This window comes from Antechinus flavipes, chromosome 1, assembly GCF_016432865.1.
Source record: "Antechinus flavipes isolate AdamAnt ecotype Samford, QLD, Australia chromosome 1, AdamAnt_v2, whole genome shotgun sequence".
Lineage (NCBI taxonomy): Eukaryota > Metazoa > Chordata > Mammalia > Dasyuromorphia > Dasyuridae > Antechinus > Antechinus flavipes.
The window spans coordinates 112,954,028-113,018,794 of record NC_067398.1 but is presented as its reverse complement, the minus strand read 5'-3'; the positions used below and the strand labels follow the sequence as shown (position 1 = coordinate 113,018,794).

Here is a 64,767-nt window from a genome sequence, read left to right as displayed (position 1 = left end):
GAGCATTTTTTATATGACTAAAAATGGTTTTAATTTCTTCATCTGAAAATTGTCTATTCATATCCTTTGACCATTAATCAGTTGGAGAATGGCTTGAAGCCTTTATTAGAGTCCTTGGATGTAAAAAAAAAAAAAAATTCCCAGTTTTCTGCTCCTCTTCTAATCTTGGCTGCATTGGTTTTACTTAAACAAAACCTTTTTTATTTAATATAATTAAAGTTGTCCATTTTGCATTTCATAATGTTCTCTAGTACTTCTTTGGCCATAAATTCCTTCCTTCTTCACAGATCTGAGAGGTAGAGTATCCCTTGTTCTCCTAATTTGCTTATGGTATCATCCTTTGTCTAAATCGTGAACCCACTTTGATCTTATCTTGTTATAGGGTGATAGATGTTGTTCAATGCCTAGTTTCTGCTATACTATTTTCCAATTCCTCCAGCAATTTTTGGCAAATAGTGAATTCTTATCCCAGAAGCTGGAATCTTTGGGTTTATCAAACTCTAGATTATTATTGTGTCTTGTGAACCTAATTTATTCCACTCCATTTCTTAGCCAATACCTAACAGTTTTGATGACTACTGCTTTATAATATAGTTTTTAGGTCTGGAACAGCTGGGCTATTTTCATAAGATTCTTTTCTTGATTGTAACTTTTAGGTAATCCAGCAATTCATATATTGTCTCTCCTCAATATGTTCCCCAGATCAGTTGTTTTTTTCAATGAGGTATTTCAATTCTATTTTTTCATCATTTTGATTTTAATTTATTATTTCTTGTGTCTTATGTCATTAGCTGCTCTTGCCCAATTCTACTTTTCTTTCTTTTTTTTATTTACAAGATATATACATATCTTTTTTCAGCATTGACAACTGCAAAACAAAAGGTTTTGTTTTTTTTTTTTCCCCTCCTTCTCCCCACTCCCCTCCCCCATATGGCAGGTAGACCAATACATGTTAACTATGTTAAAGTATATGTTAAATCCAATATATGTATACATATTTATACAGTTATCTTGCTGCACCAGAAAAATCGGACTTTGAAATAATGTCCAATTAACCTGTGAAGGAAATAAAAAATGCAAGTGGACAAAAACAGAGAGATTGGAAATGCTATGTCGTGCTTCACACTAATTTCCCAGAGTTCTTTCGCTGGGTGTAGCTGGTTCTCTTCATTATTAAACAAATGGAACTGATTTGGTTCATCTCATTGTTGAAGAGAGCCACATCCATCAGACCTATTCTGCTTTTCAAGGAGCTATTTTCTTCCTTAAGCTTTGGATCTCTTTCCTCCACTGAATAACTTCGTTTTTGTAAAGGGCTGAAACTCAGAGTAGATGCACTGGGGCCCGACAACTGAGCACTTAAGGCTAATTACCAATTGGACAATACTCTATTAGCATATGCTTGGAAAATGGCCCTTCCCACTATTCTGTGCTGGCTTGATATTTTGGTGTGTACAGGGAATTGTAGGAGGGATTAGGGGGTGGAGTAAGACAAGCCAGGGTCACTCTGGCTGTGGATAAGGAGAAGGGAGGTTGTGGAAAACTTGCGTCCATCCCCTTCACTTCTACCCCTAAAGACCAAGAATAAAGACCAAGGACTTTTGCTTATCCTGACTCTGGCTGATTCTAAGGCATCCAGGGTGTTAACTCGGTCTTCACACCTTTTCATAATTTTCTTGATTTTCCTGGATCCTTATTTCTCCCCACAAATATTCCTCAGTCTCTTTTATTTGATTTTTGAAGCCTTTTCTAAGTTCTTTAAAAACCTCTTTTTGGACTTGCAACCATTTGACATTTCTCTTTGAATTAAGAGCAGCATTTCAAACTTCACTATCTTCCTCTGAACATGAACCCAGACCTTTTCTATTTCCATAGTAGTTGATTTTGGTGCTGTTCTTTCTCCTTTGCTTACTCACTTTTTAAAAAAGTAGCATTTATTTATTTAGCAGCTATTGTTGTAGTTAGCTCTAGTCTTAAGGTGTGGAGAATGGTGCCCCAGACCTCAAGTCTTTCTTATTATTGTTTTCTAGGCTGTCTGGGACTCAACCCCAGACACTCTGCTTCACCCTTAAACCTTAAACCACAGCTAGGATCCCCAACTATACTGTCATGCAAAATCACTCTTGCTCCCCATAGTCTCTACCACAACAATAAATTTCATCTCCCCCTCTGCCCTGGAACCCAAACCAGGGACTTCACTGCCCTGCAAGTGCCCACAGGGTTTCCATTCCTCTACTACCCCACTCACTGAGTCTGTGCTAATTCCTCTTCTACCAAAGCCTTGGCCCTAGACCTAATCTGGTCAGCGCAGCTGGGCCTGGCATCCCAAGACAGTGGAGGGTCCTTCAATCTTCCCCTTTCCAGATGTCAGACCTCCACATTGTCTATGAGGGTGATTCCTGATCCAGATGCCCCCGAGGCTTGTTTATTGATACAGTGGAGTCTGCCTGGAGGTATTTGCACTTCACTGTGGCCAAATCTCTGCCCCCCAGATCATATTTTCTGAAGTCCTCTCAAGTTGTTTTAGGAAGACAACTGGTTTATTTCAATTTCTGTTTATTTTTGCCACTCTATATTCACTTTGATATGATATTCTGCCTTGTTTATGGAAGAAATTTGGAATTTTCTTATCTACGTCACCATCTTTCCGGTATCCTTTTCTGATTACGTTTATATGTTATAGAGCTTTTGTTTTTATTTTCTAGTTTTCACACTAGTGTGGGAATGTCAGAAGGAAGGGAAGGTTAATAATAAAGTAACCATAATATTTTAAAAATAATACAGAAAACATTCAAAAGGAAACAGAGAAGCAGGAGAGTTTTAAAAATAATATGTAAATTTTATTATGTGCTTTGTAAAAAGCGGTATGATTCAGAATTTCAAACAATTCTCTTTTAATATTCAGCTGTATGTATGAAAGTGATCTCTCTTCAGTTTTGAATGATTTAAGAACTGATCAATGCAATGAGCAAACACAATTCTAGAAGAACAATCATTAAGTATGCAGCTACTTCCTAACAGAGAAGTTAATGGCTCAAGGTGCAGAATTAGACATATTTTCAGACATGGTCAATGTAGCAATGTTTTGTTTGACTATATTTATTTGTGTGACTGCCATTCCAAGGCCTATTTATATGGGACCCACTTCTTTATGGAGATGAATGCCCTGCTGGATGATGAAGAGCAGGGTAGAGTTGGTGAGAGGCAAGAACTCCAGCCTTTGGAATACCTTTTGGGACTCTTCAATTGGTCAGCCCCTGTGGGACTCTTCAAGCTTGAAGTCACTTTGCCTATTCTTGGCTTCCAGCTTTGAGAGAGAAAATGGAAGAGGCCAACCCCATTTCAGGTAGCTGAAGGAAAAGGCTGGGAAGATGTGAGACAAGTAGGCAGTCCCCACAAGTGCCCTTTCCTGGGTGGCTACAGTAGACTCTTCAGGAAGTTTCCCTTTGGAGGAGATCAAAGTCTCTCTTGGTTGAGCTAAATAATTTAGCTGATCAAGCTATCAGCTAAGTTATTTGATGATCAACTAAGTTATCTTTCCCTTAGTTTCTCGGAAAGCTCATTCATTTTCTGTTGTTTTTGTATATATCCTCCTATGTATATTTTCTCTGATTTCTGATTTGCTATGATTCAAATGAATGGTTTTCTTTATTATTTACTATGTGAGTTCATTGTGTTACTGATATTAGATAGGAAAGAAGCTTGGGGTTTCCCTGCTTCCCAGAAGTAAGAAAGCCATCAGAAATTAGATGGAAACACAGTCATATTCCTTATATGAATAATATTTAAGGGAGCAGAACTACCTCAGTGTGGAGATTAGATTGGACTCCTGGTCCCAATTTCCTGTTTCCCTTTTGCCAGGAAATGAAGTCTCTCTTGGGAGAAGTGTAGGGGGAAACAAGCCTAGGAATGTCTCTTCTTCCTTCAAGCCATATACAAAGATTATGACATAGGTGGCTCATTACACATGTGGGGCCCTTTCTTTACGTGTGAGTTATATCTGTAGAAATAGAATTCTTGATAATTTATTTTTAGAAGATATTATGAGTATTTTTATAGGCTAATTTTGTTTTTCTAAAAATTTGGGACAAATTATGCCTGTTCTGTGTTTTTTTAGTAATCTAGTTTCTCAGAGCCAAACCATCTTGTTTTCAATGACCCTACTTGATTACACCTTTTATTATCTAAGGGTTATATTGAATGACCAGTAAAATCCGCCAGCCCAATCCTTAGGAGGCTCACTGTTTAGATTTTGAGGGCTTGAAGTAATGAGTTTAAATGGCATTAAAAAAAAATAACAGCTTCACTTATATTTTGTATTTATAAAAATATTTTTTCTCGAGAAATTCTTTCCCTCCAAGGCTGATTTTATTTATTTGTTTGTTTTTAGAATGGTGAATCTTAATGACATCTTTAGCTTCAAGTCATTGTTCAATCATTTCAATCATATCTTACTGTTCATGATCCCATTTGGTATTTTCTTGGCAAAGATACTGGAATGTTTTGGCCATTTTCTTCTCTAACTCATTTTACAGATAAGGCAAACAGGGTTAAGTGACTTACCCAACATCACACAGTAAGCACAGGATTTGAACTCGGAAAGATGAATCTTTCTGACACCAAGCCCAGTGCTCTATCCACGGTGCTAGTGGATAGCTGTCTCAGTTCTTATCTAACTCATAGTGATTGAAAGACTGTTGCCAAATGTTTGTGGCAGCCCTTTTTGTAGTAGCAAGAAACTGAAACTGAATGGATGCCCATCAGTTGGAGAATGGCTGAATAAGTTGTGGTATATGAATGTTATGGAATATTATTGTTCTGTAAGAAACGATCAGTAGGATGATTTCAGAAAGACTTGGAGAAACTTACATGAACTGATGTTAAGTGAAATAAGCAGAACCAGGAGATCATTTTACATGGCAGCAACAAGACTATACAATGATCAGTTCTGATGGACGTGGCTCTTTCCAACAATGAGATGATGGAGGCCAGTTCCAATTGTTCAGTGATGAGGAGAATCAGCTAAACCCAGAGAGAGGACTGTGGGAACTGAGTATGAATCACAACATAACATTCTCAGTCTTTTTGTTGTTTTCTTGCATTTTGTTTTCTTATTTTCTTTCCTTTTTGATTGATTTTTCTTATGCAGCAAGATAATTGTACAAATATGTTTACATATATTAGGTTTAACATATATTTTAACATGTATACCATATATTGGATTACTTGCCATTTAGAGGAGGAGGTTGAGGGAAGGAGGGGAAAATTTGGAACAACAACAACAACAAAAAGATTTGCCTCAGGCAACCAAACGGGCCTGGGAAAAGTTCTTTATTTAGAAAGAAAAGTTTTTGGCATTTTCCTATGAACAGTTTTATTTCAGAAACAGACTTTTTTCTTCCTATTTAAAAAAAAATGTTAAAGTTAAATATAATATATGTCTACATGTCTGTAATGGGCCGAGGCTCGAGTTGATGCACTGAGGTCCCAAGCACATGAGGCTAAATAGTTAATTGGACCATACTCTATTAATATATAAGCTTGGAGAAAGAATGGCCCCGCCCACTCTTTGTGCAGGTCCTGATGTGTTGTATAGGAAATGACATTTTTGGTGGGTGTAGGCAGGGGAGTGGAAAGGGAAGTGGAAAGAGAGACTGCTGGCTGGCGTCTTGTCACAGCTGCTCACATTACTATCACAACCAGTCTTCACCTCCAATCCCCCTCTGATAGCTGGCTTCTTCTCTGCCCATATTGCTATCGCAATCCTTCATCTCTTCACTTCAATAAAGATTGAAGATTTTTCCCTTAATCTAAATTCCTGACTCTGGCTAATTTTAAATATGCGGTCATCATACATATCCATACAGTTATTTTGCTGCATAAGAAAAATCAGACTTAGAAATAAGGTAAAAATAACTTGAGAAGGAAATAAAAAATACAAGTGGACAAAAACAGGGGATTAGAAATGCTATGTTGTGGTCCACACTCATTTTCCATAGTTCTTTCACTGGTATAGCTGGTTCTATTCATTTTTGAACAAATGGAATTGATTTGGTTCTCTTCATTGTTGAAGAGAGCCACATCCATCAGAATTGATCATCATATAATATTGTTGTTGAAGTGTATAATGCTTTCCTGGTCCTGCTCATTTCACTCAGCATCAGTACATATAAATCTCTCCAGGCCTCTCTGAAATCATCCTGCTGGTCGTTTCTTACACAACAATGATATTCCTTACCATTCATATACCACAATTTATTCAGCCATTCTCCAATTGATGGGCATCCACTCAATTTCCAGTTTCTGGATTCGTTCACAACTCCACCAACAATGCATCAGTGTCCCAGTTTTCCCACATCCCCTCCAACATTCAGCATTATCTTTTCCTCTCATCGTAGCCAATCTGACAGGTGTGTAGTGGTATCTCAGAATTGTCTAAATTTGTATTTCTCTGATTAATAATGATTTGGAGCATCTTTTCATATGACTAGAAATAGTTTCTATTTCTTCATCCAAAAATTGTCTGTTCATATCCTTTGACCATTTATCAATTGGAGAAAGGCTTGATTTCTTATAAATTAGAATCAAATCTCTATATATTTGCCTTTATCAGAACTTTTGCCTGTAAAAATATTTTCCCAATTTATTGCTTCCCTTCTAATCTTGTCTGATTAGTTTTGTTTGTAAAAAAAACTTTTTAATTTGATATAATCAAAATTTTCTATTTTGTGATCAATAATGATCTCTAGTTCTTCTTTGGTCACAAATTCTTTCCTCCTCCACAGGCTGAGAGGTAAACTATATAATTAGGTAAATTAATTAGAAGAACATAGGTTCTTCTAATTTATTTATTATCTCATTCTTTATGCCTAGATCATGAACATATTTTGACCTTACCTTGATGTGTCTTCCTATTTTGAGAAACACTTTTATATGTATTTTTTCTCTTTTGTTGACATTGTTCAATTATGTTGAACTCTTTGTGACCCCACCTAGGATTTCTTGGCAAAGATACTGGTGTGGTGTGGTTTGCCATTTCCTTTTCCAGTGGATTGGACAGACAGAGGTTAAGTGACTTGCGCAGCTACCTGGTGAGTGTCATTTGAACTCTGGTCTTCCTGACTCCAGACCTAGCATTTTATCCACTGAGCCACCAAGCATAATTGGAAGTATTTTTTTTAGAACCACAATTTTGTTTCTTCTCAGATATATTCTGAAATATTTTTTCAAAGTTATTTTTATTTCTTTATTTTGGAGGTATAATAAGCCTATCCTGGCTCAGCTACAGCCTACTTTTATGCAGTTGCTACATTTATTGATATGGTATAGTTCTTAAAAATCTAAATGCTACTGAATGTATGATTATTTGGTATATGCTGATACATGAACAAATCATTGGAATTGTTTTCATGATTTAAATTCATGCCTTTTGCTGTTTTATTAAGCAAAGTTTATTAATCTAACAGACCCTTACTGTTGCAATACTATATATTTGTTAATTGAATTAATATTTGTATATTAATATGGGTACATATTAATATATGAGACCTGAGACCATTAGGTGACAAATAGAGCAGCAGCCACCAGTGATGAGCTACAGACATGAACCTGAAACCATCAGGTGAGAGATGGAGCCGAACCCACCAGTGATGAGCTACAGACATGGAACCTGAGACTATCAGATGAGAGATGGAACAGCAGCCAATCCCATTGTCTTTGGACAAGAGGAGGATCAAGGGAATGAAGGATAAAAAATCTGACCTAACACTACCTTCAATAAAGAGCACCAATGCCATCGCAGATGATGTCTTGCTTAACTTAGTCATGAACTGGATGTGAGAGAGGCAGAGTTGCACAAAACCGTCAGCCTCAGTCTCTCTGAATCATTGAGGTCCAATGGTAAAACAGAAGTCAAGATACCTGGCAAGGACTCAGGATGCAGCAGAGGTCCTGACCAAGCTCTATGTGCTCCGCGGAGCCTGCTTCAGCTGCCTTTATGGCCACTGGAACAAATTGTTCTCATTTGCCCATTCAGCCAGGAAAAGTCTTCACCTGCTTGGGGTAGACATCCCCTTAACTCACTGACATATTTGAAGCCTGTAGGTCATCTTCACCTGGTTTGGCCTATTTGCTGAGGAAGTCTGCCAAGACAGTTTCTAGAGACAATTTGCCAAGGTGTGGCCACAAGGCATGCTACAGCTTGGAGCCACAGGTGACAGCTGAGTGAATCAGATGGACACTTTGCCTACTCTGGTCATCCATGCAGATTGTACAGAGGCTTACAAGAGGGTATAAGCAGAACCACCATCACCACCATAGCAAGCAGTGAACATCTCAGAGCACCAACTATTCACACTCTCAGATTCTGAGGACTGATTCTGGGGACTCTCTAATACTCCCCAATAAAGCTAAAATAGATTTAAGCAAAATAGATAAAAAGGGAAAGTGCACTACATGTCACCAATATTATTTAATACTGTTTTAGAAATGCTAGTAATAGCAATAAGAGAAGATAAAGAAATTAAAGGAATCAGAATGGGAAATGAGGTAATAAGCTATTTCTTTTTGTAGAGATATGATTATATATTTAGAAAATCTTGAAAATTCAACTAAAATTAGTTGAAGCAATTAATTTTAGCAAAGTAGTAGGATATAAAATAAATCCACCATATATCACCAACAAAACCTTGTAAGAAGAGTAGTAAGAGATACCCCTTTTAAAGTAAATGTAGACAGTATAAAATACCTGAGAGTTTACCTGCCAAAACAGATCCAGGAATTACATGAACAAAATTATAAAACACTCTTTATACAAATGAAAGTCAGATATAAATAAATGGAGAAATATTAATTGTTAATGGGTAAGCAAAATCAATATCACAAAAATGAAAATTTTACTTAATCAATTAAGTATTATCCCAATTAAATTATTTAAAAAATTATTTTACTGAGTTAGGGAAAAAATAACAAAATTCATCTGAATAAACAAATGGTCAACAATTTCAAAGAAACTAATAAAAAATGTATAAAGGAAGAAGATTCAGGAGTACCAGACTGCAAACTATTTTATAAGGCAGTATATATAAAAACTATTCAGTACTGGCTAAGAAATAGAAAGATAGGTAAAACAGAGGAGACATATAATTCACAGCAATAAAGGATTATAATAATTTTGTGTCTGACAAATCTAAAGATTTAAATTTTGAGGATAAGAATTCATTATTTAGGAAAAATTGCTGAAAGAGCTGGAAAGCAGTCTGGCAGAAATTGAACATAGAGCAATATCTTAAATCATGTACTAAAGTCAAAATGGATACATGATCTAAATATGAAGGGAGTTATCATGGGCAAATTAGAAGGACGTGGAACATATCTATCAGACTCATGAATAAACACGTTTATAAGTAAATGAGAGAGAGAGAGAGAGAGTATTGTGAGGTGTGAAATGAATAATTTCAATTATATTAAATTTTAAAAGTAGTCAAGATTAGAAGGAAAGCAGAAAATTGGGAAAAGATTTTCATAAAGGTCTTATTTCTCAAATATATAAAGAACTTTGTCAAATTTATAAGACTATGAGTCATTCTCTAACTGGAAAATGTTCAAAGGACATGAATAGACAGTTTTTTGATGAAGAAATCAAGACTATATATAGTCATATGAAAAATGTTCTAATTCATTGATTAAAGAATGCAAATCAAAAAAAAATTAAGATATCATCTTATACTTATCAGGTTGGCTAAAATGATAGATGCTCTTTAGTTAGGGAATGGCTAAAAAAGTTATAGTGAATGACTGTATTGAAATATAACTGTGCCATAGAAAATGATAAGCTAGTTGATTTTTAAAACAACATAGAAAAACTTGCATGAAATAATGAAACGTGAAGTGAACAGTACCAAGAGAATGATGTACATAGTAACAGAAATATTATCCTAAGAATAATTTTGAATGATTAATTCATCTTGAATATTATAAATATTCAAATCTGTTACAAAGGACCTATCCACTTCTAAAGAAATAATTGACTAACAGAAGTATGTATTGTAGGGTTTTATATATGTGTATGTGTGTATACATACATATACATGTATCTGTGTTTAATTGTAGTCTTTTCAGATTAAAATGCAAAAACAATGATATTCAATAAAGGATCTTTGAAGCATAGATTAAAAATAAATTAGAAACTAAAAAATCTAATTCTAAAGAATAAGTCAAAGAACAAAGCATAGAAACAATAATTTCACCAGATAATGACAATAATGAAACAACATCTCAAAATTTGTGGGATTCAGCCAAATCATTACTTGGGAAAATTTATACTTTTAAATGTTTAAGTCAATCAAAAAAAGAGAATAGATCAATAATTTGGGCATGCAAATAAAATAACTATAAAAACAACAAATCTCCTTCCCTCATTAAATAAAAAAGAGAAATGCTAAAAAAATCAAAGAGATTAGTAAAATTGAAAGTTAATGGACCAGCAAACTAATAAATAAAACTAATGTAAATAAAACTGTTATGTAAAAACCAGTAAAATAGAAAAACAGAGGGCTAATTTATTTATTTTTGCTAATTTGATTTTTAAAAAGAAAACCAAATCACCAGTATCAGAAATAGTGTCAACTTACAACCAATGAAGTTGAAATTAAAGCAATTATCAGGAGCTAAAATTATTTTGCCTTAGTGCATAATAAAATTGACAATCTAGATGAAATGGATGGATACTTTGAAAAATATAAATTGCTTAGATTAAGAGAAAATCGAATTCTCGATCACCCTATTCTCAAAAAATAAATTGAACAAACCATAAATAAGCTCCCTAAGGCAAAAAAAAGCAAACCAAGACTAAATAGGTTTACAAGTGAATTCCATCAAACATGTAAGGAACATTTATTTCTAATATTATATAAATTGTTTAGAAAAATAGTTAAAGAAAGAATCCTACCAAATTTCTTCTGTGACACAAATATTGTCTTAATTCCTAAATCAAGGAGAACAAAAACAGAGAAAGAAAACTATAACCCAATTTCCTAATAAATACTGAGGCAAAAATTTTAAATAAAATACTAGCAAGGAGATTGCAGCAATATATTACAAAGATCATATATTATGACCAGAATTTAACCAGGCTTGGGACAACATATTTTTTTTTGTTCAGTCATTTTAATCATGTATGACTTTTTGTTACTTCGTTTGGAGTTTTCCTTGTTGAGAGACTGAAATGGTTTGCTATTCTCCAGCTTCTCCAGCTCATTTTATAGATGAGGAAACTGAGGCAAATAGGGTTAAGTAATTGTCCAGGGCTATTAAGTGTCTGAGGCCAGATTTAACTTCAGGCCTTTCTGACTCCAAATCTAGCTGCCTGTAGCTGCTTATAGGAAAACTATAAGTACAATTGATCATGTCAGTTTTTTAAAAAAAATCCAAATCATGATTACATCAATAGAAACAAAACACGTTTTTGCCAAATACAAAACTCATTCCTATTAAGAACACTAGAATAGGAATAAATGAAGCTTTTCTAAAAGTTTTAAGTAGTATCTATTTAAAATCAAGAGCAAGTATTATCTGTAATGGGGATAAACCAGATATTTTCCCCATAAGATCAGGGATGAAGCAAGGATATCCATTATCACCATTACTACTTAATATTGCTCTAAAAATGTTAGCTACAGCAATAAAAGAGAAAAGGAAATTGAAGGAATAAGAGTAGACAACAAGAAAACCAAATTATCACTTTTTACAGATCATATGATAGTTTGCTTAGAGAACAGTAGAAAGTCAAATGAAAAAATCTTGTCAAAACAGTGAACAAATTTAACAATGTTGTGGGATATAAAATAAACACACAGATCATCAGCATTTCTATATATTACTAACAAAATTCAGCAGAAAGTAATAGAAAAATTCTACTTAAAATAACTGCAGACAGTATAAAATTCTTGGGAGTCTTCCTGCCAAGACATATGTAAGAACTATACAAACACAATTACAAAACATTTTTTATAAGCAATATGACAAATATTATTTGTGGAGAAGTCCCAATTTTTTTCAATGAAGTGGAAGCAAAGTCATCAGTTGAGAAGAGTGGGAAGGGAGCTGTGGAAAACTTGAAAAGAGAATCAATCAATAAACATTTATTAAATGTCTACTATGTGCCAAGCACAACAGTGTCTGCCCTTAAGGAACTTATAATGGGGGAAGACCACATATAAAAGTAAATGAAAAGAGGTCTCTGTGAGGGAGAGGGGGAGAGGAGGTACCCAAAATAGGAGAATGGTACAGAAGTCAGTCAGAGAAGTCCAAAAGGAATGCAGCCAGGTGAGCAATGAGGGATAGTGAGGATGACTCTTAAGTTTCTAGCTTGAGGGTCACTTTGCAGATGGTGATGTCCCTATCATAACAGAGGTAGGGGAGTAGGGTTTAGAGGGAAAGATAATGAGTTCAGCTGGGATGTGTTTGAGTTTAGGATGTCCACTAAACATACGATTCGAAAGGCAGTTGGAGATATTAAGAGATAATTGGCAACTTTAGAAAGAACAGTTTTGGTGAAAGGATAAGATTGGAAGCCAGATTGTAAGGAGGTTAAAATAAAAGAGTTAGGAAACAAGCAGGTGGAGACATCTATTATAGATGGCTTTTTCAAGAAGTTTAGCCATAAAGGGCAGAAGTGACATAGGGATGGAAGTCAAGTAAGGGTTTTTTCTCCCCCTCAGGAAGGGGAAGACATGGGAATATTTATAGGTAATGGGAAATAAGCCAGTAGGAACGGAGAGATTTTTACAAAGTGATAGTGAGGATAACAAAGAGGGCAATCAGTTGAAAGAGATGGAAAGAAATGTGACCCACTTGAGTAGGTTAAAAAAAAGGAGGTTATTTTTGGTAAGGAGTAAGGCTCTCTCCTCTTGTCAGACAGAGATAAAGGAGGAGATAGTGGAGGAAAGAAAACAAATAATAGAAAGGAGAAGAGATTTTTGAGCAGGGAAGTGACAGATCACTAAACCTAAAATGCCTGTACTTTAGGAAGATTGTTTTGGGAGTTGTATCAAAGAGGGAAAACTAGACTCAAGGAGACCACTAATTAAGCTGATTTTATAATGTTCCAAGCAGGAGATGAGGTCTTAAACTAAGGTATTGATTTTGTGAATGAAGAATGAATTCCATAGGTAGATAGTAGAAATCACAGAACTTGGTAACTGTGATGGGATTGGGAGGTAAGAAGAGGACAGATAAACCCCAAGATCACAAATAAGATTTCTAGAATGATAACACTAGAATAATATTCTTCATATTAGTTGCTCACCTTCAGCACTTGGAGTCATTGTCTTCTTGATTTTATCTTAGGCTCTCAACCGGTGACTTCAAACTTCTTGTAGATATTCTTGCAATATCTTTTATTTTATTTTTCTTCAAACTCCTCAAATTCTATAAATTCCATGACCTCTCAGGTCCCTTCTAGCTCTAAATCTATAATATCCTCTGATCTATAACCACACAAAGACACAGCTATACCTGAGACTTTATCCTCACCTCTAAATTCCTAAACAATGAAATTCTACTGTACGTAGTTTTTTGTATCTTCCTACTTCTCCAGTTCCCTTTTGTACCAGAATTGTGTTCTTTATCCATTTATTCCTTGATACTTTCTTATTTGGGCTAGACCCATGACCAACCATTTCAGCAAATGATCAACCGATATCCTAGAATTTTTCATTACTTTTGCTCTTTTAATTCCTGCTCTATTCTCATCCTTCAGTTAACCCTCATATGATTTCTATGCTTCTGGACTATTAAGCATGGCTGACAAAAGCATCAAAATTCATACTGATTCTTTTTGTTACAAACTTATTCTGTACAACTTCAGTCAGGCACTTTCTACTTGCTCCTTGGTAATCATTTCACTGATTCAGCATTGGCTCTCACTCATTCTCTACAATTTTTCCAAAAACGATTCAGATGTTGGCTTTGTTACTTTTCATGCGATCTCTGCTAAGTGCACTCAAACCAGGCTTGTTTTCTCGGCTATAAAAGCTTACTATCTGCTTTACCTATCTTCTCTTATCCCTTATTAACATCTCCATATGCTCTTGATCCTCATAGTCTACTCAGTTATCCTTTTCTTCTTCTTCCATTCTTCTCACTTTACCAATCTCCTTCCATTTAAGACATGCTGTTTCCCTTATCATTACACCCCCTCCCCCCCCACACACATACATCCCTCTTTTGGCCCTCCTATCCATCTGAGCTACTGGCCTTTCAATACTCCATTTTATTCATCCAGAAAGATGAGACTTCTATATCTGAAAATTATATTCCCCTCTGCTTCTTCATTCTTCAGTCTCTTCTCTTTATCTGGCTTAAATCCTCAAAAATTTTAACTGAAACTATTCTAAGTTGACTAATAAACTCATTGCCAAATCCAAATAGCTTTTATCAGGCTTCATCATCTAACCTCTCTAGAACTTTTTAAAAATACTTTAACAACCCTTCCTTCTTAGTACTTTCCTCTCCACTGACATCTGTGATTATTGCACAATATTTTTTCTCCTCTGAGTAACCTGATTTGTTTTTCTTCACCAACTTTTTCCCCAGATTTGTGATTGGAATAAATTAGTAAACCTGGCAGAAGATTCTAGTACTTTATGTTGGAGATTGGGACTGGAGCTGAGATTTTATAGAATATTGTTTCCTGGGTGAGGAAATGCTTTACTAATGGAGGTTAACATTTTTGCAACTTAGTCTTTTTTTTCCTCAATAGTATTTTATTTCTCCAAATACATATCAAGATAATTTTCCACATACATTTTTGTAAGACTTTGTGTTCTAAATTTTTTCTTCACTTCCTTATTTCCTCCCTCCCCAACACAGCAAACAATCTGATATAGATGATACATATATAATACTTTTAAACATATTTCCATATTTCTCATGTTGTACAAGAAAAATCAGATCAAAAAGGGAAAAAAAAAAACACAAGAAAGAAAAAGCAAACAAAAAGGTGAAAATATTATGCTTTGATCCACATTCAGTCTCCACAGTTCTCTCTCTGGATACAGATGGCATTTTCCATTCCAAGTCTATTGGAATTATCTTGGATTACCATGTTGCTGAGAAGAATTAAGTCTTTCATAGTTGATCAGTTTATAATCTTGCTGTTATTGGTTCTGCTTGCTTCACTCAGCATCAGTTCATGTAAGGCTTTCCAGGCTTTTCTGAAATCAGCCTGCTCATCATTTCTTCTAGAACAATAATATTTCATTACATTCAGATACCATAATTTATATAGCCATTCCCCAATTAATGGGCCTCCACTCAATTTCCAATTCCTTGCCACTACAAAAATAGCTGCTGCAAACATTTTTGCACCTGTAGGTCCTTTCCCCTTTTTTATGATCTCTTCAGACCTAGTAGTGAGACTGCTGGATCAAAGGGTATGCACAGTTTTATAGCCCTGTGGGCATAATTCCAAATTGCTTTCCAGAATGGCTGGATCAGTTCACAACACCAACAATGCATTAGTGCTCCAGTTTTCCCACATCCCCACAAACATTTATCATTATCTTTTCTTGTCACTGCAATTTAGTCTTAAGAGAGTTGCCTAGAACATTAAGATACTAAGTAACTTGCTCAGGGTGACACAGCCACCATGTAACAGAGGAAGAACTTGAAGCTAGTGAGGTCTTCCTGGCTTCAAAGCTAGATCTACCAGAAAGAGCTAAAAATGGTATTCTTAAAATATTTTTTGTTATTTTGAACTTGATAAATATAAAAATTACATGTTCATATACAAACAAGAGAAAAAAGATTCTAAAATGAAACTTAAGTCTCATTACCAATAGTTTAAGTTCAACCAATAGTTTAAGTTTTTTTGTATATTAGTTCTAAAGCTATCTCAATTTTCTGTTTCTCTCAAATTCTTTGATCTCTTCTGTATATTTTCTTTAAATCCTTCATAAATGCTTTTTCCTTTTTAAAAAAATTCTATTATCCCTTCTCTTCTCCCTCTAAAAATCTTCTTTTTTGTCATAGTCAAGAAAAAACATTTACATTAGACGTATTGAAAGGTATATATGATTCTAAACCTCCTCAACCAGATCATTCAATATAATACTTCTCAAATCTTGACTCTCTCTAGATTATCTAATCCACTTCTATTTCAAATTAATATCTCTATGTGGTTGACGTCCTGTATATCTAGCCCAGACATTTTTCTGGATATCTACATACCTGTTTCCAATTTACCTTCTGAATAGTGTTCTTTCTACCACTTCATACTTAACAGCTCCAAAATGGAACTCAGTATCTTCCTCCCCCTCAATTCACGTTTCTTTTGAAACTTTTCTATTGAAGTTAAGGATCTTATCCTTAAATCATCTATGTTCACAAATTTGGTATTATCTTCAACTCTCCAGTCTTCCTCATTAATCAGCTGCCAAACTTTTATTTCTACCTCTTCAAAACATCCTGTTATTGCTGGTCACTTTGCCAATACTTCAGTTCAGCCACTTCTCACCTGGATTATTGTAATAGCTTTCTAGCTGCTCTTCCTGCTTTAAATGTTTCCCCTTTCCAATTTATCCTTTCCACTTAGCTGGTAATGATTTTCCTAAAGTCAGTCAATAAGATAGCATTTATTATATATCTATAATGTTCCAGGCACTGTGCTTAGTACATAAGTAAAAGTGACCCCTGCTCAAGAATTAATAATAGCAAACATACAAATAAAGAGCTATGTGCAGTCAAAATATACTTGGTGTCCCTAAAGTCTCAGGTCAAATTTTAAGCCATTTCCCCCCCTTTTTTGGGGGTGGGGTGGGGCAGCTGGGTTTAGTGACTTGCCCAGGGTCATACAGTAAGTGTTAAGTGTCTGAGGTAAGATTAGAATTCAGGTCCTCCTGACTCCAGAGTCAATGTTCTATCCACTGTGCCATCTAGCTGCCCCCAGTTTTAAGCTTTATTAGCTGAAAACTTTTGGAACACTTTTATAGAGTAAATTGTAGATAATTTAAGGAGTCAGTAAGATTATTGAGGACAGGGAAGGGCTTTTTGCAGAAGTGGGACTTTAGCTGAGATACTAAGGAAATCAGGGAAACGAGGAGGTGGAGATGAGAAAGGAGAGCAAGAAACAGTTACTGCATCTCAGAGAATGTACAAGGCCTGGGGAAGGTAAAGTGTGAGGAGACTAGAAAGGCAGGAAAGGTGCTGGTTATGAAGATCTTTAAAAGATCAGCAGGACTTTATTGGAGTTGATGGGGAAATGAGAGAGTTGATAGAATAGGGGAGAGAGGAAGATGATCTGGCCTGTACTTTAGGAAGATTAACAGGTTGGCAACTGGATTGAATGTAGACTGCAGTAGAAGATATTTAAGGCAAACAGATCTAACAGTAGCCTATTTGCAACAATGCAAATATGAGATGAAGAGGACCTGCACCAGGATGATGGCGATATCACAGAAGAGAAAGGGGCATAGATGAGAAATGTTAAAAAGGCAGAAATGGGGGGACTTGGCAACCTATTTGATATAAGGGGGATGTGAGTAAGGAGTCCTGGATGACCCCTAGATTGTAAGCCTGAGTGACTAGGAACTGGTGGTCCCTTCCACAGTAATACAGGAAGACAGGAGGGTTTGGGGGAAAGTATAACTGATTTGGACCTATTAAGATGTCTGCTAAACAGCTGGTACAAGAAATACAATATTCAGTTGGAGATACTAGACTGGAGGTCAGGAGAGAGGATGGGGATGGAAGTTGATCTGCATGAAGATGATAGTTGAAACCATGGGAGCTGATGAACTCACCAAATGAATAGAGAAAAAATGGCCCAGGAGAGAGCCAGCAAAGGCATCAAAGAAATGGTCAGAATGGTAAAACCAGGAGAAGTGTCACAAAAACTAGGGTATCAAGGAGTGAAGGGTAATTGATAACATCAGAGGCTGCAAAAAGATTGATAGGGGTGAAGATTGAGAAGAGGCCATGAGATCTGATAAGTGATCATTGGTAACTTTGGAGGGAGGAATTTCAATTGATTGAAATCAGATTTCAAAAATGCAGATTGCCAAGACTTGAGAGAGGAAAGGAAATGGAGTTTGAGTATAGACTTTTCAAGGAATGTAACCCAGAAAGGGAGAGGAGATAAATGATGACTAGGGGGATAGATAAATCAAGTGAGGATTTCCTGAGGATGGGGAGACACAGGTATGCATATTGGGAGTAGAAAAGCAGTCAACTGGGCTGGAAGTGATTGAATATAAGTGAGAAAATAGAGATGTTAAGAGGTGGCAATCTACTGGAGAAGGATGGAATGGGATCACTTGTGTATATGGAAGGGTTTAATTTGACAAGGTGGTCAGTTCTTCATTGAAAGGGGTGAAGGAGATGAATGCAGAAGGCATCTGAGTAATGTAAGATGAGGGGGAAGAATTTCTTGATTTTTTTCACATGACCTCAGGTGAGGGATGAAAACATCTGGAAAAGTTGCTAGGGTAAGTGGGGTAGTTGGGAAGGTATAAAAGGACTGCCTTGCTTCAGTGATTGAAGTATTGCTCAATTGAGAGGATACTTTTTTGTATAGGATCTAATCGGGATGAGTTCACTTTTACTTTCTCCAGCTTCATTCGGTACTATTAAAGCATGCAGCAGATGCTGGGAATAATTCAAGGGTCAGATTTACTAGAGCAAAATATTTGATTCAATAAAAATACAAGGAACTTGAAAGTATAGAGTTGGTTCACCAAGAGGTCAAGACGGGAAAGGGAAGAAAATGTAGCCCATACAGGAGTGTTGTTAAGACTGGAGATCATGGGAAAGATGAACAAGTTTTGGAGTTGTAAGGTAAAGGAAAAATAGAATTATTACAGATGATAGGGAACCTCAGAATTCATTGAGCATGGGAAGTAGTACAATTGTGGGTGATGGCAAGATTAAAGATGGGCCCATCTCTGTATTTATCCCATCAGAATAGGGGTCAGTCAGGGGGTGTTCCAGTGAGTCAGACTGCAGTGGGTAGCTAGGAAAGTCTGTTCATGCTGTACTCCTTATTCAATGTCTAATCTCTCCCTGTTACAACGGGATCAAATATAAAGTTCTCTGTTAGTCATTAAAAGTCCTTTACAACCCAGCCCCTTTCTACCTTACCAGTCTTCTTACACTTCACAATCCAATTACACCAGTCGAAGTATACAAGATACTTCATCTTCTGACTCAGCTTTGGGCTCTCTTTCTTCCTTTTTTCTGCCTCTTTAGCTTTTTTAAAATCCCAATTCGAAGGAGGTCTGCCCTAGTTTCCTTCACCCCTAATTTCTTCTGAAATCACCTTCCATATATTCAGTCCTGACTGACTGACCCACAATAAATCTCAGGCCAAGCCCTACTTGGTGGTATTTGGGCCCAGATTGGCTCCCAGTGAATGTGAATAGTAATTGTTTCAGTTCTGGTCAGAAACTCTGAGGGTCTTTCTCCCCCAGCTTGATTTTTTTTTTTTGGACTAGGTAAAAGAGACCAATCTCTGCCTCATTTTATATCTTGCCTTAATTGCCAATTGGGCATTGCTTCAGTCAAACTGAGAAAGATCTTAGCTTAAAAAGGCCAAGGCCTCCCCTGCATACAGGGCCATCCCCACTCCTCCGGATCTACATCTGGCTCCAGAGGGAAAGTGAGGCGGGTGACCTCGCCCACTTACACCCAATTCACTTACATGTCTTGGCATGGCTCCCTGATGCCACGGTCCTCTTTGAGGACAAAGGATAAACAACAATGGATTTTGTACTTACATAGTTACATGTGGCCTCTCCCTTAGAGTGTGAGCTCCTTGAAGGCAGTGTTGACTCTCTTTATATGCCCAGTCCTTAGCATAGTGCCTGGCACAGAATAAGCACCTTGATAAATGCTTGTTGATTATGTATTATTGCAAGCTATAAGATCAGAAACGGTTTCATTTATTTTTATTCTTAGTGTCTACAACAATGCTTTGCAGCCTAATAAATGCTGAATTGAAATGAAATGTTCAACTCTCAAACTCCTTTCTGTAAAGGACACTCATACCTAACTTTAGTTGGATTCAGCTTTTGAATCTGATCTCAATTTCATTGAGGGCCCCAAATGAAGACAGTAAAGATTTCTTTCATTCTACAAATCTTCCTGGAAAACAACTAGAAGCTTCAAGGTTTAAAAAAAAAAAAAAAATCAGAGTTAGTTCTCTGGGGAAAGAAAAACAAAAACAACCCTGCATATTATAACTTAGTTATAAAGTGTTGGCAAATAAAGGGTTAAAATATCAGCACTTCAGAGTTGTAGTTGGTGGCCAGCCCTAAGAAACTAGGCCAGCAAAAGAACCCCCTCAGATATGGCAGTTTCCAAAGGCATCCCTGCAGCTCATGCTGTCCCAGTGTCCTCTGCTACTTGCTAGTATATATAAGTATATATAAGGAACTTATTCTGATCAAGATTTTAACCTATGACTGGGTAAGACTACATGCCATGGTGCCTTGACCCTTCCTAGACAAGAGCCAGAGGAGGAGGAGATGGGAAGACAGGGAAGAATCATCTAAGGCTCTTGATGGAGATGTCCGGAGGGAAGTCAGCACGGCTCTGCCGTATGCTGGCTTGCAATTGTTACCTGAAGTTGGATTCCTGCAACGTCTTCCTTTTCCATAGCATTGTTCTGCTGGCTTTGGGGAATTCCGAACACGAGACAGCTTGGACAAGGCTAACCAAAGGAGACCAGACCTTCTTTTACATAACCATGGATAAATAATCAGTCACCAGAGGTCACCTTTTTCCTCTATTATTACAGCAAAAAGCAAAATCACCACATGGGGGCACCAGAGCTCAAGGAGTGGCAGGGGAACGGTGCATGAGCCCTGGTGAGGCAATGAAATTCCTGCTCTTCAGGTTCCAGGACCTGAGGTTTGTAGCCTCAAAAACACCCTTTCCTCATCCCAGTCTTCCCTGAGGAAGAGGAGAAGTTAGAGCCCCGAAGAAAAAGGACAGGAAAACACCAGGCACAGAAAACCAGATTCAGTATTAAAGAGACATATACACACATATTGAGATTTTTTTTGCAGGGTACAGAGGGACTGAGATAAGTAGGCAAGGGAGGAAGACAAAGGGGGGCTCGAGAGCTCTGAGGACACGAGGGGTTTGTGTAGACAGTGCTAATTCCACATTCAGGGTTAATTCCGTCCCCACTGAGGACCAACGTCTCTTGGATCAGCGTTCTCCAGAACCCAGAGACATCAGATGCCTGTTGAGAGAACTGCTGATCCACATTCAAGTCTATGATTTAAGAGAGGAAAAACGTAGCCCCAGAAACTACATCTGAGCAACTGCGGAGAAATTCATGCAAGGGTCTCTGTTCATCTGCACCTTGGACTACCCTTAGAACAAAGGTTCTGTCCCCCCACTCCAGCAGTTCATCCTTCAGGGACAGCTGGAAGACTTGGGCATGGCCTTGGTTGATTCACCCAGCATCTTCTCTGTCTGTCCCCCAACACCATCCATGAACTCTGACCCAAGAGGACACAGGACTCTGGGATTCACCAAAGTCTCTCAGCAGATGGGGCAAGGCTTGAGTGTCTCCAGAAATGATCTAAGCCCCATAACAGGCTCTAGCTCAAACTAACCCATTCCCTGGGGGATGTCAGGATCTCTTGACTGTAGAAGGGTCAGTAGTCATCATAGAAAGCTGGGATGGAAAGAGATCCCTACAGGATCCTCCAGCCTTGTGCTTCTATCTGAGCTCAGGACCTGAAAATAGGGGAGTCAGTCCTGGAGCAGCCTTCCTCCTGTGCTGGGAGCTCCTGAATGTCCTTGTCTTTCTTGTAGGGACCAGTGAAAGTGGCTGCCTCTACTCTTGTATGCCAGCATTCCAGAAGCCCCACACCTCTAAGGAAGAGATGAGGAAGTTTTCAGAGCACAGAGGCTCGTTGTTAAAGGTTTCACAGTGTCCTGTATGGCCTCGGTTCAGGTCTGCATCGATGTATAAAGCCTGCCCACCTCCACCACCTGTGAAGATAAAAAAGTCAGCAGCTATAGCTAGATAATAGCTGCTGGCTATAATATTTACTTGGCAAATCTATCCATATGGCTTCAAACTGTCACCATCACTTTGAGGTTGATGTGCATAAGGACCAACTTAAACCTTTAGCACATTTCCAACTGCCAATAAGTCTTCATTTGAATGTTTTATTGGCGCCTGGAAAGTCAGCATGTCTTTCACAGCAAATCTGATTTTCCTAGCTTCCTCTGAACTTCTAGCAGTTATGGTCTATGGCACAATCAATTGTATTATGTCTTGTTGCCATATAAAAGTGTTGTTTCTACCATTATCAACCACCCCAGACCCAGGCAAGGCTTCTGTCTCCTCATTCTTCCCTACCCTGCAGTGGAGCTGAGCTCAAGGCTGGGGATAGACAGCTGACACTGCTGGAGGCCTACCAGAAGCCCCAAAGCAGAACAATCCTAGATCTGAGCTCTTCCTCAAGGCCCAGTGCTTTGGGGATACCCACAAAGGGAAACAGTATCAGCCTGTGGAGTGCTAAGAATCTAGAAGGAAATCCAGGCTGAGAAACCTGGAGATGGGGGTAGGAAAGTATAGGGACAGATAGAAGAGAACCTGCTTTGCCATTTATTAACCTGGATAGACTTTGGGTGACCCCTGGGCAAATCATTTAATCTCGTTCTTTTATGGTAAATTGAGGGATTTGGGTTAAATGAGCTGAGGTTCACAACTACTGGAAGACCTAAAAATCTCTGTATTCCATATCCCAGATTAAGATGCCTTGTATGGCTGGGGAGAGGAGAGGAGAGAATGGCAGGGTTGGGAAAAGATAGAAGGGAGGGGAAAATATGGGGTGGAATCGAGGTGGGAATGGCAGGGAAACACATCACCTATGATGATGCACTCGTTGGATCCAGCCATAAACATGGATTCAGCTTTTGAAGGAAGATTGAAGTGCCGAGCAGCCAAAAAAGGGGAGAGTCGTTTTGAGGGATCTGTGGATTCTGTTTCTTTAAACTTCAGACTTGAAGTTGTGGGTTCTGAGGACGAACTCTTGGCCAGCTCTGGGTGTTTGATCACTACCCACACATATCGCTGCACTTTTGGCTTCAGCTGTGGAGATGAGGGAACAAAAGTATCAAAGTAAAGGTCTGAGGCCTCAATTGGGGGCCAGGGAAGCCAAAAACAGATGCTCCCTCCCCCTAAGTCATGACCCATTATCAGTTCCCTATCCACTATCCACCTCTATGACTGACATGTTGCCCAAGAGAATGAACTTCCCCCAAAGGTTTCATGCTTATTTGCCCTTGGTGCCCTGCTCCTTCATATTCTGACCTACTCACCCTAAACACAAAGCACTCCCCGGTTCCAAAGAAGCTCAGCTTGCCTCCAAACTTATTTCGATCCCTCCAATCTGTTGACAGGTAAGCACCACAAACCTAAAAAAAAGAGAATGTGAAACTCCAACTCTCTCATCAGCCTACCCAACAATTAAAGCCCAATGATTCCCATACTAGTTATTCCTCAGGTAAAAGGATAGAGGCTCATAAATATTAGGGGACCTAAAGAATCTGTTTCTACTCTGCCCAAAAGGTCTGAGCTCCCATTTTCCCTCATAGTATAAGTGCCTAGATTCTCTTCCCAGTCCCTAAACATGGCTATTTCTTGGAGATCTCTAAAATGGAAGGAGGCAGAGATAGAAGCTTCAGGTACTTGCTCCCAACTTAACATAAAATATAAAAGACATTATTGACAGAGGCTCAATATTCTTCAGATCCCAATGGTCAAGGTCTTACAATGAAAAGGATAGAATACTTTCTCCCTGCCCCATAATCCCTTGAGTCTAATACCCCCCAAGCCAAAGAGAATCCCTAATCAAAATATGTTTTTAGAATGTGATTTTAGGACACCTAAAAGGCCTTCCTGCCAAAGAACATCTTCCACCTCCCACCTTATTTCCAAGTCCATCCGCCAAGCATTTGAAATACTAACATTAAAATTTGTCTCTTTGGTTAAGTTCCACAAATTTGGGATTTGGAAAAGATATTCCACAAATATTTTTTTTCCTAAACTCGGGCTCCTACTCTGAAACATCCCCTTACATATATACTCCCTTTCACCCAGGCACTCCACCCTTAGCTCAGCACTCCCTACTTCTCTCAATCCCCTCTTATCATTCAGAGCCATAATAAAATCACAAGGAGCTAAGTTTAGAAATGTATTCTATCTAAAGGCTTGGGTCTCTAACCTTACCTCTTTTGTTTTTGTCTTAAGGAGAAGGAGAGTTGGCTCATGTCCATCGCAATGGTAATAAAGCCTGCAGGCAGAAATGACATATTAGTGGGAGTTAAGTGTGGTGACGCCCATGATGAACTAAAGGAGATAAAGAAGGCAGGCTATCTCTAGTGGTTGGGGGGAAGAAGGGAACCACAGCAGGTAAAGCAGGCTTTCTCTCCCACTTCAGGTTAAAGTAGCTGAGACATACCACAGAGCAGATCAACAGCTCTGCAAAAGCACACACAGCTCAGATCAAGTTCTACTGTAGACAGAACTAAGTAGATGTCATAGGGAACACAAGAGTCCTTGCCTAAGGAAAATGTTCACTTTGCTTGAGGAACCAGCATGTATGTGGGGGGAAACATTACACTGCAGGCAAGAAAGAAAACAGGTGCGGACTGAACGGGTGCCAACTCTGTCTCCCCTCCACCCTTTTTGGAGGCCCGGCCAGGCCCGGGCTCTTTTGCAGTAGTTGGAAAGGACTAACCAATGTGGTTCAGGCTGCTCAGGGTCTGAGCTGGGGCTGGCAGGTGCTGCCCGGGGCGTTATCGAGGCAGAATGTTGGTATCTCCTTCCCAAGAGCATTTATGACTCCCATCGTGGTATATCTGCTTTGGGAAGGCCAAGCAGTGGCACTGACCCTTCAGTCAGCCCAGGCAGCGAGGGGAAAGCACCCCTTTCAGTAGCCCCAATTATTACTTAGTTTGACTAGGGAAGTATGGAAGGGTCAAGGCCAGGGCCCCACCTTGCTCTCCATTATTTCCCTTTCCATGCTTAAGCTGAATGAGAGAGGAATCATTCAGATCCTTATCCCGGGGATCCTGCCCAGGCAGGGCAAGGTTGGTTAGGGTTACCTTGTCAAGCTGTATCCATGCTGCATAGTGGAGAAAATCAACAGAGGCTGGCAGAGAGCAAACCGTTCGGGGAGCCACGACCAGATGTCTCGCATCTCCTTCACCGTGACAATGTCTGACTGGAAATTCTCAGCATTTACAGCCAAGTGCACGAACTGCCTGGGGGAGGTGGGAGATAAGTTTAGAATACCAAGGTGGCCACATAGCAAGAACTGCAGGGGGCAGCCAAACTAGGGAAGAGGAATGTCATTTTGGACTTGGATGGGACTCCCACTGTGGGAGTTCCCAGTCTGGATGTGAAGAAAGAGGTGGGAGAAAAGTGGGGGACAGTGTTGTAGCTAGCATCAATTCCAAAGTTACCAGAGGCACCATCCCCTTAACTTGTGAAAGATTTCAGTGTATATACAAGACAGAGTCCCTCTTTCCTTTAAGCTTTCAAGGTAAGAAGGAGTTCTGTCAAGTCACATATTTGTTCCTTAGTTTCTCTGATTTCAAGAACTGAACCTATTCTTCCTGTTCATATGGTAGCTGTATGGGAATGTAGAAGAGTCTAAACTATTAAGTAGAATTAAGTTCCTTGAAAACAAGGATTATATAGGTTTTTTTTTTTTAATCTTATTTCAAGCACTCTGCATAGTATCTGGCTCATAATAAGGCACTGACAAATATTTGTTGAATTGAATTAAGACCTTCAAACTTAAGTCAACTCCACCCCCCCAACTCATGCCATTATGTTCAGGGACAAAGCAAGACTTCCCACGCGCACACGTTTCAGATTTCTTTTAAAATGAACTGCTTCTTCAAGACTACAGTTGTAGTTGCTACTTGGAAACCAACTGAAGAACTTTTCACATGCCTGAATTCCCAGACTTGAAATTCTTCCCCTCTAGGACCCTCTCCAAGGTGGCCCCTGCTGCTCTGACAACTTTAAAGTGAAAAATGAAGAGATGACTCTTACTTTTCCATTCATTTAAGAATCAACAAAACTTTAGTAAGCATTGACTGATCAGACAAATGACCCCAATAACTCTATCAGTTCAGGGAAGGCCAAGTCATCTCCATGAATACTCATTCCTATGGCTCAGAAAGTGAATCCCCTAAAAAGAATAGGCTTAGTAGTAGGATGGGTAAAGAACCTCAGACTACGATATGCAAAATATAAGGGGAAAAGAGGGCAAAGAGAATAAAGGTGAGGGAAAGAGGACAGAGAGGTCCCTAATTAGGTAGTAGGGAAGGTCCTCAAGTCTCTTAATATTAGCAAAAAGTCTTACATCTCTTTACCTCCATTCCTGTCCCTAGACCCAATGCAATCCCAATGGAAAAACAATCAGAACCTGGACTTTCTCCTCATTCTGTTGTCTCTTTTATCTGAGACCTCTGGGACTGTACCCTCTTTTATTCTCCTTCACAACCCAGAATGTTGAATTTGCCTCACAGAGAAAGGGAACACTGAAAGTCAAAGATGTCAAAAAAAAGGCACGTAGAGCCCAGCTCCAACCGCTCCATCTTTGTTTTGGAGAGTGTTTTCAGTCCAGCTGGGTCTGGGACTCACCCTCACTCACCTATACTGGTCACAATCTGCCTTTGGCCTGATATATTTAACCAGTCTACAAAATCACTTAATCCTTTGCACCATTGGCACTGTAGGCTACATCAAGAACTTGCTAATCCAAAAAGGAAAATAAGTTGTGCTTCTTTCTAACTCCCATATTAATTCACATTCTTTGCTCCACAAAACTTTCCCTAACATTCTACACCAGGCCAGAGAACTGTGGCAATGATATCTGTCATTCACAGTGTATGACCATGCTGTTGACAGCCTAAGCTTACTTATGGAACTAGTTAGAGGCTCCCTTCTTTCCTTCCCCATTAATAAGGATCAACATTAAAAAAAAAAAAAAAAAAAAAAAGGTTCTCATTTGGATTTATGCTTTTGGCATCAAAGTTTGTATTGTTTTCAGTCAGTACATTTTTTGGTGCTTTGGAGACAGGAATTTGAGGTCACATGTAACCTCAGAGGAGGGGAAACAGTGCTCTGATATTTCCAAAGATCCTGAAAAAAAGCCACATTTCCCTGGAATGGCTCACTCTTTCCCAGAGGCCTGCCCATTTTGTCTCTGTTGCTTCATATGCCCTCACCCAAGTGCCTGGAATGTTTTCATTTTACACAAAGCAGAACTGGGGGCATCAAGGTGACCCTCATTTGTTGAAGTTTTCACCCTTTAGACCATATTTACTGGCTCCCTGGGCTGCTCTCCCCAACTCCCATGAACCAGTCCCCACACCAGCAAGGCAGGGACAAGAGCCAGGCAAGCACAGATCAGACAGACAGGCAGACACATCAATAAGGTAAGGTCCCAGAGTCAGCCAAGCCCAGACAGGCAGATAGCACAGTGAAGCAGGGTATGGAGAGTCAGCCAAGCATGGGATAGACATACCTACAGACACACACAGACAATTGATGAATAGCATGAGAGAGGCAGAGATCAAGAATTGACAGAGAACAGACAGACGAGAGAAGCAGGAAGATTCCGTTTCAAACCTACCTTTGAGAAGATGAAACACTAAAAAACAGGAAGAGGCAGTGGACATGGAATTAAAGAAAAAATGAGACAGATAGGAAAAGATTAACAATAAGTTCCTAAATCACAGTAAGCTCTTGTATAGGCCTAAAGAGAAAGCTGTAAACATATTACTTTTTGAATGTATATATTTTCATAGTCATATATTTACAAGGATGGCCCCCCACAGTGTTTAATCTGAGGATATCTACAAGCACAGAAGCAATACTGACTTTCCAGCCAGTATCTTTCTGGGACTATTCTCCAGAGAGGAGCATGGTTTGGTTAAGAAACAACATGGAATATAGTAATGGGACTCAAGAGTGTTTGAAGGCCATTCATTAATGCACTCTAGCCACTGCAGTAGTTTCTGAGTAGTCTGAAAGGCAATTCACAGTCTGTGAGGAATGACTGAAGGTACTTTGGACTTACCCCAAGAAACTTGTCCCATCTCTCCAGCCAGATTAACTTCAAGTTCCCAGACAGATGGCATAGGCCAAAGGTTGTCCACAGCCGCCTTTTGCCCCACCCCCACCTTCCTCTCACAGACAGGCTATACAACCTTTGGTTCATCACCTTTGTAAAAATTATAAACTCTAGTGATTTTTATTTAGAAGAGCCTTGGAACTGAATAGGAAAATACCCAATAATCTTCAGACTTTTTAAGAGAAGGACACCAACTCCTAGCCCAAATGCACATATAAAATCATTTTGTGCACGCCTATTCCTCTTACAAGCTCAAGCTTCCTGTGTCTAGGACACAAACACGGGGTCACAACTCCCCAAAATGTCAACCTACTCTTATCTGAGAGGAAAAGGGAGAAGATGAGAAAGGCTTCTCTGAGCGCTGAGTGTGGCCTGAGAGCCAAATCAACTACCTCACCTCTTATTCTTGACAGTGATGCCTTTTTGCTTTAGAGCTGTCTCATTGGCCATATGCAAGAGCTGGATCTCCTTCCTGGAGAAAAGACGGATAGCAAAGGATTTGTCCAACAGCTTCTCAGAGGATATTGTCTTATCAATGTCTCTGACAAACATACGAATATCCTGCTTCACATTTTCTGATCCCAGGGGTTGTGTGGCTTTCACCTTGCAATAGAACTTAAGAATTGCCAAAGCAACTCTGTAGAGTACCTTGTAACCCTCAACCAGGAATACATCAAAGACTCGAGCAAAGTAATTGAGTGGCAGATCCCCAAAGAGCCACTTATGCCAGTCACAATAGACCTGTAATACATCCTCTGATGACTCTACCACCAGTCTGTGGGCTGCCTGGCAGTATTTGTTAACAAGGTCCCCAAATGTCATACAAGAAGACTCAAAGGCAAGGAAACTCTGGTCAATAAACCTCTTGTTGGGGTCGTTGCAAGCCAAGATATGACAAGTTTTCTCAAAACACTCTGCTTCATCAATGCTATAATGCAGGAGAAGGGCGACAATGGCCGGCAGTGTTGGACAAAAGGAGATGTCGGGGAACTGGTTAGCAATACACAGGAGGATCTTTCGAACGGCTTCTTCTCCCTGTGGATTTAGGCAGTAGCTTGGGACCAGACTATTGTCCACAAATTCAGGCAGAGGGAGGTTAGTGTTGCTGCGTTTGCCCACAATCTTTCCTACAATGTCACTGTACACACTGGCATCTGGTGTGACTGTTCGACATGGAATGTCCTCGATCAGCTTTTGGTAAACCTTCCCCCTAAGAGTGTAGCTTCGGGCCCAGTAGCCTTGGCGTGCCAACTGTTTTATCTCCTGGAAGTCTGTGCTTATCATCTCTTTGGGTCCTTGGTCCGGGATCATAGCTTCCATCTTCTCTGTATCCACAAAGCGATTGTACTCTGGGGCATCCATGACTCAGAACTAAGTTCCACAAAAGCAATAGTAGTAGGGGGAATGGCTACAGTCTTGCACCTAGAGAAGAAAAAACAATGGCACTGAAACTCCACCCATTTTAGAGATTTTTCTTTCTATTTGATCTACAGTAAAGCCCACATATTTGAAGGTAATTTTTTAAAAGTCCTGAAAATAGTGTTGTTTAAATATGAGTTAGAAGTTTAAAAACATTCAAAAAATTAAGATGGCTTTAAATTGAGATCTTAAACATCATCAATCTTAAACAATAAAGATAACAATTAAGTCATATGGTATTAAGCTAGTATATTCAAGAATAAAATAGGAATTAGATATATGATTTCACTGGTGTAAAGAATTTTCAAATGAGGAAACTCCCTTTACTAATTCCAATCAACTTCAGAATTTTAGAGAGTTGCTTATAACACAGAAAGATTAAACAGCTTGTTAAGGGTTATAAGTCAGTTTTTCACAGAAGGTCTTAAAACTTAGATCTTCCTGACTTCAAGTCTAGTTCTCTATCAACTATCCCATACTACTTCTCATTTTTATGAAAAATGTCCTTAAAAGTGCTAGGAACAACTTGTAACAAAAAGGTTGCCAAAGTCTCCTCTACATGTAATTGAGGAAAACCAAAAAAAAAAAAAAAAAAAAAAATGCCTGTGCTTGATTTGGTGTTGGGTGAGTAAATTATTTAGCTTTCAACCAGTTGAGTACTTAATATCTAGATGTGGAACCTGAAGGAATATGGAACTTTGGAAGTTTGAATTGATCTTGAATTGATCAAATGATCATTGTTTAACTTCTCACTTGGTGTGGCGTTAGTTCCTTTTTCATTCCATTCATGAGCTCTACTTCTATGAATAATTAGCTTGGGTATTATAGAATCACATCTTTGAGAGTTGGAAGGAGCTATAGGAGTAAAATAAAACATGAAAATAAGGAGATTATTAGTCTCAGTTCCCAAACTATGAATGTGTTGCCGAATATAACGTGCTCAATTATAAAATGCTGAGAAGACAGTTAAGCTTTGCTTCCCCATTTATTCAACATGAATTTAAATGCTTACTACAATTAAGGTACCATGCTGGTTAGCAATGGGAAATACATAGATAAAATGTAAAACAATTTCTGCCCTAGATAGGCTTATATTCTGTGCACAGAAAATAAAGCCTTTATCTTTAAAAGGTTAATTGCACATATCTAACATATATAGGACTGCTTGCCATCTGGGGGAGGGGGTGGAGGGAGAGAGGGGAAAAATCGGAACAGAAATGAGTGCAAGGAATGATGTTGTAAAAAAAATTACCCTGGCATGGATTCTGTCAATATAAAGTTATTATTAAATAAAATAAAATAAAATATTAAAAAAAAAAGGTTAACTGCAAGTAGTTTCAGACAGCTATCACTACTCTTTCCTTAACCCCTAGTAATCTGGTTTCTTTTCCCACCACTCAGCTGAAGCTGTGATCTTCCAAGTCACCAGTAGCATCTTATAATTACCAAATCCCATAGTCCCTTATCCATCCTCATACTCCTTAACCCTTTTGGAACATAAGACTATTGAGTCTTTTACTTATTTATTTTTTGAGTCTTTCTTAATCTCTTCTTTGGAATTGTGACATTGTGCCTTCCTAGGTCTCTTCTTTCCTCTGATTATTTCTTCTGTCACTGGTCCTTTCTTCTTGCCTAGTAAGTAAAGATATCACTCAAAACTCTGTCCTAAGACATCTATTTGTATGGCTTAAATTCTGATCTTGAAGCAGATGACTCTCAAATGTATATATTCAGACTGACTGCTACCCTTAATTTAGGTTCTCTATGTCTGAATGCTTTCTAGATATCTCCATCAATATCTGAAACTTAACACTTCTAAAATGAATTTTTAATCTATTTTTGCCACAGGTTAATATTTTCGAATTATTAGCAAAATTCTGAGTTCTATATAAATGTCAGCTAAGTGATTTACAGACTTTACCTCATTAGGACTTACAACAACCTTGAGTTATGTATACCAGTATCATTCTCATTTTAGAGATAACAAAAACCAGGACGGTTATTCAGCTAATAAGTTTCAGAGATAGTATCTGAATTCAGGTCTTCCTGACAGCTTGTTCCTTCCATTGTGCCATGCTATCTATCCTAACATGTTTATTTTGATAAAAAAGAGTTCATATGTGGATCTCAATAGATATGGATAGCAAGTCATCTATGTCTTCCTACACTGTACAATTCTTTTCTGTGTTCTTTCATAAGTCCTTTATAAGAGATCTACCCAGGGCTAAATTTTTTAATATTTCATAGACACCAATACAATATTTACACTATCCATCTGATGCTCTCCATACATAATAACTTGGTTACACATACTTTTATTGTTTTTGACTCTACTTGCTTGTAATATACTGGTAATATACAAGATAGTAACACCAATTAAATGGCTTTATGTTGTCTTTTAGGTGAAGTATAACTTTGATTATTGATATTATGGTTTATTCTTTAAAGTATCACCACATATCATCACTGAGGCAATACTGTTTAAAATGTATTCTTTGGCAGCAGGGAGCAGCCTGTTCTGCAAATTGCATTGTGCAATTTCCCAAACGTGATCTAGCACTTCCCCATTTATTCAATTGAATTTAAGTGCTTACTACACTTAAGTTACAGTGCTGGTTAGCAATGGGGAATACACAGATAAAATGTAAAACAATTTCTGCCCTAGATAGGCTTACATTCTACTTTCATTCTCCTATTCAATTATAGGCCCTACTCATTGTCTCTATTTAATGCAAAGAGTTACTCATCTAACATTACAAATCTAAACAATATGTATTTACTATGTGGAAAAATTTTTTTAGGGTAACCCTGGATCCCATGGAGGCCCTGTAAAATTCTGGGGTTCAGTGCAATCTGCACAATATCATCTTCAAGCAGAAGCATATGGACCACCTCACTATCTACAGGGATTTTCTCTCCCATTTGGGCTTTGAACAGGACATCTTTCCTAACACTGGTGAACACCTTTGTACAGAACAGATCTATTTTGATAATCACTTGATATCAACAGAGGACAATTGAATAAAAATTTTCTTTGTGATTATAGTTATCAAGGAATCTTGAATGATCTTTACTATTTCTTTCTTTCTTTTTTTTTTCAGTTGAGGCAATTGGGGTTAAATGACTTGCCCAGGATCACACAGCTAGGAAGTACTAAGTATTTGAGGTCAGATTTGAACTCAGGTCCTCCTGACTTCAGGGCTGGTGCTCTATCCACTGAGCCACCTAGCTTTCCCCTTGAATGATCTTAACATATGCACAGGATATCTTGTGGGAGAATCTTTAAGGGTACATTTTCCCCCTACTCAGTCAAATGTTTTTACAAACAAAAAATATACAAAGTAGAGTTGTATATTCTTTACACTCAAATCATTTGTATGACTGATGATGTAATCTACTAAGAATCATCAGCTGTTATAGCATGTCTATTCCCTCGTCATATTTTCCATCAAGGATAACCTTGATGCATAAATGGACGATTTTTATATGAATCTTAGAGATTAGAAAATAAGTATATGAGTTGGTAGTCAACAATGCCTTCTCCATCACTGTTTTGAAAAATTAAATTGTCTATGACCTTTTCCATTCTTTCAGAATTTTCTCCTTTACCATTAAGAAAAAATCCCCAAGTATCTTTAAAAATAAGTTGCCTCTAGAGTGGATTTCTTATTGGATATGTTATTTAATCAGGGTTGGCCACAATTCCTGATTTAATTTTCTAAAATGCCATTTCTAATTCCTCATTTTCTTAGTGATATTTTTATTATCTCTACCATCTCAGGACTTAAAGAGACACCAAGGTGGTTGCATCCAAATATTATGGTTGTGCTCTCCCAGACGAAGAGAACAAATCACTATTGAATTTCTGGAAGATTGGTTCCATCTCACATTTGTTTTCTTCCTTCTAGCTTTATCTGCAAATGTTCTTAGAATTATTTGATTTAAGTGGGTCTAAAGCCAAGTTTTCTGAAGGCTTGTAATCCTCTTCATTTTTTATTCTGTTTTATAAAATTCTTTTTTTTCCTGTTCTTCCCTTCCTCCCAACCAAATGTATTGGTTAAACCTCTAAGTAATAGTCATAAAGAAAAACAGTGATTTTACTTTTTATCTATTTCTTATTTTTTAGAGGCAACAGATTGCCAAAACAGGTTTGGGGTTGTGAAGCCATAAATCATTTTTATCTTTCTCTTCTTTGTTTTAATCATTGATCTGACTCCAGATTGTTTCTTAAATGGCCTTCATAAAAGTAACTTGTAATTTCCTGTCTAGTAAAATGTCAATTCAGAGTTTTGGCTGGTGTGTGTGTGTGTGTGTGTGTGTGTGTGTGTGTACACTTTTCAGATCTATTGTGCCTTCCAACTTAAAAATATCAATTTAATTTTATCATCAGTTATTTCTGGATATAATATATAAGATGAGTTCTTTCAGGGAACAAAACAAACCCAGTTAAGCAAAACCAGATATAAGAATTATGATTGCCAATAATAAACACTGTGCATCTGCAATCCTCCACTTCTCTACTAAAAGGAAGGAGATACTTCCATCATCTCTTTTCAGGAAGCCAAGATTGGGTATAATAATTACTCAGTGTTTGACTTTTAGTGTCCTTTTAATTTATATTACTGCAGTCATCATATGTTCTGTTCTTTTGATTCTGCTTACTTCATTTCTGTATCAGTTCATGTGATTTCCCTGTTATTCTGAATTCCTCAATTCAGTTTTATAGCAAAATAATATTCTGTTACATTTAACATACAATTTGTTCAGCCCACTTTTTTCCCTACCACAGAAGTGCTATTCTGAATATTGTTTGTGTGTGTGTGTGTGTGTGTGTGTGTGTATCCTTTCTGTTTTTTACTTCCTTTAAGGATATAGACCTTTGTACAGAACAGATCTATTTTGATAATCACTTGATATCAACGGAGGACAATCTAGTAGCAGGAACTCTGGGGCAACGAGGTGGCAGGGTGGATAGAGTGCCATACTTAGAGTCAGGAAGATGTCAAATCCAACCTCAGACATTTAATGCTATGTGATCCTGGGCAAGTCACTTAATCCCATTTGCTTCTGTTTCCTCATCTGTAAAATAAGCTGTAGATGGAAGTGGCAAACCACTTCAGTATCTTTGCCAAGAAAATCCCAAATGGGGTCATGAAAAGTTGGACATGATTAAAAATGACTGAACAACAACAAAAAGGAACTGTGGGATAAAGGATATGAATAATTTAGTGACTTTTTTTCACATAATTTAAACTACTTTCCAGAAGCATTGGGCCTCCTTCACAGCTCTAAGAGTATAGTAGTGTCCAATAATGACTAATTGTCTTTTGACATCATTGCTAATTTGTTAAGATTTAAGATGAAATCTCAGAATCATTTCAGTTTGCATTTTTATTAGTGCTTGATAAGGAGTAACTTTCAACATGATTGTGGATGATCTTTTGAAAACTATATCAAGTAGAAAATGGTTCTAATTCCCTTGTTAAAGAAGCATCCAGTACATACAGACATATGTATTCATATCTACAGATGGCAATTTCTGAGTTATCAATAATTCTCTTTCATTTCTTAATTTCAAATCATATTTTCCAATATATTTTTTACATTTTCTACTTTTGCCCTTCTTCACGCTGATGTCACTAAATATTAATGTATATGTTGAGTTGGTTTGGAGGTTCTCCTCAGGTTCTTTGCTGAATTTATCATTAAATATCATTTAATGCTTCATGAAAGTCATGATTTGGGTACAAAATCAAACCAGCTTCATCAATTCTTATATTTATCTTCTGAGAGAAAATAACTATGAGACATTCTTTCATTTTTATATAATGTATTTGAAATTTATAATGAGAGTGTCAATGTGGATGTGGCTTAGTTCCTCCAATAATATAGCAACTCAACTGGATAAGAATTTTATATTACAAGTTGAATTAATACTTATGAATTTTTAAAAACTGATTTTTAACATCTTTTGTTCCTTCTTTGCCACTTGTCACTGCAGGAAGTTAGAGGGAGCTTTAGAGACTCAGAAGCTAGTTTGTAGTTTTATCTGTTTCATATTTTGTCATGCCTACAAAAATCCTATTCTACTATTTTGTCATGGCATGGAAATGATCTGAATTCTTTTTTAAAAATTGAATTGAATTGAATTTTCAGTCTGAATTCTCTCCTTTCTTCCTCTCCCTTCCAAATCCACTGAGAAGGTAAGAAAAACAAAATCCATTACAAATATGTATAGTCTGGCAAAACAAATTCCTACATTAGTCATGAATGACCTGAATTCTGGAAGTCTGGTTATTTCACCAGAATGAAAGCCCCAGCTGGTCTACAAAACTAAAGTGGTTTTGGGTATCATCTCCATGTCAAACACTAACTGAACATCCATCCAGCTAAGTTTGGAAAGGTTTATTTAGAAGCTGGCCACCAGGTAATTAATTCTTTAACATAAAATATTCTATACACATTCATGACTATGACACAAGAGGAATTGATCAAAGAATCCCTAAGGTCCCTTCCAGCTCTAATACTTTACAAATCTATTAGACTGACCTTTTGAATTGGAGATTGTTAACTTAGTCCAATGGTAGTATTATAAATAATGGCTTCAGTTAGCTTTGATGAAGAACCAGGTTATTTTTCAGATTTCTGATGTTATCTGGGAATTACATCTGAAAAAATATTTTAAAAATCATTCACTACTTTAAAATGTTTGCCTTCTAAAAATAGAGCTAACATCTCTTTTCTTCCCTTCCCTTCCACAGAACCTCCTAATCTCAGTCAATGATGAATCATGACTAATATCAAATTCAAGAAGGTATTTTCCTATAAAAAATATTTGGTTAAAATTGAAGTGTGCTGACTAATGATTAACTAAGCTTGATTTTAAATTTATTTTAAAGATTTTCTGAAAGAACTCCAGCAATTTTACCTAGGCTTGATGCTGGGACAAGAATTATCTGGCTTTCTCTGGAAAGAGTCTTGAAAATGGTCAGTGTACATTTTTTTTAATGTATCTGTATTTGGGGTAAAGTCAAGCTGAGATTTTCTTCCTCCTAGGTCTTTGTTAAATGTAAGGGGAACCTGGTTGCCAAGTCCAGCTACCCTCTAGGATGACAACCAAGGCACTCCAGGTGAGGGAACTGTAACAACAAGGAGCCTTACCATAAGACTTAAACTCTAGTATAGAGGAACTAATAGCTGTAATAGTGTTTTCCAAAGTGGGGACTAAGGCATGATCCCAGAAGCATATAATCAACTATTGAAATAGTGGGAGTGTGAGAAAATAATCCCCTTGATAGCCTAGAATGGGGCTTGTGTCCAGCATGAGAACCACTCTCTCTTCTATTATCACTCACAACTCCTCTACTTGATTCCACCTTGCACTTCAATACTTCTCACCTCTAGTTCCTTCTATTTCTGGATCTACAGCTCCTTTGCTGCAGGCAAAATATCTCATTCTGTTTACAGTATTCCTATATATTGGCCACTAGTTCACATCATGACTGCTTCAGGGACCCCTCCACTGGCAGGCTCTGAGCTTTAGAGTAGGAGTCAGTGAGGAAGAACCCCTCCTTTCCATCCCCCATCATACTCTCTCCACTCCCCTAACTTTTGATTTGGATGGAACCAAATGAGTCACTATTAACAGTCACGGATGGACTATGATCATCATTTTAGATCTCATATTGTCTGTTACCCTCCCCTCATCCATCTACTTCCCTCTTTCTATAAGGATACCAACAGCATCTTTCTAGTTACTCAGGTTTTCAAACTTTGTATCATTCTTAACTATTTATTCTTCCTTATCCCACATATCAAATCAGTTTATCAAAATGTGTCATTTCTAGCACCATCTTTCTTATAGCCATCCTCACTACACACAGCCACCACACCTTCATTTGGGCCCTTATCGTCTTTGCCAGGGCTAATGACAACAGCTTTCTAATTGGTTCCCTTGCTAAAATTTCTTCTCACTGCAATTCATTCTCTACACCCTAGCTTTTTAAATTGTGGTTAACAACTCCATAAGGAGTCTTGTACCTAAATGTAGGGGTCATGAAATTATGATTTATCATCAGTTGGAGGATGACTAGACAAATTATGGTATATGAATATGGTAGAACACTATTATGTAGCAAAAGATGAATGAGACAGTTTCAGAGCCACCTGAGCAAACTTGTATAAATTAATATAGAATGAAATTGTTTAATTTGTATACTTCTTCTATGTGCTTATATACCTAGGATCACATAAAAATTTCTCAAGCAAAAAATTTCTCAATAGAAAAAGTTTAATAAGTTCTGCTTTACATAGCTGCCAAAATGATATTCTTAAAGTATAAATCTGATCATATCTTTCCAATGGCTCCTTATTTATTCCAGTATCAAAGATTATTTTGCTTTACCTCATCCTTTTTTAATCTCTTTATATGTTTAAGTTTTATAGGGATAAGAATTAAACTTATTTTATTGCTATATATAATTTCCTGACAAACAAACAAGATTGCGATCTTCTCTGCATCCACCAGTATTAAGGAACTATGTAGTGAAGTTAAATTACTTGCCCAAGGTCACAAATATGTACCAGCATGTGGTACAGGTGTAAATCCAGGACTTCCTGGCTCTGAGGCTGATTCTGAATCCACTAGACCAGTGGTTCTACAATTTTTTGGACTCAAGATCTCTTTATATTCTTAAAAATCAAAAATAACTCAAAGAGCTTTTGTTTATATAGGTTAGAATTATCAATATTTAATATATTAGAAATTAAAGTGTCTAAGTATTAAGAAAATTTTTAACTTCAAGTACTTTCAGGGGTACCTGGACCACATTTTGAGAACTGCTGCACTAGATCATATTGCTTCTTATTAGTTTTATACTGTGAATAATTATTAGTATAATAGTGAATTATATAATTTGGAAGTAAATTATATACTTATACACATACAATATTGTGCATACATATGTAATATGTATGTATACAGATTGGAAGATACATGCTAAAACTTTTGTTTCTAATAGTAAGCAATACTATTGAGCTATATATTGGAAACATTCAGGATAGAATTGACTACTCTTTGTAAAGTCTGGACCTACCTTTTTTCTCTATTTGAAATCTTAGTTCAGCTTAACAGTTTTATTTTAATTTTATTGCTTCCATTCTCTTTCCACCCTCACCCCACCATTTATTCTTCATAATGGCAAACATATTTATAAACAAGACAGGCACTAGCCAGAGGAATACTAACCTTCACCCAGCTCTCCCCAGATTCAGGTTGAATATTAAACTGGAAACTCCAAAGCCATTTCTCATCCCTTAGAAGTCTCCTTTAAAAAGGAGTGACTGGAAGAAGCAGAGCTGGAACTATGCTTGCCAAAGTATAGGCAGGTCAGGTAACTTGTTTGCAAGATAAAGAAGGACTTGCAAAGGGCATAGAGGAGTTATCCCTATAGGCTTCTTGCTATCCTAAATTTTGCTCTGCTATCCAGTAGATTTTCTTTAGGCAGACAGGAGCAGCAGATTTTAGATGTGTTGTAGTTTTTACGAAGGGGAAAGAAGGTGGTGGGTAAGCTTGAGGTCACAGAGAAATGCTATTAGTGGACATGTCATCAAGAAGATGGAAATTATCCTAGCTCTTTTTTGTGGTGGCTAAGAACCAGAAACCAAGGTTTTGCTCATCAGTTGGAGAACGGCTAGACAAATTATGGTATATGAATGTGGTGGAATACTATTATGTAGCAAATGAGGAATGAGATAGTTTCAGAGCCACTGGAGCAAACTTGTATAAATTAATCTAGAATGAAACTGGCAGAACCAAGAGAATAATTTGTACAAATAACAACACTGTAAAAACAAACAACTTTGAAAAATATAAAAAAAAAAACTGATCCATGCAATGATTATCCAGATCCCAGAGGACTCTGGAATTTCATGATATAACATCCTACCCATCTCCTGATCAAGAGGTAATAGATCCAGAGTACAATATTTCTTGGACATAGTCAAGGCAGAAATTTGTTTTGTCTTACAATAAGGGTTCGCCACAAAAATATCCACATCCACAAAAAGTGGTGCTTACAACTTAATAAAATCATCTAGAAATGGCTGGAAAAAAATCCTAGCTCTTATTTATTTTCTATATTCTTCTTACTTCAGAAGATACTACCAGTCTATAAATCTCAAACAAGCCTAAGCCTACTTCCAACAGTCCTCCCAATTTTAAAGGAAGTGGAATTTCACTTACTATTTTAATATGAGCACACAAACTGGTTAAAGTGACTCAAACCTAGCACAAAAGACAAAGGAAGTATGGAATGGAAAAAAAGCATTAGATTTTAAGTAAAAAAACCTGTATCCCTGGAAAAATCATTGACCTCCTTGGGCCTCAGTTTTCTCATCTGTAAAATGAACTAGATGATCCAGTGGATAGAGTGCAGTGTCTGGAATCATGAAAACTTATGTACCTGAGTTCAGACATTTATCAGCTGTGTGACGCTGGGCAAATCACTTAATCCTGTTTGTCTCAATTTCTTCTTCTGAAAAATGAACTAGAGAATGAAATGACAAACTATTCCAGAGTCTTTGCCAAGAAAACCCCATATGGAATACAAAAAATTGGGCACAAGTGAAACGACCGACCAACAAAATGAAATTGGCCTAGATTATTTCTGAAGTCCTTTCCAATGCTAAATCTTTGATCAGAAGCTCAAGCTTGTTTCCTATCTAGAATCTTCAGCTGGCTCAAGCTATCCCCACCTTGACCTTCCTTAGCCATACTTACTCCATTCTTGCCAGAAACTTGGCACTATTTAAGACAAAAGTGGGGGGGAAAAAAAGCATATTATAGCTACTGTTTTGCTAAATGAAGCAGCTTCTCTTTACTTCTCTCCCCAGAACACTTGTGTTCAAGTGCTGAAAAATCCTACAAGTTGGTTACTAATAGTACAGGGACAACTTAGGAACCCCAGACTATACTGGGCTGTAGTCAACCTCCAGATTTATCAGATTCATAACTAAAGACAAAAAAAATTAAGATCACTGAAAGGTATCTATCTAATAAGGATGAAAAGTACTTCTCTGATTAGGGTTCAGTCATTAATGCTTAAATGTCTATGAGAACCTTTTTTATGAAGTTCTTCCTCTTTATGGACAAGAATTTGGATCAGAGTTTAAGAACCTAGGAATTTTTCTATGTGTCAATTAGAGCAGAAAATAATCTGCAACATGGAAGAGCCAATTTAGTCCTTGGAGTCACAGGTTTCTAGAGGCCAAAGTTCAAATAGGTGTGATAACTCACTAGGGACAGGTACAGGGAACTTCTCTACATTTTTGTCTCTCAAACAGGAATCCAAGATAACAATAAGTAGATTTTTTCCTCAGATGATGTGGGTGTTAAGGAAAAGTGTCTAATAAGTTAAGTTTTTCCCAGGTTCCTCCATCATCCTTTCCTTTCACCCATGACAATTAGTATTTTTATAATCCCTCATTAGCTGCAGAAACTGTCAATTTATACTCACACCCTCTATTTATGTATATATTCCTTTTAATTGCCCTAATAGTGATAAGGTTCTTAGGAGTATCTTCCTATGTTTTCTTTTTCCTGTTTACCATTTTAATGCTTCTCTTCAGTCTTGTATTTGAAAATCAAATGATCTGTTCAGCTCTAGTTTTCTCAACAGAAATGCTTGTTAAGTTCTTTATTTCAATGAATATTAACTTTCCCCCTGAAGTTTTGGTGATTAGGTGATTTTTGGTTGTAATGTAGCTCCTTTGCATTCCAGAATGCCATTTTCCAAGCCTGCCTATACTTTAATGGAGAGGCTGCTAAATCCTGTGTAATTTTGACTGTGGATTTGTTTCTTTCTGGTTGCTTACATGAGAGTTTTGGAATTTGGTTATACTATTCCTGGGAGTTTTTAACTGGGGATCTCTTTGAGAAGATGATTGGTAAAGTCTTTCAATTTCTAATTTATCCTCTGGTTCTAGGTTTTCAGGACAACTTTCCTTGGTAATTTCTTGAAATATGATGTCCAGGATTTTGTTGATCATGGCTTTCAGGTTATCCAAAATTCTTAAATTCTTTCTTTTGGATCTGTTTTTTGGATCAGTTGTTTTTCCAATGAGATAATTTATATTTTCCTCTATTTCTTTCATTTTGTTTGATTAAATGGAGTCACTAGCTTCCATTTGCCCAATTTTGATTTTTAAGGAATTATTTTCTTCACTTAGCTTTTCTATCTATATAATTCTACTTTTTAAATAATCATTTTCTTCAGTGAATTTCTATATGTCTTTCCCCATTTTTTTGTGTTTCCAATACTAAGCTGTTGACTTTTTTTCCATAATTCTCTTGCATAATCCCATTTCTTTTCCTATTTTTTCTTCTATTTCTCATTTGATTTATAAAATCATTTTGAGCTCTTTTAGGAGGTTTTTTTTCTTTGGCCTGGGACCAATTAAAAAATTTTCTTTAAGGCTCTACATATAGATGGTTTGATATTCTTGTCCTCTTCTGAACATGTGTTTTAATCTTCCCTATCACAATAGTAATTTTCTACAGTCAGGTTTTTGGGTTGGGGAGCCATTTTCCTATTCCATTTTGTGAGTTTTAAAGTTGAGCTCTGCTCCCGAGGTACAGGCAACACTATCCTAGGCTTATTGTACTGGAAGCCATATCACTGGCCTACTGGCTTGGGGGCTGGATACCTAATAGCTGGCTGCTATGTCACTGACCTGCTGCAGTGGAACTGAAGGGCCTTAGCTGCTGACCTGTGCTGAGGCTAGAGATCTGCTGCTGGCTTGCCTGAACACTGTCTGCACTGGGTTGCTTTCTCCTTTTAAAATGAAACAGCTTTCCTGCTACTATCTCACTTCACCTTTTGTTAGTTCTACCATTCCAAAATTTATTTTGAGACATTATCTTATAGTTACTTGGAGGTGAATCTGGGAGAGTTTAGGCACAGTCCATGCCCCACCCTCACCCCCAGATACAGAAACTGAAAACACAAAAAGGCTCTACAAGTTGGGGCAGCCAGGTTCCACTTTACTCAAAACTTCATCATAGTAACTAGAAAGAAAACTCCTAAAAATCTGATAGCTCTAAGGACCAAAGAGACTCATTGTGCTACCACTATGCCTGCTCTAGATTCTGCTCTTTCCCCACTTAACACCAAGGTTTCCAATAGACCCACAGAGCCCTCAGAAACCTGGTTTTCATTCCAGATTTCCAGCAGAGACCTGCCATACAACATCATCCTGTATTTAGTGGCTGTTTCCCATAACTAAAATTTTCTTCCTAATCTCTATCTGGCTTCCTTCAAGTCTCAGCTAAAGTCCTACTTTCTGCAAGGAGCCCTTCCTTGTCCTCAGTAATTTTAGTGCTTTACCTCTGAGACTGCCTTCAATTTATCTTGTGTAAACTCTTGTGTATAGTTGTTTGCATGTTGTCTTTCAACTTCCCCGAGAGCAGGGACTGTTATTTCCTTTTCTTTGTATCTATAATGCTTAGCACAATGCTTTGCTAGCTGACTGAATTGTAAATTGCCCTACCTTGGAATTCTTCAAGCAGAATCTGGGCAACTGCTTGTCAAGGTAAGTAATAACAGAGATTAATTTTGCTTATGAGTTGTACTGTTCCTTTCTAACCCTCAAAATCTGAGATTATCCTTCTTTGGATTCTCTTCACATTATCAATATCCTTCAAAAATGTTGTACCAAGGATAAATGGAGGACAAGGTAACTGAGCTAGGTAGATTCATGGTGCAATGGATAGAATACTGGAACTGGCATTAAGAATTCAAATCCTCTCTCTGACCCTTATCTTCTAGGTTTTGGTATCAGTAAAATACACTATAAACTTTAAAGTGTTGTATAAATATTAACTATTATTATTATAGTAGGATTTCAAAAGTCAGAAATAAAGGGCATTCTAGGATGGAGACAGAGTAAATAAAGACACAGAGGAAGAAAGAACAGAAACTAACTTAGTAGTGAAGTAGTAAACTCTCCAACATTAAAACTAAATAGAGGCTGTTTGAATCCTCTGACAGGGATGCTGGATTGGATGACCTCTAAGTTCCTTTCCAATCTTAAGATTTGGTGACTCTGAACTAGAACTAGAAGTAGCAATAATAACAATTTTTTTAAAAACAGGAAGATAAGACAGAAGCAGCATTAATCTTGGTCCTTCATCTCTCACAGGATCAATCAATCAATTAATAAAAAGTTATTAAGCACCATTATATGCTAAACACTGGAGATACAAAAAGAGACAGTCCCTGCCCTCAAAAAATTATTATCTAATGATAGAGAATACAAATAAATATATACATACATACATAAATATACACACAACACACACACACATATACACACACTTAAAGACACACACACAAACCAAATTATAAACAGGATAAATAGAAAATAATGGAGAAGTTAGGAAAATTGGACAGGAAAAGTATTTTCTCTCTTCATTTTTGATTCACTTACATTCTTTGGGACTTCTCCATCATGTTCCCAGAAACACTATCATTGAGAATCTCACTATCCCACAAGGTCAAAATAGTCTTGGTGCTCATATCTCTTCTTCACTCTTTTGATACCTCATTATGCTTTTTTCTCCTTCTCTTCTTTCCACCTCCACCTCCACCTGCCACCTGCTTTTCAGATTTTTTTTTTTCTGTGCTGTTGTTCTCCATTTTACTTTCTTTTCTTGGGGAGGGGGAGGGAAGAGGTCTGTTTCAAGCACTTTGCACAGACAAATATCTGGTACATAGTACACAATTAGATAGTATTCTGGGAAGTAAATTCAACTTATTCCCACAAATATGCTCTAATCATTCAAAGTACCCAATCAAGATACAGAATGTAGCAGATGCTTTGAGGTATGGGGGAGGGAGGGCGGGTGGGAAACAGGCTCATCATTGACTTGACAAAACAAAAAACAAAAGAACAACTACAAATCACTGTGGTCACAAGTGTATGATGGTTCATTGATGGCTGCATATCTTCTTGAGGAAGCCCTCAAATTTACACAATTAGCTACTACTAGCTCCTTTTGATTCACAGAACTTCCAAATGAGAAGAGACCTCAGTGGTTTTCGAATCTAGGAATCTCCTCTACAATATGCAGAACAAGTGCTTGATTGAAGATATCCAAGGAGAGGTGACCTACAGTCTCCTGAGGCTTTTAGCTAGCTCCATCACAAAAATTTTAAGTCTAAATTTGCCTCTTTGCAACGTCTATACAGTATGCCCATTTCTGGTTTCTGAGACCAAACTGAACAAGCCTAATCTCTCACTCATATGACAATCCTTCAGACACTTGAAATATCGCATCCCTGCTAAGATTTCTCTTCTTAGGAAAAATACCTTCATTCTTTCAGTCATTTTTTCATACAGCATGAACTCTGGGCTATTCAATTCTCCTTCAACTTGTCTGTCTGGTGTCTAGAATTGAAGATAATATTCCAAATACATTCTGACCAAAGAAGTATATGTTGGAACTAAATTGACATCTCCTTTTTTCTTAGAAATTAGGTCTCTTACTGATACTCAAGATCACATGAGCATTTATGGCTGCCACATCACTGGACTGACTCATAATAAACTTGCAGTCCACTTAGCCAACAGCTTTTCAGATGTATTTCTGTTTGGCCATTCCTCCTCCATTTTGTACTCATAAATTTTTTGAACCCAATCATAAATTTTATCTTAATAGATTTGGCCAGTGTCTTTTCCTACTAAAGTGTTTCATGGTGTTACCTTTTTGTCATCTGCAAATTTGATGCATATTTCATCTATTCTATTATCCAAGTCATTGATAAAAATGTTAAATAACATAGGATCACACATAGATCCTTGGGGAATCCCATGTAATATTTCCTTTCAAACTGACACTGAACCATTGATAACCCTTGGGGTTCAGCCATTCAGTAAGTTCTGAATTCATCTGATCTATTGTCTAGCTTAAACCTTTCAATCCATCCAGAAGAGGGGATAACATATCTACATTTTCCTAATTTACAAGCCTGGGAAAGGAATCTAGTTTGGCATGCCCTGTTCTACTTTCTCCAAGGTCAGCAATGATCTCTTTGTTAAATCCAAAGGCTTTTGCTCAATACTGACACTGATTACCCTCTCTCTCTGGTTTCCATGGTATTTCCTCATCTGGTTCTCCTCCTTCCTGTCCTCCATCTCCTTTACTATATCATCATTCATCAACCATTCCTATGTGCGGGGTAAATACTAGGAATCTCTCTTGATTCCTCTTGTCTTCTCATTCTCCACTTTATCTCCATAATCTTAGTAGCAACTATGGATTCATCCATCATCTCCTTGCAAATGACCCTAAATCTATATATTCAACTCCCACTAAACACTGGTTTCCCTATATCAACTGCCTGTTGGACATTTCAAATTAGGTATCACAGAGACATCTCAGATATGTGTAAAACTGTATTTTATGTGTTAAACTCACTCTTTCTTTTAACTTCTCTACTATCAAGGATACCATCATTTTTTCAGTCACCTAGATTTGCAAGCTAGGAATCCTCCAGGATTCTTCACTCTCATGCTGTACATCTAATCACCTATCAAATTTTCTCAATCCTACTTTTATTACTTTCTATTTATATCACAATCATCCTAATTTAGACATTTACCACCCCTCCACTGGACTACTACAAAAGACTCCCAATTATTCTCTGTCTTATGTCTCTTCCCTTTCTTAATTCTTTCATATAGCTACCAAATTAATACCTAAAATACAAATTATGTCACTCCTTTAAACAAATAACTCCATGGTGTCTTTTGCCTCTAGGATAAAATATAAATTAAATCTCCATTTGACACCTAAAGCCCTTCACGATACTGTCTTCAACCTATATTTTCTGGCTCATTTCACCTTATTCCCTTTCACATGACTGCATTCCAACTAAACTGGCTTAATTAATGCTTTTATTACGCAATATTCCACATCTCATCCCCATTCCATTCAATGTTTTCTTTAAGTTTCACCTCAAGGTCTACTCCCTTCCTCCAATAAGAGAACTTTCTTGAGTCCTTCAATTGCTAGGGTTCCTTTCTTCAGATTATGTATTTGTATATGTTTTGTATTCACTTATCTATGTAAATGTTGTGTTCCCTCATTTGATTGTAAGCTCCTTGTTGCCAGGCCAGTTTTATTTTTGTTTTAGTTCTCTGACATCTACCAGATGTGCAATAAATGTTTATGAAATGGAACTGAATTTCGTCAAATTCTTGTCAGCAATTCTTTTCCATTTCTGGTTCTTTGATGTCTTTACATGAGAACACATACTGTGCATACAATGATTTTCCTCATTTTTTAACCTATCGAGTTTATTTTAAATAAGATACACTTTTCCCTTAAATCCACATTCCAGTCATGGCTACATCCCACCAAGATTTAGTGGCCTTGTGAGGCCAAATAAACCACTGTTTGTTAAACACACAACCATCCTGACCACTTTATTTTACTCCTTCTCTCTTTTTACTGCTACCACCCTTATTATAGTCCCTTATTACCACCCAACTGAATGAGAGCCATTACCTCCTATTAGGCTTTTCCGGACAGTACTTTCTCCTCCAATCTATCATTCACACTACTTCACCAAAAGAATTTCTCTTGTACAAAGACCTGGTTACATTACTTTTCTACTAAAAGTCAGCAGCGCTCTAGTGCCTCACTTTGACTGACATCCAAGGCACTCTACAATCTGATGCTCTCTTTCTTTCTAACCTTCATGAGCAATACACTTTGGATTTTCTCTTCTTGGAAAATGAAATGTGTCTTCATAACACCCTGCCAATGTTCCTTATGCCTGGAATCCCCTTGCTCTCTTGTGCTGGCTGAAACCATCCTTTAAAGTCTAACTCAAATCCTGTTTCTTCTAGCTGCCCCAATCACACCACACCCTGCTAGATAAAAACCTTCCCCTTCAGCCCTCACATGACACTGTTTTGTAATTATCTAGTGTACTCACTTCACATAACATTATAGATAACTGTGCAGCCCTTGCCACAGTTCCTGACACACACCATAGATCCTTTAATAAAGCACCCCCATTATAATTATCTGTGCTGGTAACTTATCCCCCAAATAACTAAATTTGAGAATGGGAAGAGATTTCAGCCAATTCAACTTATACATGAAAGAATATCTGCTAGGGCAGCTAGGTGGCGCAGTGGATAGAGCACCAGCCCTGAAGTCAGGAGGACCTGAGTTCAAATTTGATCTCAGACACTTAACACTACCTAGCTGTGTGACCTTGGGCAAGTCACTAAACCCCAATTGCCTCGGGGGGGGGAGGGAACCTTTAAAAATTTTTTAAAAAGAATATCTGCTATAGCATATCTGACTAGTGATTGTCTAGCTTCTGCCTAAAGATTTCTAAGAAGGGGAAAACTACTGTCTCTTGAGACAGTACATTCCATTCCTGGACAATTTTAATAATCAGGAAGTTTTTTTTTCTGACATCACGCCTCAATTTTTTTTTTAAAAAAAATTTTCATCAACTTCCATTGCTTGTGGTTCTGTTCTTTGAAATACAATGAACAAATCTAACCCTTTCTCTACATGACAGCTCTTCCAATGCCTGAACACAATTGTCACATCTCCAAGTTCCTTTTCTTCAGACTAAATATGTCCAATCCCTGTGTCATGAACTCAAAGCCCTTCACTAACCTAGCTGCTCACTTTTAGATAGTCTCAGTCTTAAACTATGGAATTCAGAATTGCACACAGTGCTCCAAATGGCACAGGACAAGTGCTGAGGATAGTGAGATTATCACTTCTCTCTTTTTGGAATCTGTGCTCTTCCTAATGCGACCCAAGATTGCATTAGTTTTGTTTTTTGAGGTTTTTTTTTTTTTTTTTGAGCTATTGCGTCATACTGCTTACTCAAACTGAGTTTACAATCCAATAAAATCTCCAAATCCTTTTCAGAACTGCTGTTTATGCATCTCTCTCCTATTTTGCATGTATGGAATTAATTTCTGGCAAGACATTTTATCTATTGAATTCCTCTTATAAGAATCAGCTCAGTACTCTAGCCCAGAGGTTTCAAATTCATTCCACTAAGCCACCCCAGATTACAATGTAATTAGGAAATGTTTAACAAAATAAATAAAAATATAGTACAAAATAATGTTAACTTGTGGTTTTCTAAGCCAATATGTGGCCTTCTGGGATCCTTTGCTATTTGACTTTGATACCATTTCTCTAGCCTGTCAAGATCTGTTTGGAATCTGCCTTTATTCCTTTGTCATTCAGTCACTCAGCTGTCTCTTTCAACTTTTTGTCATCTACAAATTTTATGAATATATCACCTATGCTTTTATCCAAGTCATTGATAAAAATGTTAAAAAAAAAAAAAAAAAGAACTGGAGCAAGTAAAAATCTCTAGGGAACTTCACTGAAAATATCCTTTCACATAAAGTGAACTATTAACAACTACTTTTGGAATACTGATATCCAAGTCCTTCTGAATCTATATGATTGTTTTATCATTTGATCCATCTCCCCCAAAAGAACACTATGAGATACTTTATCAAAAGCTTTGTTAAAATCTAGGCAAACATGTCCACAGCATCCCCCTTATCAACTAATTTAGTCATTCTGTCAAAAAAGATGGTGTTCTAGCATGACTTGTTTTTGACGTTGATGAAACCACTATCATTCTTTGTTCCCTTTTCAAGATATTCACATGTGATCTTTTTGAGAATATTCCCAGGACCAAAAGTCAAGCTCACTAGCCTGTAGTTTGCAGATTCTGTTCTCTTTCCTTTTTTGTGAAAACCAGTATAACAGTTGCCTTTCTCCAATCTTTGGTAGCTTTCCCATTTTCTATGATCTTTCAAATAACATTGATAATGGCTCTGCAATCACATCTGTCAGTTTTTTTCAGGATATGAGGATGTGTTCATCTGAATCAGGTAATTGGAACTTGTCAAGGGTAACTAAAGGCTCTTTTATTATCTACTCATTGTGAGTATCAACTCCCTGTTGGACAGAACATGATTACAAAAGAGTAGTATCTGAAGTATAAAAATCATTTTCCTTGGCAAAGAAAACAAAAACAAAATTGAAGTGAGCAGATCTACCTCCTTTCTGCTGTTAATAATCATTATCTATCTAATCAGTCACTCAAAAAGCATTTATTAAATGGCTAGCAGTATTTATTTGCCAGACACTGTACTACATGCTGAAAATACAAAGAAAAGTAAGATAATCTCTGTCCTTAAGGAATTTACAATCCAATGAAAGAGACAATAAGCAAACAACCGCGTACAAACAAGCTATATACAGGATAAATAGGAAATAATAATTAACAGAGGAAAGATGTTGTTATGTTAAAAGGGATTGGGAAAGGCCGTAAAGGTGGGGTTTGGCTAGGACTTGAAGGAGGCTAAGAAAGTCAGGATGTAGAAAGGAAGACAGCGGACTTTGTAGGTCTGAGGGACAACTAGAGAAAATGCTCAGATCTGAGGTCTATCCCAAGTAAAGGTCATATCACTTATTTGATCCTCCATTTCCCCCCCACAATGTAACTTTAAAAGACCCTTTTGTTGTCATTGGTCTCTCTCACCAGCTTAAATTCATTTTGAGATTTAATGATACTTATTGTTCTGTAAGGAATGACCAGCAGGATGAATACAGAGAGGATTGGCGAGACTTACATGAACTGATGCTAAGTGAAATGAGCAGAACCAGGAGATCATTATATACCTCAACAATGATACTGTTTGAGGATGTATTCTAATGGAAGTGGATCTCTTCAATAAAGAGAGCTAATTCAGTTTCAATTGATCAAAGATGGGCAGAAGCAGCTATACCCAAAGAAAGAACACTGGAAAATGAATATATAAACTGCTTGCATTTTTGTTTTTCTTCCCGGATTATTTATACCTTCTGAATTCAATTCTCCCTGTGCAACAAGAAAACTGTTCGATTCTGCACACATATATTGTATCTAGGATATACTGTAACCTATTCAACATGTAAAGGACTGCTTGCCATCTGGGGGAGGGGGGGGTGGAGGGAGGGAGGAGAAAAATCGGAACAGAAGTGAATGCAAGGGATAATGCTGTAAAAAATTACCCTGGCATGAGTTCTATCAATAAAAAGTTATTAAAAAAAAAAAGAAAAGAAAAAAAAAGAGATTTAATAATACTGATATATTTTACTGGACCATGTTACACTATTAAGTAAGATTTAGATAGGCTACTCTGCTACCTAGTCTTCCATTTTCTGTTTCCTTCCTTCCATCTTCTGTACATTTCTTTTTAAAAATTAATTTAATTTTAAAAAATAAACAAAATCTATTTTCTCTCTTTTTTACGTTCACCCCATTAAAAAGAAAAGAAAAACAAAAGTGTTGTAACTTACATTCATAGTTGGGCAAAAGAAATTATCACATTGATCATATCCAGAAAATGTACATCACATTCTGTATCCTAAGCCTATCACCACTGCTCATTATTGGTCCATTGGAATCATGGTTGGTCTTAAGTCTTTCCAAATTCTTTGTCTTTATAATGAACATTTCTGTTTTAAAATCTAAATTGGTTAGTGAATTCACCATGTAAATATATATCAGTTTCCCTAACTCCATGAATACACGTAAAAATTGATTCTATTGTGTTATTGATTCCATTTTGTATCATTACTGATACTTTTAAATAGCTTATCTCATGTTTCACCTGTCTCAGTTAAGTTTGGAAATTCAACTTTATTGTAACTCCCTCATTGTCTCTTTGTTATGTTTCAAAGTTCAATTCTCCTGTTAATCACTGTTCTATTTTTGCCTCAAGAAAATTTGTTATCCTTGTAGGATGCAAATGGATGCCAAAGAGTCTGGTCTGTTATCCAGGGTAATGTAGTCCACTGTGGCTAAACTGTCTTTGCAAGTAGACATAAACAATGAACATTTCTCAGTGACAAGATGGAAGAAGGAGTTATTAGATATCTCTAATTTCCAGCCAATCATATCTGTGATGCTTCAGACTGTGTAATCAATCATGTGTAACTTGCTTACTAGCTTTTGGATGCTCCTTTTTGTCTAAAAATAATCCATATGCTCTTATTTAAGGTCTTTTTTCTTGCTGAGGACCTAGGGATAGACACGCATAGAACTTTGTGCCTGAGCTTACCTTAATAATCATGGCCTATCCAAATCTTATAAATCCCTTATTACCTTCATATATTTATACACAGTGGGTATTTAATGAAGTAGAAAGGGTGATCAAAATGAGCAGGATTAGTATGGGAAGGTCTTTTAGAATATCTAATCAAATTTTAATGTAGTGAATGTTGAATGAGAGAAGAGATGGATTGAGGATTGGTGGGGGTGGGAGAAAAGGGGAAGAGGAAAGGGTAGAAAACAAAAGAAAAGGATTATAGATGTAGAACTGGAAGAAACCTTAAATGTCAATTAGTCCAACTCCTTATTTTACAGATGAGGAAATTCATGCCTTGACTGGTTCAATGACTAGGCAAAGATCATACTGGTAGTAATTAGAAGAGTTGGGATTTGAACCCAGATCTTCTGACTACAAATTCAAAGCTCTTTCCTTTAGATCACACTATCTCATGCTACTGGGTATAAGATATAATACAGTAGATAAAAGTCTTAAATGCTGGCCAAGGAAATTTGGAAAGCATCCTTTAGCAAAGTCCAGAATAGATTTTGAGACAGGGGAATAACAGCATAGAAAACAAAATGTTAATAAAATCATTTTCATAGCAATATGTAGGGTGGTATAGAAGGAAAGAGACTGGCTACAAGGGAAGAAATCAGCTAGGAAGATGTTCTGGTATTAGAGGAAGATATAATAAGACTGAAGAAGTGCCAATAAAGGAGGTACAGAAAGAATAACTGGAGCGAGAAGAAATCTTGAAAAGTAAAGTATAATGATGATGAAGTATAAATATTAACATTTACATGGTACTTATTATGTACCAGGAACTATGCTGAGTACTTAACTATCTCTTAGTGCTTAACAACTCTGAGAGGTAAATTATTTCCCCTATTTTACAGATAAGAAAACTGAGGTGAATAAAAGGGAAATGACTTATCCAGGGTCCCATAGTCAGTACATATCTGTGGCTGAATTTTTACTCAGATTTTCCTGACTCCCAAGTGCAGCATTCTATCTATTGTATCACTTAGTTGCCCAGAATAATGTTAAAGAAGTCAAGGAAGAAGAAATAAGGAGATTAAGGAATCAACAAGCATTCATTATATATCTATTAGGAGACAAAGGAATCAACAAGCATTCATTATATATCTATTAGGAGACAGGCATTATGGTAAGGAAAGAGGTCACTGGTAACCTTAAAAAAAAGAGATTTAGTAGACTGATGGGGAAAGAGCCCAGATTGAGGGGAGAGAATTAAGATGGGATTTTGTGAAAGAAAGAAATGAAGGAAAAAAAGGAAAGGAAGAAAAGATGTAACACATACAGGCAACTCATTTGAGAAACCTAACCCTTAAAGGCAGGAAAAGTATGGTGCTATGGTGTTTTTTTCAAAAAGCATTTTCCAAAGTAATAAAATACTTGCATCTATTTAAAGATATAAGGCAGGAAATTAATTAGTAGGCATTAAAAAGGGAGGAGACAGAAGAAGATGTCATTCAGGCAGTTTTCAAAAAAAGAAATCCTATCAACAAGTATATGAAAAAATACTCCATTATTGGTTTGGAGAGAAGATTAATTGTTATAAGACTATGAAAAAAGGTGACATCTACTAAGGGAACTCAGAAAAACAGAAACACCAATTCATTGTTGATGACGCTGTGAATTAGTCCAGATAGTCTATAAAACAATTTGTTACTATGTCCAAAAAAATCATTAAACTGTGCATTCTCTTCACCCAGTCATACCACTGATAGGTTTATACCCCAAAGAGAGCATGGAAATAGGAAAAGGACTCTTTTTCTATAAAAATATTTGAAATAGTTCTCTTTTTTATACCAATAAAACTAGAAACCAAAAAGATAGAGGAAGACATCCACCAATGAGGAATTGCTGGACAAATAAATTATGGGATAAAAATATAAAGGCGTGCTATTGTGTCAGATTACAAAAGGGATGGCTTCCAAGAAACCTGGAAGAAACTGATAAAGAGTGAAGTGAACAAAAACCAGGAGAACAATTTACGTAATAACATTATTAAAAGCAAACCACTTTATAAAGATTTAACTCTGATCAATGTAATGCCTCATAATTTGAGATAAATAAATCATGAGGCAAGCCATCTACCCCAACAAGGAGGTGATGGACTTAAGGTGGAAAATGAAATATATATTTTTGAACCTAGCTAATGAGAGAATTTCTTTTATTTGACTATTATTTGTTAAAAGGTTTGATTCTTCACTTTCCTCAATTTGAAAGGATGGGGAGTGAGAAGAGAAAGTGGAAGTAGGGATAAGATTATTCCAAAAAAGGAAAAAAAAGAAAGAAGCATGATTTGAAATATATTTTTGAAATTCACAGAAGAGGAAAAAAAGGAAGGTCAGAAGGAAGCAAACAAGATAGCTTTGAAAGATACATGTTGAATTTATCATATAACTTAAAAAGAAAAGCTATACATAGAGATCTACAGTTTCTTTTTCTGTTCTACTATGTATATGGAAATTCTCATTTTAGTTGGTGTAAGTTCAGAATTTAAAAGTTGGGGGGGGGGAATCATCTTCATTATGTTACTACAGAACATCCATTTTAGGATTGAATTGTGAGAGATTGATTATTCATAGGAAATAAATGTGGACATAAAAGAAGTTATGTCAATAGAGAATCTATCTTTCAGATAAGAAAAAGTGAGAGTAAGGAAAGAAACAGAAGTTGCTTTATGCCTGATTCTCTTCAACCTTAAAGAACAAAAAGAACAAAAAAAAAAAAAAAAAAAGCTTCCAGTGAAAGAGACTGTGGCTAGTTAGAGATCTTCAAAGATAAAAGATTAAAAACAGTCAAAAATAAAGCAAACCAAGCAAGCCTTAGAACTACTTTAGTATAGGAGGAAAACTTCCTTCTCTGGAGCACTTCTTATGGCAGATGCCAGAATGAAGAATCCTGCTCTTAAAAGGAAATAATAGGCCACTAAAAGTATTTATGTTCTATAAGTGAAGAAAAGCCTGATGTTCACATGTATGAGATTAATATATGATGTTTCAATGCTGTAGCATGAAATTTTTCAAATATTAATAATAATTAGAATTCCATAGTAACTACCAAGTAGTTAATTATGATGGAATTCAATTCCTAACCCTTTGCTGGGAGCAAATAATGAGGGCCACATGCCAGATACAACATAGATATAACCACTAATGAGGTGTTAGTCACAGAAAATGCAGGCCTGCCACAGGTAGGAAGTTCATACCAAGATAAGGAGACAGCTAACAGCCAGATCTGTAGGGGAGTCCACAGGATACAAGAGGTAAATAGTGCCTGAGCCCCAAGCCCATGGGGTTTAAAGCCAGAAAAATCTTCTGAGTCCTCTGGAAATGTTATAGACAAGTAACAAGGAATAAGGCACATAGTAAGCACTAAAATACTGGTTTCTATGCAGGGGCACAGAATGATCCCAGCAAATAATTCTATGTAAAAATTATCATAGTTCTTTAACTTTCATATCATATCCAACTCTGGGCTCCCATCCATCTTGCTTCATACTCCTTCTTTCCCCAACATTCTTTTTAATTATTAAAGCTTTTTATTTTTCAAAACATACATATGGATAATTCTTCAACATTAGCCCTTGCAATATTGTGTTCCAATTACCCCTCCCTCCTTCTCACACGCTCCCCTAGACAGCAAGTAGTCCAATATATGTTAAACATGGTAGAAATATATGTTAAATCTAATATCTACATTTATATTTATACAATTATCATTTTATACAAGAAAAATCAAATCAAACCAGTTTAAAAAAAAGGAAAAAAGAAAAGCAAAATAAAATGCAAGCAAACAACAACAAAAAGAGTGAAAATGCTATGTTGTGAACCACACTCAATTCCCACAGTCCTCTCTCTGTTTCCCTAACATTCTTAAAAACCAAAGACCACAAAATTTATTTGAGCACTTCTTAAATATTGAGTCTACCTTTGGCATATGATTCTACTTTTAGAATTTAATTAAGAAGCAGAATTTATCTTTCAAATGTCTGGAGAAAGGAAACTATGACATAAACCAAAATGAGAGAGTATTCTGTCTGTTGACTACACATCATTTGCTGAAAGAAGCAACACCATCAGCTATCACCTTTTTCAATCTATGATGGCAGTGTGGGGAGTCATGTTGCAAGCTCTGAAGCAATACAAACCTATAGGGGAAAACAGGCTTCTGATCTTTTCTTTTCCTTATAAAACAACTGACTTATAGATTCAGGCACTGGGATGGTTAATCTATCCTTAGCTCACAAGTTTAGCATCTTTTAACCTTTGCTCAACGTGGTTTAATCTGGGTGAGGTAATAGGCAGAGCTTGGTTCTCTTGGATAATCAGATAAATCAGTCCTGCCAGGCTCTTAGCAAGAGCTGCCTCGAAGGAAAGGGATGATTTTATGTCTCCTATCCTTGGGCTTCATTACGTAACTTATTCTGATATAGATATAATCCAATCTCCATAAAAATATCTCTGTTTCTACAAGACAAAAGATAACAAAGACCAACTAATCCTAAAACTGCACTCAACATTTACTTTCTCTTTTCTACCTGTTTTCCAAAGGACCGCAGTGATGGTTTGGTTAACATTGATGGGGTATAACAAATGGAACCACAGTTAGGAAATACAACAGAGTGATCAAGAGCCCAACAGCAGGAAAAGAGAGATGGGGAAGATAGTAGACAAAGATAGGATACAACAGCTCTCAGAAGAGCTGGCCTGGTGCATCATGGTAGAAGAAATTTCTACTATCCAAGGTAAAACAGGATCTTGGGAAAACATATATTTCTTTTAAGTATCTTTTAAAATCCTGAATATGGAAGAAAAACAACAAAGGGAAATGGCAGCTGAAAGATTCTCCCAAGCTTGATACAAGACAAGCTTCTATGAAACTGAGAGTTGGCAGTCATGGTGGTAGATGCTTATAATCACTATCAGCAAAGTGGAGGCTGGTGGAGGCTTGAGTTTGGTGGGTCTGATCTTCAGTTGGCTAAAGCAGATCAGATATCCTTACTCAATCTGGCACTTATATGGTGAGCTTCAGGAGTTACCAAGCTGCTTAAGGAGTGAAGTGGTTCAGGTCACAAACAAAGTAAAAATTTCTATGATGATGAGTAGTAGGATTGGGCTTGTGAGTTAAGTACTGCACTTCCAATGTAGGTAAGATAGGGAGACCCAGGATGGAGAGAGATAGAAAAAGAGACAGAGACAGAGAGAGAAGCAGAGACAGAGACAGAGAGACACAGAGAGACAGAGAGTACACTTTAGGATAAGGTTAAAACAACTTCAGCTTTGGATAGGGGATTAAAATATCCAGTAGAATACAGAATCTCTGACAAGATTAAAAAAGAACTTTTATAGGAGGGTACATAAAACCAAGATCAAGCACAAAAGCAAGAATCTGTAAAAAAAACTATCAGGAAGACTAAACTCCAAAATAATCCAAAGCCTGTAAAAAATGCTAAAGGGCAAATGTTTTACCTGAATTGGGGACAAGAGTAACAAGGAAAGAATAGACTTGTGATGGGGCAATCTTAGCAGATGGCAGAAAGAAAGCAGAATTACGCAACTTTAATTTTTCTCATTTTATCTATCAAGAAAAATGATCTCGAGGTTGGAAAAGACAAAACAATAAAAATCAGGAGAGTTGAAATTTCAGATAAGTGAAGATATAATAAAAGAATATCACCTAGCTACTCTAAATAAATTTAAGTACCTAGCTTGGACAAATTATATCCCAAGGTAATGGCTAAACTACTGTATGTTGTTTCTAAACATATAGCTGGAGATGGGCAAATAAAATCAAGATAATCAAATATCTCAGCTTCTGCAACTCTGGATGTTTTAGTTTAATATCCACATTCAGCAAAATTTTCTAAGAAGATCAAATGGATGCTTTTCTTTATTGTTGTTGTTGTTGTTTTGCTGAGACAATTGGGGTTAAATGACTTGGCCAAGGTCACACAGCTAGGAGGTGTTAAGTGTCTGAGGCCAGATTTGAACTCAGGTCCGCCTGACTTCAGGGCTGGTGCTCAAATGGATGATTTTCAAACAAAACCTACACTACAAGACAGCTTGGGTCATGCCAAAATAACCTGGTTTCCCTTTTTGACAGAATCATTAGTAGATTGTCAAAGATAATAACATACATAGATATCAGTATGGGATTTGACAAAATTTCTCTTGGCTGAAAATTTTAAGAATAGGCTATGATATTACAATTAGATACATTTGAGATTGGTTGAATGACTGTATCCCAAAATGTCAGCTTGAAAGACAATTCCTAGTAATTGTGTGAATAGCTATATGTCTAGCCTGTCTCTGGAGATTATCAATGGCTTAAGAAATAAATTGAATGCTGGGCTGAAAAAGCATAACTAATATTTGGATAACAGAATTGGAATCCAAAAAGATATAACTGACTAGAACCATGAAGCAGACTTCAGAAGAAATTTCTTAAGGATGAATGTAAAATTCTTACACATTTTAAAAATATCCACGGTACAAGTACAGAATACTGGAAATATAGTTAAGCAGCAATTCACATGAAAAGAGAACAATGAGCTTAATGATTTCAAGGCTAATATGAATCTGTGTGCCTGCTGACAATAAAAAAAAAAGGGGAAATGTATTCTTGGTCTGCAAAAGTAGATAGTGTATAAATAAGAGACTGACAGTATCACTATGCTCTAAGCTGGAGTGACTAATTGTGTTCAATTCTGGGCACTATATTTTAAAAAGTGTGACAGATTAGAAACAGATGAGTTAACATTATATTATTTCAGTATCTATTTAAGGAATTAAGGATGCTTGACTTAAAAGAAGAAATTTAATGGAAGCATGATAACCCTTCACATTTCTTAAAAATAGCTGTCAATTCAGATATTTCAACATATAGTTAAGTGAAAGCACTATCACACAAAAAAAAGGGATTAGATTTATTCTGCTTGATAGAAAATTAAAACTAGCTCCAACAGAAAAACATATCAGCTGAAAATTTATAAGAATTTCCTAACAATTAGAGCTGTTAAGAATGAAATGGACTATCTTATGAGGTAGTAAGTTATCCATCACCCTAGGAATTTGGGCAGTGGCTGGATGACTAATTGTCAGAAATCTTAGAGAGAAGATTCATCTGTCAGGCAAGGAATTAGATTAGGTAGCTCTCTAAGGTCTCTTCATGTATAGCACAATGAGGTTAATCTGCACAAATCAGTATGTAATCGGTAGAAAGATATAATTGTAAGGAATTTGAGTACCAAATTAAATATATAAAAAATGTTCTCTAGATCTGAAATTGAAAATCTAACACAAAAGTCCTATAAGGGTCTGATAAGACAGATTTAAAAAGATCTCTAAGGGAAGTGAAGGATAAAGATGCAAAAAAGCCTGATATTACTACAGCTCTTTCTCTGACTTGTGCTGGTCAGAGAACATAAGACACTTCGAAAATAGTTAATTCCTGGAACTAATCTCCTGATTAATAGGCATACCACACCAAAATAATGAAAAACCTGTCAATAATCTATAGGCTACTAGTGTCAATCCAAAAATAAGAAAGGGCCATTTGGGATGATGTGAACAGGAAGAGGAAAATCAATGCCAAAAGTATCCTGAGCTCTCTCTGTCTCCAAGCTGGTTTTCTGTTTTAGCAGTGAAGGTAAGGTCAATATGAGTTATGTGGAAGGTTTAATGTCTAAAGGCATAATTTTCTCTTTGAGAGCTTCTGCTTAAGAATGATCAGATCAATTTGTTCAAAGTCCTCAAAGGTTACCAAGAATTGCTGGCACTGTGCCCATATGCAGGAACAGCTAATAGTAAATACATAAGGGATAGAAGCAAAGATTCCTAGGATGAGGGAGTCTTAACTTTGTGGAAGCCTATCTGCTCAGGCCTGAAAGTTTTCTAGACTGTAGCATGGAGAGATACTGCTAATTGAAGTGTGGACTTCTCAAAATTTTCTCATCTCCTCTGGTTAGCACCAGATTACCCACTAAGAGGAAGAGGAGTGAATAAATCCAAAATAAAATATGTAAATTAAATCAAGAAGCAATTCCTGATGTCTGAGGCCTTTTACTCCTATTTCTTCTATTGGGCACCCACAGTGTCAGTCTGAGATGTGACTTTCACCACTGTTGGTTTACCTAAATGGCTGTTTTTTTTTTTTTTTTTTTTTTTTTTTTGCCACCTTGGAAGGTTTACCTATAACCACTTAGTTTTGTTTTGTTTTCTTTTTTATCCTTCAGGTTTCATCTTGTTTCAAGTCTCATTTCCTTGCCCCAGATCAAGGTATCTATCTACTTCCTCAATCTCCCACTCAGCCCCAGGTTATGCTTTTATCTCTTCCAAGATGCTCTAACATAAATCCGGGTGGGAAAAGGAGGTCTACCCCATTTCTACTGAAACTAGAGCAAGAAGTGCCTCCCCCTGAGTTTTTAAAAAAGGAACTCTGCTCTGGAAGATACTAGAAGATGGTTGACAACAGTTCTCAATGAAGGGCATAATGGTCTTATTTAATGAAGGGAGATCCACTCCCTGATATAGTACCTGACCATCCAAAGGGCTTCCCCACCTCAGCAATTAAAGAAATTAGTCTTCTCTTTTAAGGGCATCACAAGAATAAGCCCTACCCTATGACTAATTCATCAGGGACAGTTGGTCATGCTGAGTATCTGACCATTCATATTTGAATCAGTCTCTCCCAACTTGGGAGGTCCCCAGAGTTCAGAGAGATGCCTTGCTTTTTTGTGACAACACCTAAGTTTCAGGGTCGTGTGAATATCCAGAAACAGCTGTCTTGAGGAAATAGCAAATGACCTGACCTGATAGGTTATCTGACTGTGCAGTTATTTAACTGCTCAAGCCTGTTGATTCAAAGCCTCTTTTCCCCTTCAGGCTATTGGACAAACACTCACAACACTCACCCAGAGCTCCTTGGATTAACCCGCACTTGTCAGTCGTGTTTCCACAACAGACCCTGACCAGGCACAGGATTTAGCCGATGTCTGGCCCCATCTGACAGTTCGGCTCCATTCTGCCATGAACGACTCTCCCGCCCCTGACAGATGAAGGAGAGCTCTCCATCTCTTTACAGCCCCAATCCCCTACTTCGCAAGAATCTGCCCCCCACCCTCCACCCATCCCCCGATTGGCTCCTCCATCCCCACTCGAGCTTCTGGTAACCTACACTTCTCCCCATCAAAGCTCCGAACTCCTCTCCCAGACCCAAACTCCCCTCCTCCACATGCTCCTCATATTCCTTTCCTCTCTCGCCCTCTGTGCTCCCCAACGTCCTGCTAGGAATCCCTTCTTCCTTCGCAGCTCTCAAGGCCTCCACATCCCCTTTCAGACCCCCCGAAAACCCCAGATCGCGTGAAGTCTGTCCACTCCTAGACAATCTGCCACCCATCAGGCTCCTTTTGCTTCCCTTCTGCCCTCCCACTGATACCTGGAGTCCTTAACCCCCTTCCCATCGCCGAGACCCCCAACCCCTTGTTCACCCAGAGCCTCACCCAGCTCCAAAGGTCCGCTTTCACCTCGGCTTCCAGACCGACAGCGGGCAGATCGAATGCGCAGGCGTCGTTTTAACTGGCTCCGCCCCCGATCCGCCCCTGCCGCGCACGCGCCGCCCACGGGCTTTCACAAAACGAGTCTGAATACCTGGCCTCGAGCATGCGCTTTACTGGAATTCTTCCCTTCGCCTAGACGCTGTTTCCCAGAGAGAGCATGCGCGGTGCTGCGGGAGCCAGCCACCGAGACCTAATGCGGAGTGGGTGGAGATGGAGTGGAAGTGTTAGGGAGTGGGGAGGGGAACGAAGAGGGAGGGACCAAGGGTACTGGGGGTGAAAGGGATGTGGAGGGTAGGCCTCTCTCAGAAAGTTGTCCGTCGTTTCGCCTCCAAAAATTCCTGCCAATTAATTGGCACCTTTGGCCATCCAACTCGGCTGTGTGGTAGGGAAGCCAGTCCTGGTCTCAGACCTGGAAAACCTGAGTCCGAGTATGATACATTTTAGTTGTGTGACTTTCAGCAAGACACTTAACCATTACGGTCTGTTAGCTCATAAAATAAGGTGGCTTCTTGATTTTTTTGTTTTTGTTATGGATCCCATTTGAGAGTCTGATGAAGCCCATGCATTCCTCAGAATTATTTTTTAAATGCATAAATACATAGGATTACAAAGGAAACAATTGTACTGAATTAAAAGATTGTTAAGAATTGCTGGACTAGCTGATCTGTTAGTTTTCTCAACAGCTTTTAATACTCTGGAAATACTTCATTTGCCCCTTCTCAACATTACTCACTCTGATCATTCCCTTCTTCATCTCTTCATTTATTCAACAAACATTTATTAAACACTCTATATCAAGCACATGGAATTAGGCACTGATGATACAAAAGATGAATACGACAGTCTGTTTTCAAGGAGCTTATATTTTGATTTTGTCTTTGTAGTGTCTTTCACAATTCCTGGGACACAATAGGTGTTTAATAAATGTTTGTTGGTTGATTAATAAAAGAAACAAAATTCACAGTTATAGTACAAGGTTGAGTGTGGTAAAGTGCAAAAAGAGAGTTGTAGGCAAAGTACTATAGGAAATTTGAAAAGAATCAGCTGGGGATTAGTGGTATAAGAGAAAACTCCATGAAGAAGTATTACCTGAGTTGGATGTTAAAGGAGGAGAGGGATTTCAACAGATGAACAGTGATATATATATATATATATCTCATATCATATGGGCAAAAGCTTGAGTTGAGAATGAGCAGGACTGATACAGAAGACAGCAAATTTGTCTGGAACAGAGTATATAATGGACAAAATAAGAGATGAGTCTAAAAAGGTAGGTTGAAGCTAGTTTGAGATAAACCAGAATCTGGGATTTGTGCTTCATTTCATGGGCCATGGGGAGTCATTGAAGATTCTATCACCTAGTCTGTTTTTCTGTCTCCATTACCTTTCTTTGGCTTTGAATTATTAATCATCATAAAGAAATTTGATTAAAAAAAATAACCACTGACCAGTATCCATTGTGGATACTGGTATTTAAAGTAAGCAGTATCTGCGGTGACCACATCTACTAAGGAAAAGGTATTTGTATGATCACAATGCCCAGTGTCCACTGTGCCCATAATGCTTATTGTAATTGTAGTGACCACAATCTCTGGAGTGCCCACAATAATTAAAGTGTCTTCAGAGACCATAGTGACCTTGGACATATGAAGGAGTGTTAGACTGTTTTGTGGGGAGTCATTTCTCATCATAAAATAAATAATGTGATCAAAGAGACAGAAAAGAAGGAAGAGATACATAAAGATATAAAGAGAAAAATAGCCACAGAGTTGCAAGAGAGAATAGTTTTGAGGGGTGTTTTTAAGGGCTTGTTTAAAATTTTCTATTTCCTTTAATTATAATTTCCTATTGGGGTAGAGCTCAGAGGCTGAAAGACATGGCTGGATATTCTCTGCCCTACATCTGAAAATAGTATTCCTTTCCTCTCCCTCACCATATAGCAATTCTAGCTATATCCAGACCATTCTACTCAGCATTTTTTAAGCACTGAATTGTCATGGGAGGAAATGAACGTCACTCCAAAGGTATGAATGATAGAACAAGAAAATCGCCAGAGGACACATGGGCTAGAATCTTGCCCTAAGAGATTATGATGGGAAAGAGTGATTAACTTTGAGAAGGACATGGGAGGATAGAGTTGTGGATGTACTGAGAAGACCCAGAGAATTTCCATCATTATTATAATGGAGGAAGCATGAATGAAGAATTTTCATGTCTGATGGAAGTTTTACAATTGAACATGTGAATAAGTCTTGGTTTGGTAAGGGATATCTTCTGTTAAAAAAAAAAGACAACCACCCTATTTTCTGTGATAAGCACAGACAAGGGACAGATAGGTTTGTGTGTGTGTGTTGTTGTTACTGTTAGTATTTGGGAAATTAATCTGTGATCACCAAACCAGCATAGCTTTATCAAGAACAAGACATGCAGCTCTAACTTCATTTTTTCTTTTCTTTCATTTATTTTCTCTCTCTCTCTCTCTCTCTCTTTTTTTAACAAAGTTACTAAACTAGATACTCTAAGTAGCATGGTATAATGGATAGAGATCAGGCCTCAAAGATAATAAGATACAGGTTTAAATCCTATCTCTAACTGGCTATGTGACCTTGGGCAAGACACTTAACCTCTAAGTGCCCAAACAACTCTAAGATTACAAATTGGTGAAGTCATCTCTTGGCTGTCTTAGTAATTCTATCTCCTGATTCTGAGGATTTTCGCTGGCTTTTCCCCATACCTGGAATGCTCTCCTTCTTTATCACACTTCGATTTGACTTCCCTGGTGTCCTTCAAGCCTCAGCTAAAGTCCCACCTTCTACAAGAAACCTGGATTCTCCTTAATGCAAGTACCTTCCCACTGCTGATTATCTCCAATTTATCCTGTATGCATCTTGCTTTTATCTCTCCCATTAGACAAGCTTATAAGCTCCTTGGAAGCATTGACTGTCTTTTGCCTTCTTTCTTTTTCTCAGCATTTAGCACAGAATCTGGTACATAATAGTAACTTCATGTTAGTTGATTGACTAGAGGAAATTTCTTATTGACTTTTCTCTAAACTGAGGAAGTCATAATCTAAGGCTAGACTAGAATTAGACTTAGAACTATTAGTAGCACTTCCTAGAAACACTTCCTAGACACAATATACTTGGATTTCCACAAGACAAAACAAAATTTCTCATGATGATTATGTGGACAAGATGAACAGATGTAGACTGAATAATATAGTTAGATAGATAAATAACTGGCTAAAAAAAAGTGACGAATAGGTAGTTATCAATCTGGAAATACATTTCTAATGGAATACTGATCTTTCCTTTGACTTGTTCTAATAAACCTTTTTTTCCCCCTTAAGTGACTTAGAAGAAAGCCTAGATGGCATACTTGTCAGAATTGAGAATTACAAGAAGCTGGCAAGGATATATA

At 37.3% G+C, this 64,767-nt stretch overlaps 1 protein-coding gene across 5 annotated transcripts; it reads right to left on the bottom strand.

Annotated features, from left to right (window-relative positions):
* Positions 1-21,003: 21,003 nt before the first annotated feature.
* TBC1D24 (TBC1 domain family member 24) lies at positions 21,004-61,370 on the bottom strand. Of its 5 annotated transcripts, XM_051988068.1 has the most exons (9): positions 61,291-61,344; positions 36,147-36,265; positions 28,576-29,600; positions 27,678-27,695; positions 25,132-25,290; positions 24,254-24,317; positions 23,344-23,439; positions 22,891-23,113; positions 21,004-22,005 (listed from the first exon to the last, which is right to left on the bottom strand). In XM_051988068.1, exons 3-9 carry the CDS (start codon positions 29,538-29,540, stop codon positions 21,848-21,850), a joined length of 1,683 nt encoding a protein of 560 aa, XP_051844028.1. In that variant the 5' UTR covers positions 29,541-29,600; positions 36,147-36,265; positions 61,291-61,344; the 3' UTR covers positions 21,004-21,847. The 5 variants fall into 5 exon arrangements, with proteins under 5 accessions (XP_051844028.1, XP_051844036.1, XP_051844064.1 ...); XM_051988076.1 differs by lacking the exon at positions 36,147-36,265 and having other exon boundaries at positions 61,291-61,370; XM_051988104.1 differs by lacking the exon at positions 27,678-27,695.
* Between the last annotated feature and the right edge of the window lie 3,397 nt (positions 61,371-64,767).

Excerpts from the sequence above, each read along its gene's own strand:
- TBC1D24 (XM_051988076.1), bottom strand. The coding sequence starts at position 29,540 with ATGGATGCCCCAGAGTACAATCGCTTTGTGGATACAGAGAAGATGGAA. Across the intron at positions 23,440-24,253 it reads TTAAGACAAAAACAAAAGAG|GTTTGTGGTGCTTACCTGTC; the intron begins GTAAGGTTAGAG and ends TCTTTTTTTTAG. Across the intron at positions 22,006-22,890 it reads CAACGAGTGCATCATCATAG|GTGGTGGAGGTGGGCAGGCT; the intron begins GTGATGTGTTTC and ends TTATCTTCACAG.